The sequence below is a fragment of the Tiliqua scincoides genome, chromosome 1 (assembly GCF_035046505.1).
Source record: "Tiliqua scincoides isolate rTilSci1 chromosome 1, rTilSci1.hap2, whole genome shotgun sequence".
NCBI classification, from domain to species: Eukaryota; Metazoa; Chordata; class Lepidosauria; order Squamata; family Scincidae; genus Tiliqua; species Tiliqua scincoides.
Genome location: NC_089821.1, coordinates 37752319 through 37824407, shown reverse-complemented (window position 1 = coordinate 37824407; position 72089 = coordinate 37752319). Strand labels below are relative to the sequence as shown.

At 43.4% G+C, this 72089-nt stretch overlaps 1 protein-coding gene across 1 annotated transcript; it reads right to left on the bottom strand.

Moving 5' to 3' along the window:
* Positions 1-14811: 14811 nt before the first annotated feature.
* Positions 14812-68968, bottom strand: SLC17A6 (solute carrier family 17 member 6). The gene is made up of 12 exons (XM_066632284.1): positions 68883-68968; positions 64961-65213; positions 62328-62446; positions 32379-32493; positions 29217-29304; positions 27925-28011; positions 23400-23542; positions 21502-21651; positions 18488-18620; positions 17097-17207; positions 16777-16904; positions 14812-15147 (listed from the first exon to the last, which is right to left on the bottom strand). Exons 1-12 carry the CDS (start codon positions 68966-68968, stop codon positions 14812-14814), a joined length of 1749 nt encoding a protein of 582 aa, XP_066488381.1.
* Positions 68969-72089: the final 3121 nt, after the last annotated feature.

Genomic DNA, 72089 nt, shown 5'->3' with positions numbered 1-72089 from the left:
GGACGCTAAGCAGATTTTTTTTTATGTGCCCAATGAATCACAAAAAATGAAGACTATGTAAACAATAAATTAAAATTTCTTCTCTGTTTTATTGCCTGTGAGATTTTTTCTAAGGGGGAGGGTTGGGTTCCCCCCCCCCCGTAAAGATGAGCTGCAAATGTATTCCAATCACTGTCCCAAGAGCAAATCAATAATTCATTTATCTGCAGCTTCTTGCACTTTGCTGGCAATTCCTGGCTAAATTAATGGCCGCACATAACAGAATGACTTCACCACTGTCCCCTAGGAGAGTGGCTGCAATGCTCTACATATGGCAGAAGGTCCCAGTGGTTCATATGCTGCAGGTTGACAGAACAGAAGTAAATTCATGCTTAACAATGGAAAGAGAATCAAAGATGCTCTTAGATTCCCCCCCCCAAATATCCCTTGCCCTTAAGATTTTATTTGAATGAAGACGCCTCCTGAAAGCTGACCTTAGTGCTTACATCTTGAGCAATAATCATATTTGAACCAATTGATGAATCTCACCCACTGGTAATCTCATACTGATCTTTAGCACACTGGACCTTGACAATTGTAGACCAGACTTCTGTATAATTGGGTTGTAACCTAAATTACTGTGGAATGCAAATTCACAGAGGGCATTTCTTTTGCTCATGAGAAATTTGGGTTTGTCTTCCACATATAAAAGGACCCCTTGCATAAAATTCTGTGGAAGGAGCTTTTAATGACAAAACTGCCCCTCTCAGTAAATTAGTATACAACTCAATTTGTGCAAATGTACATGTTTTGTTTTATGCCTATCCTGCATCTCCACTACTCACTGAGTCATATTCTTACACTTAAAAAAGACACAAATCTGCACTTCAACAGCATTTTTTCATTGCTTCAAATATTCTTTGAAGAATAAATGAATCATACATGGCCCAAAGGATTTTGTTCTAAATAAAGAAGAGCATAATTAAATTAGGTGGTATATACAAGATCTGACTGGCACAAGAAAGCTATATCTAGGATCATTTGTATGAGTCAACTCATTGTACAAATTGTACAAATCTATGGTAAGGCCACACCTGGAGTATTGTGTCCAGTTCTGGTCGCCGCATCTCAAAAAAGACATAGTGGAAATGGAAAAGATGCAAAAGAGAGTGACTAAGATGATTATGGGGCTGGGGCACCTTCCTTATGAGGAAAGGCTACGGCGTTTGGGCCTCTTCAGCCTAGAAAAGAGATGCCTGAGGGGGGACATGATTGAGACATACAAAATTATGCAGGGGATGAACAGAGTGGATAGAGAGATACTCTTTACACTCTCACATAACACCAGAACCAGGGGACATCCACTCAGATTGAGTGTTGAGAGAGTTAGAACAGACAAAAGAAAATATTTCTTTACTCAGCGTGTGGTTGGTCTGTGGAACTCCTTGCCACAGGATGTGGTGATGGCGTCTAGCCTGGACGCCTTTAAAAGGGGACTGGACAAGTTTCTGGAGGAAAAATCCATTATGGGGTACAAGCCATGATGTGTATGCGCAACCTCCTGATTTTAGAAATGGGTTATGTCAGAATGCCAGATGCAAGGGAGGGCACCAGGATGAGGTCTCTTGTTATCTGGTGTGCTCCCTGGGGCATTTGGTGGGCCGCTGTGAGATACAGGAAGCTGGACTAGATGGGCCTATGGCCTGATCCAGTGGGGCTGTTCTTATGTTCTTATGTTCTTATGTTCTTATTGCCTGGACAATTGTTGACAAACAAACAGAATCTGCAGTTTTATTTTTGGCTTCCAACTTTTTTTCCATTTCTATAAAGGACAGAACGCTGAAAATGTGTAAAACCTTGCCTTGTTACATTTATTGATTGAAAAGAGGTAACTCTTCCTAAATTTTCATTTCCACTTCTGTAGGATAAGATCAGTCTCTGAAAATGATTACTTGGTTGAAAATGATTACTCAGTGTATGGTTATTGATTCATTACAAGTCAGATTTGAAGCTTACCAGTGAGCTCACAGTTGTAAACAAGACAGGATTCAGTAGCACCATGCAAGCATCCCTTCTCCGCCCCGCCCCCCGAGCTAATCCGGGCAGCTAGAGCAGCTAGAGGCATCTCCATTTTGCTCTAGTCGCCCACAATGGCTCCAAGGGGGAAGGGGTTGCTTGCATGGCATGTTCAGGTGCCTGCAAAACTTCACACTGTGACTCCCCCTCTAACTAAGCTACTGACATTAGTAACGTTAAGTAATGTTAAGTACTCAGATCCTTTCTCAGGGTTTGCCTGAAAAAATAGGCATGTTTTTTGCATCATAGTTTGCCAGAGTAGAGATGCATAGGACTGGGCTCCAAGTGTTAAGGCCAAACTATATTGCAACAGTAAATCAATCATTAGCGGCCCAATCCTATCCCATGCTGGCATGCAGGACCTAGGGCTGCCAATGCAGCATCTGTTGCATCTTACACACCAACAAGGGACCAAGCAGACCAGGAGATATAAAGACAGTGTACTTACCATGCCAACTGCTCCATGGTCCCCTATGGGCCTACTTATATCTATGCCAGCTCTTTATGGAAGGGAGCATGTCAGGCCTGGTACAAGGATATAGGATTTGGTGCATACTGCTGCTGCTGCCATCTACTCTGTCCTGCCCCGATTTGCCCCATCTCAGCCCAATCCCCACCCTGATCTTCTCCTACTGCTAGCAGAAACCTGCCAGTGGCTAGTCTGCTTGACACTGGTCGTGGTCTGCAGCCTTCCAGGCCTTGCACTGACAACAGCACTCCACAGAACTGCTGAAAGGCTACCACAATAGTGTATTGTGAAGTATGCCAGTGGACCATAAAGTCCACTGGTGTACTGCATGGATATGAATGGGCTGTAAGGGACAGACTTGAAGATGGAAATGAAATACAGAATGAAGTGCCTGAATGATTGTTCAATATGGATTTCATTCTGTTATGCAATGGTACAACAACCGAACTATGACTGAAGTCTTACGAGCCAGTTCTGAATAGCACAAGCACTTGAACACCTGTCTTGTATCGGGAGCAAGTGTCGATCCTTCTGAGGCAAGGTGACCTTTGACCCTAGACTGTAAAGCTACTGGATAGCCCAGTAATGCTATAGCATACACTAGCATACACACAATGGTAAAGAGCTGCTTGATTTTATTAAAAGCAGTAAGATTAGTCTGACTGATTTTGGGGCCTCAAAGGCTGTGTTATACTCTTTGGAATTTAGCTTAGATAAGAGTGTCATCAGGCTGGAGATGTACGCACACCTGTGTTCACCAGGAAAGCTCTGTAACTTTTATATTTCATACTTTCATGCTGTAAGAGCAAAAGCATACATATGGAAACCAAGTGACACTCAGCTCTATCATTCCTTTCCACCCGACTCCAGGGTGGCTGTCTCTGTCCTGGAGCGTTGCCTGGAGGCAGTTGGGATCTGGATGAGGGCGAACAAGCTGAGATTAAATCTGGACAAGACAGAGGTCCCCCTGGTGCAGAAATCCACGATGCAGGTGCTGGACTATCACCCTGCTCTGAATGGGGTTGCACTCCCCCTGAAAGAGCAGGTTCACAGCTTGGGGGTTCTCCTGGACTCACAGCTCCTCCTGGATGTCCAGGTGTCAGCTGTGGCCAGGGGTGTCTTTGCCCAGCTTCGGCTGGTGCGCCAGCTGCGGCCGTACCTGTCTCAGGCGGATCTGGCCACGGTGGTCCATGCCATAGTGACATCAAGATTAGATTATTGTAACATGCTCTACGTGGGACTGCCCCTGAAGATGGTCCGGAAGCTACAACTAGTGCAGAATGCGGCGGCTCAGGTAGTTGGCGGGGGTCAGTGGTTTGACTCCGTCACGCCACCACTCTGGCGGCTGCACTGGCTGCCCATTCGTTTCCGGGCCGAATTCAAGATGCTGGTTATGACCTTTAAAGCCCTAAATGGCTTGGGACCAGCATATTTGAGAGACCGCCTTCTTCCGTATAATCCGGTCTGTTCTCTAAGGTCATCAGAAGGGGCCCTGTTGGTTGTGCCGTCATTGAGAGTGGTGAAGGGAATGGTGGCCAGAAACAGGGCCTTTTCGGTGGTGGTACCTGCACTATGGAATTCCCTCTCCTTTGAATTGAGAGCAGCTATCTCATTATTAACATTCCGGCAGGGCCTGAAGACTTTTTTATTCAGGAAAGCCTTCGAGGCACTATAAGGGCTGTTTTTATAAATTTATAACTTATGTTTTTTACTGCGTGCTTTCAGTCTGCTGCTATGTATTTTATCTTGTTTTAATTGTTTTTAAGTGTTTTGTATTTTTAGTGTTTATCTGCCTTGTATTTTTTAACTTGATGGTTAGCTGCCTTGGGTGCCCTTCGGGGAGAAAGGCGGAATACAAATCCGATAAATAAATAAATAAATAAATAAATAAATAAATAAATAAGTGATCCCTTGATGCCAAACTGTACCCAAGGTAAAAGGGTCACAATAGTTATATAGAATTAAGCCATAGAAACCAAAATACTTGATTTTAGAAAAGTCTTAAGAGACACTTAATAAAGAAGTTTAGAAGTATAAAAACCTTTGCTTTGCAGGAGTTGGTAGAGGGCCACACAGTGCTTTACTAACACACAGAAAAGGAAAAGATAGGACGGGTCTGAAGTTCTGCCAAGATGAAGTTTTCACACCTGTTCTTTTAATGATGTTAGCAAGAAGACCTGTCAATTAATTTTAATTGGGTTGATGGATGTGAATAAGACCCAACACTGGATAAATGGTACTATAGCAAACCCTATTGGTCTTTGAAAACTTTTGGGAATTGTGTAATTTTGGCTAAGTCTTAAGGTGAAACCCCACCTGTATGTAAATCAGAGCCAATCAATGGTTTTACCCAGTTATTGCCCACCTATTTTCTATCTTTTATGTAAATGGTATCTTATCTGTATCCTATTAGAAGTTAGCCCCATTTCTGATGTTAAATATCAGCCAATGGGAAGTCTAGATTTTCAAACAAAGAGCTGAGAATTGTATAAGAGTTCTGGACACCATCAAACCGGGTCCATGCTTTGTGACATGAGTCCCGTGGACCAATTGTACGCAATTCAAATAAAAGCTTGTGAACCTTCACTCCTGAGTACCGAGTAATTCTTGAGTTGCCTTTCAACCTTGCAACATTTCTAGCTCAGTGCTGTTGATCTGTCTAGTTCAGTGTTGTCTGCAGAGACCTGAAGAGTGAATAGCCTTTTGTTTTCAGGCTGGGATTCTTTCTCAGTCTACCTTGAAATACTAGGGATTGAACCTGCAGGTGCTCTACCACTGAGCTATGGACCTATCTCCTTCTGAGGTTATTATTTAAAATGGAAAGTGTTGTTTCTTGTCCTGGTTTTATATTAGGAAAGACCATCATGCCAAATTTATGTAGCTTATGTCCTGACTGTGGCAATTTACAGAATTGATTAAGTGTCAGGTCAGGTCACAGTTTATCCACAGTCCAAAAACTCATCAACATGACAGCTGCTAATTAAATCGCACCCAAGGAGCCTTGACTTCAGTGTCCTTTATTTTTGAAATATTGCTCATTGGCTCATTGGACCTTGGCACTTCCAGATGGCATAACAGTTCAGAGGTTTTCTGTTGCTTACCTAGTACATAAAGTTGGTGGCCGACCATGACCTGCAAAGGTCTGTTGCTTGGCTCTTGGCTGTGTAGACCAGGGTATTTAGAGCCCAATCCTTTCCAACTTTCCAGCACTGAAGCAACCTCAAAGCAGCCCCAAGGTAAGGGAACAAGCCTTTCCTTACCTTGAGTAGGCCCCTGTGACTGCTCCCCTAATACAAGATGCAGCACTGCCCCATTGGCATGGCCGCATTGATGCTGGAAAGTTGAATGGGACCCTTAGATTTCAGGATTGTAGGCTCTACTTTAGTTTGTAATCTAATCCTGAGGTCCGCCAACTAGAGCTAGGTGCAAAACAGATGCTGAAGGAGGGCTGGAGCCACATGCAAAATGATGGCAGTGGAGCCTGTGACAAACTGTACCAATAGCTAATTTTTTTTTGTTATTTTCACAGTGTATGCATTGTTTATGAGTAACATATAATCACTATCAGAGATGAGAAAACACAGCTTTGAGCAGTAGCAGAGCTAGAGGAGCGTCACTGCATTAGGTTTTGCAGGCACCTGAACACTACATGTTAGCAGCTTCTCCCCCTACCTTTCGGAACCATTTTGGGCAGCTAGAACAGCTCAAGCTGCCCAGAATGCTCATAGGAATTGTGGCATTTAGTGTTTGGTGAGGACTGTGATTGGTTTATATAGATACAGTATGTACACTTTGAATAGGTCAAAATGCTTCTTGATAGCACTTTTTTTTTCTTATCCCAGGATAAAACTTCCTCACCATTTTCACAGTTGTGTTTTAAAATGGGTGAAATGAGCTCTGAAAATAAATTGCATATCGCTGCCAATAAGCAGCATCTCAGCATAACGAGATGACTTTCTAGTGTGTCGTTCAGTTTGAGATGAACAATGGCTTTTTCAAAGGTGAGCTGCTGCTGATTAGCTGCCTGGAGCTCTTTCCTTGCTCTGGGTGGCATCCGTCCAGTGCTGGGTTCAGCACCGACTGGTGCTGGGCCTGTGCTCCTTACACTACAGGTGCCGTAAATGTGCTTTATAGTACATTTAGAACATCTGGCACTGGAACTCAGTGCCAATGCTCAGAGCCCACAGGATTGGGCTCTCTATCTCTCTCACTTCTCTATGAACCACTGTAGTTCCTGGTCACACTATAGCTGTAGTCTAAAAATTGTGAAATGCTCCTTCAAGGACCACTCCTTAACTGACATGCTCAAACTGCAGTGCAGGGTATACTGGTGGACTGTGAATATGTCATTATAATTTCTTTCCCTGATGTGAAGTAAACAATACTAAGCCGCAACACTCCTGCTATTAAATATTTTGAGAAAATATATATGTGTGTGTTTCACAGATTGCTCCAGAATGGAGCAGCGATAACCCAGAACAAAACCTTTTATCTCTTTCCTTCTTTATCTCTGTGGAGATGGTGATGTGGTCTTTCAAAGACTGCAGCTCTCAACAGTGACATTTCTTCCACAACTAGCATTTGCTCCCATTTTTTATTTTCCACTGAAGGTGAATATCATTCTGATGCACAGATATTCTTTTGTGACTGTTTTTCAAGTGTTACCTGGGAGCGGATTTCTTTCCCCACATGAGAACAATTTTCCCCTTGGAATTGACTGTATTGTGCTTCATGGCCACATAAACCTTGCAGATAATTTCTGTTCTGTGAAAACAGCAGCAGAAATCCATAGAAGGGTATTTAGACTCCTGGGTTCATTAGCAAGAAGTGCGCTTGACACTAATGACAGTTCTAGTGACAAATCTCCACAGAGCCAAACCGAAAGCTCTTTTTCTCTAATACTCTAATTGCAAAGGTAAGTGAACCTCTCTCTCTCTCTCTCTCTCTCTCTCTCTGACTTTCCTCTCTTCACCTCAGCTCTCATTTTTGCAGCTTGATCACCACACTATTGTAGCTTTGAGCTTTGGCCTGGTTTACACATGGATGCTCATTACTGGATAATTACAATATCCAGTGATAACTTCAGAGTGGGAATGAGCGAATCTTTTTCATCTAAGGGTTCAATTAAATCTCTGTTCCATGCTCAAGTATATCTTCTCTGCCAAGATAAAAGACAGGAGAAGCTGGTAAGTGGTTGATATATGGAGTGGCTGATTCATTAGATTAACCATTTTCAACCAGTGTGCTAGAGCACATTGGTGTGTCACAAATAGTCCACAGGTGTGGTCTGTGGGAGTTTGTGGAAGAGTCATCTACTAGTAGGGCTATTGGAGAATGTGAACCTCCCACCAGCAGTGTGGTGTGCCTTGTCAAATAACTGATGCTGTGCCTTGACAATTTTACAGTTCAATTCTGAGCTTCCCAGAGCCCGCTGGAGCAGTGGCGCCAAAGTGACTACCGCTGTATCCAATAGGCACTGGAAGAAGCCAGAAGGGGACTTTTGTCCCCTTCCCCCATGGAAAGCCCTAAGCTCCCCAGTGAGGCTTTTCATGTCTGCACTGGCTATTTTGCCAGCACAGATTTGTGAGACTCAATTTCGAGCCTTCTGGCCTGACACAGAATTCAGGATATGGCGGAACAGAACTCTGCCAATTCTATCCCCTGGTTCTTCCCCCCACCCTGCCCTCCCTCTGCCCTTGTTCCAACCTCCTCCCCACCTCCCAGAGACTGCCACCCAGTGGTCACACTTAACCCCAATGGCAGCACGTCTTCCTTCTGCTGGTGCTGGCCCTGGCACCTGACTGACATGAGCCCTGCACCAGTGCTCCCTACTCTGAGGGTGCCTTAAACATGCTTTACGGCACATTTACAGCATCTAGTGCCGGCACTAGGGCTCAGCGCCAGTACTGGACCGCTTTAGGATTGGGCCCTTAGCACCTTGTCAATGTGCCATGAGAAGAAAAACATTGAAAATCATTGCATTAAACACATCGTTCATATAAAAGAGTGGCTCACCTACTGCTTGATATTTTACTGAGAGATAAACTATCCGAGTTGCAGGTACTGGAACAAGTGGAGAACCACTGGTTTAATCTTTTTAATAATATCTCTGAGATAAAATGTATCCTGACAGTCAAAGAATCTGTACAATTCTGTGACTGCACAATTATGGAACGCTGCTGGATTATTGTGGCCACAGCTCTGGGAGAGGTGGGAGAAAATGGTAATACCGAAATAAAAACACAACTTTCTTCACTTCTCATTTTTATTAGAAAAAAAAAAATCTGCAAATAAAACAAACCATTTTATTTGGTTTTTGTCTATTATTTAAAGAGGGGAGGTGCATGGGCAATGACTGGGGCTGCATTTGCTGACACTGTACCAGCTATTTCACTTACCTAGTAACTTTTAAAGTGATTATAATTTATAATTATAATGTACATTTTGATTAAAAACACATAACACTGCTTTCTGCACTTCTAATTCAGGAAAACACTGAAATCCGTGTCAAAATAAAGTCGTTTTCTCCTAGTTCTAATAATGAGCAATGGACCCAAGTGGAGAACAAACTACAGATTGCTTCTAATGCCTTCAGTCCCAGGTGTGCCAAGTCTCTAATGAATGGATTTCCCAGCATAGAACTCAGCCTGTCTCTTGTCTGATGCCAAATCAAAGTTTCAAGTGGGCAGCTCCTCACATATAAATACAAACTGAAGCCTCCCAAAGACCTACTTCTGTGTGATTACCATTGCAAAGTGACAAGGAAAGATGTCACTTTGTCGAAATGGGCTATCCTTTCTTCTTGCTAGTTTGAAATGCTAGATGGAGGGGGAAAAAAATGAGAGGAAGCTGTAGACAAAGCAACAGCAGAGGAAAAGGAAAATGCCTTTAAGACCGAAGTAAATATTTAAAAGAAGACAAAAGAGTGGGAAAAAACATTAGCATTTCTCAGATCTGCTCCGGAGGAGCAATAACATGTGAAAAAACGTGGCTTGTTAATTCATAGTGTGTAAAATCGTGTCTAGACAGTACAAAGATATTCCAAAGGCAGTCAAGCGCATGCAGCTTTTGAAACTATGAAGTTATTCCAGTTCTATAGTAGAAAATAACTGCCTGTTCCCTTAACACCCTGACAGATGAGTGTCAAGAACTCTTCTTTGGACAAAAAAGTGAAACATTTCACAGAAACTAATATAAATAGTGTAATCATGTACTGTAACCAAATCAACTATCCTACAAGAGTGATTTATCACAACCTGGTCCTAATTAATTGCTGCCTGCAGGGCACAGTGGTCCCAGCACAGGTGTTCTGCATCCTGCAGGCAGGCAGAGACAATGTGGGGATGGAGAGGCAAGTACAACAATGTTCTACATACCTTCTTCTGCTCCTGCAGGATTCCCAATGGCTCTACTTGAACCTGCTCCACCTGTTTATCTGGTGCAAGTTTGAGTAAGGTGAAGGGACAAAAAGGGTTTAATATATCACAGAGCTCTCCCCGCTGAGACTCAGCACAATCTGCCTCAACCTGCCCCCCACACCCTGCCCTATTCCACCCCCTCCCTACCCTGTTCCTCCCACTCTCTGCCCTCCAGCGGTGGCTTCCATGTGTCCATGGGGGCACTGGTATCCAACAATTTTCTTCTGGTGCTACTGCCTCTTGCAGCAGTGCTCAGAAAATGGTTGCAAGCGGCGGGCGATGCTCACTGCTCTCAGCCATTTAACAGCAGCAGAAAGCCTGTAAATAGCTCCACATGCGGACCTGCTCCTAATTAGGATTGGGCCATAAACTATGTAAAAAATGTAAATTGAAATAATTTTGTGAAGGCAGCTGACAGACAGTGGGGAAACACTGGAGGCTGTCAGAGTCTGGAACAAATGTGTGCAATTTCTAAGCTAAAATTGAAATGCCCTCTTCAAGTGTTTTTCAAATGTATTATTGTATGCGGGATTACTGATTCCCTGGCCAGCTACAACAGTGATCAAAACGCACACTTTGACTGACAGGCTGGGGAGGTGGTAGCAAATTCAGAGGGCGCCTTGCACCCCATGGTTGCCTGTCATTTGCCCAGTGGCTGCTGCTTCATCTTCTTTTTACTCAGGTCTCCATCCAAAGCAAGTGAGAAGATACAGCAGAAAGGATGGCTTACATTTTCATTCAGCGCACCTATGAAGAATTGTGGCTGTGGAGCTTGAGAAAATGGTAGGAGCCACTAGAATTCTATCCTGGAAGAAGCATGATTGCAAAGGTCACCCCATCTTTACCGGCTCTCCTGCCAATTCAAGACATGGCAGTTGGAGGAGGAGGATTATTCCCATGGTGACCAGTTCTGAAGATGCACCAGCAGGAGAAAAGTTGAGTTGGCCACAGCAATGAAAGGTACATGCATGTGCACATGTTATTGCACATGGAAAAAAACATTGAAGGGAGGAAGAATTGGGCACCTCGAGCAGCGCTCAAGCTTCAGCCTGCCTATAACATCTTCAACAAGGCAGATTACTAACTAAAATATCTTAATTTCTTTTTCTTCCTGTTAGGGATTATAAAAACATAAGAACCTAAGAGAAGTCCTACTGGATCAAGCCAAAGGCTCACCTGGTCCAGCATTCTGTTTCCTACAGTGGCCAGCCAGTTACCTCTGGGAAGCCCACAAGTGGGATAGAAAGATGTTCTTCTCTCCTGGTATCACTCTGTTAATTCAGAGGCATACTGGAAACTGGAGGTAGCACATAGCCATCACGACTAGTCACCTTTAATAGGCCTGCCCTTCACAGATTTGTTTGACAGCCTTTTTAAGCCTTCTAAACATAATCCATCACCACAGCAAATTCTGCAAACTAATAATGTGCTGTAAGAAATACCTCCTTTTGTCTGTCCAAAATCTCCCACCGATCAGTTTCAATGAATGAACCAGAACTGTGAGAGGGGGAGAAATGCTTCTGTCTATCCACTCTCTTTACTCCATTCACAATGTTATAATTCTCAACATGTTCCCCCTAAGCATCTTTTTTTCCAGGCTAAAAAGCTCCAAATGTAGCTTACCTCTTAAGGAAAGTACCTGTACCTGTAAGCTGTAGTTTACCTCATAAGGAAAATAGTCCAACCCTCTAATCATTTTGATTGCCCTCTTTGGAACCATTTCCAGTTCTACAATATCCATCTTGAGATGTGGCGACCACAAGAGTATTCCACAAGATGACACTACAGATTTATATAGGGGATATCTTATCCCTTTCCTAATGACTCCTAGGATGGCATATCCTATATCCATCATAATCCTGTTATAGCATCATAGCTGCACTGTGGTTGGTTGTCTGTATGTAGGACTTCCCTGAGAGAGAAAAATACTTCCCCATGTTACAACCCTTAGGGCCCAATTCTGTCCCCTGCTAGTCTCTAGCATGCAGCTCTACCAACTAAGTGCTTGCTTCATGCTGTGGGGCGAGTGGGAAGAGGAGACCAGATAGCCTGGGAGAGATAAGTGAAAATCATTTTTACTTACCTCTTTGAAGACAGCATGGCCATCAATGGGTCTCCTTGGACCTACACCAGTTTTTTAGCTGGTGTAGGTTCAAGGAGACTCCTGGAAGTGGGTATGAGCCAGGAAAGGGGATATGATCTAGCATGTACTACCACCGCTGAGATCCATCCTCTCCCCCTGTACCCTGCTCCCCACCCTGAACCTTTCCCAAAACTTCCCATCAACTACCCCCTCTACCACCTTGCCTGCTCTCGCACAGCATCCAGGAGCTGCTGCTGTGAACATGGGGCTTCTGGTGGTTTGTGCACAGCAATAGTGCACCTTTTAGGATACTGCAACAGCAATTACAGCAGTGGACTGGGAGTTCTGCCACCATATGGGCCTTATAAGAATTGGACCATTAATGTATTATAGCTCTGGGTCAAGGAGAGAGAGGAATGCCAGATGCAAGGGAGGGCACCAGGATGGAGGCCATGTCTTGTGTGCTCCCTGAGGCATTTGGTGGGCCACTGTGAGATACAGGAAGTTGGACTAGATGGGCCTGGGGCCTGATCCAGTAGGGCTATTCTCATGTTCTTATGTAGAGCACCAATATCATGGCTATCATGTAAAACTGCAATAGTGCAAGATGATTAAAAATTTGGTCCATGCAAACAATGCCAAAAATAACTCACAATGATACTTTCTTTATATATAAAAGGATAAATAGAGCATTTATTAACACTTTTTTTTTGCAGCAACAAAAGTGACACAGTCCACATCTTTTCACAGCAAAAGCTATGGTCACATTTTACATCACTTTGAGGCACAAAGCAAAATATATAATTATTTTTTTTCTCCTTCAGATCAAAGTATGGTTCACTTTATTTTGTCATTATTTAATTCTTGTTTAAGAAATTAAAAAAGAAGAAAGGAAAAGGAAAAAAAAAAACAATCCTCGAGTTGTATATTGCAGTAGCAGGGCCTTAAAATACTAGCACAATACAAGGAGCAGACCAAAAACCCCAGAAGGGCTTCTTAACATACAATGAGAGTTGTTTCATTGGAGTTGGGAAATGGATACTTGTTAGAGCATTAAGTGGTCTGGTATTATGATGAAATTCATTGTTGATTGATCTGGTCAGTTTTTTTTTTAAATTATTATCCCAACAGTCTCAAGGATCTACAACAAGCTCAGTAGTGACAGTAACAAAGAGATTAAAAGAGCATGCACTGATTAGCGCATTGCACTTATTGCTTGGTACACTAACATCACAATTCTCATTGAACAATGCCTAAAAAACACACTCCCTTGATCCAGAGCTCCATTTTATGGGAGCACATACAGCACTCTTGGATACATACAGTATCAGGCTTCCCTACTCACTTCAGTAGAGAAGGCAGGTCTGAATGTGCAAAGGGAGGCACATTCGGAGTGTCCTCCTTCCACTATAGTGAATGGGAATCTGCACATGCAGGAGCTCAGTGTGAATACCTTCTACATCAAAAGCAAAGAGCTGCTGTCCACAGCCTGCTGAAACCAATGGCCAACCTTCCATTGATCTAGATGGATCTGAATTGCACTTGAGCATTGTAAAAGTAGAAGTTACACTCTTCCTAACCCAACCCAAATTACCTGCCATGTTTGGCTCTCCATGAGGATTTTAGCTCATATTCTGTGTCCATTATAATTCTATTTATTTGAAAGACAAATACATTTTTTTTAAATTCAGAAATCTTTAAAATAGTACTATGTTCTATAATTATACAGCATCTTCAATAAACTATGACTTTATTTATATAATTGTGGCACGGCATCTGTAAATATGAAAAACTATCCAGGATTAAACAAATAGCTAATTTCTTCTTTTCTTGCATTGACTTCAAAACAGGCTTCAAAAGAAATACATCCAGTTTGTTCTCGGGCTACTTGTCTGTAGTACATTTTTCTTTGGGTTTGTTTGGGTGACCCTCTCTTAGGTGATTGATGGCCAGTTATTTGCTACAAACAACGAATATACCAAATATACCTCAGCCTGCATACCTTATGAAACATTCGGCATGGAAGGTCAGACTACATGTGACTTCATACTGGTTGGTACATGTAAGGAAGAACATGACACATACAATAACTGTATGAGTCTGTAAATAAAATAGTTGTGCCTAAACATTTAGTAGAAAAGAACAGACTAATTCCTTTATCACAGAGTAGCATATAATCACAACAATGGATTGTTCAGTAAAGTCCCAATTCAGCTGTCTTGGAAGGGAACTGGATTGGGACTTTATAATAATTAGAAACCGAAGCTTTATTCTATAAGAAACCCTTCTTAGGCCAACTGTGCACTTCTGACATTGTACCAAGTAAACACGTGGATTAGCTTCACACACTCAATTTTATGACCTCTTTTAAATAGTGTAACAAATATATAAGTGCATTTTTTAAAACAATCAAGTTATTTTGGCTTTCTAAACAGAATAGTTGATGTCTCAACCTGGTTGGTAGTTGTGCTTTAATCCTTAGCAATGAGCCTGCAGCTCATTTATACTGCAAGTTCCTAGTTTCCGTTGTAGTTTTTGACCAGTAAACCCTTAAAACTCTATAGAATGAGAACACCCAAATGGAGGCGATAAGATGTCACAAACTCACACAGATTGCACTTGAATGGTATTTTTTTTGTTCATTTTTACAGTAAGACCTTCTTGTCTGATATGTGTTTACAAGTTTATACCACATTGTGTGTGTGTGTCTGTGTCTGTCTGTGTGTGTGCAAACAATCACAATGAATAAATCACAAACACTACAAAATATATCCAATATAGGTCTGTTATGAATAATCCTCTCCTTCCTTATAGCTATATGAGTCTTGTACTTCTTCTTGTACAAATTCTTCTTTCTTCTCCCATCCATTTGGCCAGCCACCGTTGACCTGGGTCACAGCACCATAAGATTTAGTGGTACCATAATTTACATAATTTTGAGTAATGTCCCCTGTTTCTTCATCAAGTTCATCTTCATGAATGAAGCCACATTTCTCTTCGCTTGTCTGCTCTGGGTCTGCCCACGGTTGTTTCTCTCCTGAAGCAAATATGCCATAGAATATGACTCCCCCATAGTGTACTAAAGCAGCAATGAGGAAGACATACTGCCACTCTTCGCGTGTCTGTGATGAAGAAGATGGTATCAGAACAGCAGCACAGAATGGGAGGCTCTCTTAAACTGCAAAGATCTTTATAGGAATTATGACTGATTAACTCAGATCCTAGGGATTGGATTAAGTCGCTGCAGCACTCAAAGCAATTTTCAGTACATGACATTTGAAACTGACATATTGTCTCCTGCTATGCCTGAAACTCATGAACCTGCCTTATCGTGACCACTGGTCCAACTAGAATAATAGAATCACAGATTCATGGAGTTGGAAGGGACCTGCAAGATCATTCAGTCCAACCTCCTGCCAATTCAGGCTTTACCACTTATTCTGAACTTTCCAGAATCTTAGGCAGAGACCTTTTCCACGCCTAACTGCCTGAGATAATTTTAACAAGAAGTCAAATCTGAAATTGTCTGTATATCAACCATTTGGCCTACCACAGGGTTAAAGCTGTCTTTAACCCTGATAACTTGTGGTTTAACAGCATGAAGGTCCCTCACTTAGCTTCTCTTACAGCTGTCAAACGGAAGTCTAGGTGAAACGTTCTTGGGCTCCATAATATTCTGCATAACCGGGCTAGAGGGGATATCAGTGCCACCACGCCCTTCCTGCAACAGAAGCACCAGAGTGCTTGAGTGAAAATCAGTAGAAGGTGCTCAGTGCACTAGGAGAATGTTTGCCTTACATGGGCAAGACAGCTTTGTTCCTGTATCAGCGCTGGGACTCTATGAATTCACCCTACAAGCTACAGTCTCATGTGGTTAGGGCAGTAAATCTCTAGACTTTTTCTTTTGCCACAATATTGTTCCTGTAAAGATGTTTAAGAAAATAGTATTTAACCCATTTTTGCCCTGCCCACAGATGTGCACATTTGGTTCCTGTTACATATATGCAACACAACAGGGACTAAATGGCTTAAATTTTGGGGCAGAAATGGCTTAAATTACTATGAACACTGACATTGTTTAGTTAACAAAAATGTGTGCACAATTGTCCTCCTTCAGCACAGATAAGGTCTTAAGTGGCAGTCCTATGCACACTTCCCTGGGAGTAGGTGTCACTGAAATCAGTGGGACTTACTTCCAAGTAGACATGCATAGAATTGCACTTTTAGAGTACCTGTCAATTGTATTTCTATTACTTGAACTTTCTGAAGAAAGTATTCATAATCCAGAAAAGACCACATGAAAAAGAGATAACATGGAGTTAGGAAATAAAGCCTATAGAGTGAGTAACACTAGACTCACTCTGTTTTATAACATACATTTCTAGATAGTTCAAACTTTGGATGACCTTTTGCATTCAGCTATCTTTTGGCAAGCAATAGTTCATCATACACTTATCTCCCATCACTTTTCCCATGATAGAGTCACATTACCATTTTGAGATAGTGAAGTCACTTTGAATTGACTTTTGGCCTGATGACAATATAACATGTGAGTTTACTGGTGAAACGCAATGACAATGTAGTTTGGACAGGTGGTTGTTCATTCAGTTCTAAGTCAATGGCTGCAGTGCTATGCAGATATACATGAGAGTAAACCCCATTTAGCTCAGTGGGGCTTACTTTTAAGTAGACATGGCCAGGGTTGCACTGAATAAGAACTATTTTAGAAATAATATTGCACTGAAATGTACCTTGTTCTTTGTCATCGCTCCAACAATTATAGGACACACCATCCCAGACAATGTCCCAACTCCATTTGAAATTCCCATTAAGATACTGGCGTATCTTGGAGCAATATCTAAATGATTAACATTGAATCCTGTAACACAAAAGACATGCTTGTAAACAGATCAGAAGGCACAACACTGATGATATTTCAGCTGCTTTTACTGATTATTTACATTCTTGCAAGAAATTCATCAGGGAATTCACAGGAAACTCTGCAGTGGTATGGTTACTCCAAAGCTTATTTTTTTTGTTATGTGATGGAAAAGACTGTGTTGGTACTTACCAGATATAGCAAATCCACTGAAACCCACAGCAAGCACTAAGAAGGAAATGGCCACACCTCTACTATGAGAATATCCAACCACCAAAAGAAGAGTTGCTTCCATTCCAAAGCCTTGGGAAATTAAAACAGTACTGAGTCTACTCATTCATCTATTAACATTACAAGACTGACAGCTTTTGAACCACATTGTCTGCCTCATAAACAAAGGCAATGGTGCAATGTAAAACTTTCAGAGGGTACATTTTAAGATTCTGTGTAGAACATTTGGCAAAGATCTAAATGCCACCAGCATATGCCTCTGCTGTTACCTTAGTAGCATCTAGTGGACAACTGGGGTGGGCCATTCCAGGTATGGCGCTTGGGGGGGTAACAGGTGTGCGCCCAAGTCTCCCATCCTTACTTCGGTGCCAGTGAGCAGAGCTCCATTATGTGTTTGGTGGTGGAAAGGCCCTCCCACCTGCCCTTGCCTCCGACTGGCTGCAAATTGTAGCACTCTGGAAGCAACTGGCATTGACCCGATGATGCGACAATGTCATCATGTCACCCCCAACCTGCTCCTGGGTGCCGTGCTTCGAGCCTGTGCACCAGGCGTCATTGATTTTGGGTCCATCACTGCCAGCAGCACCCACTGCTCATCATCATGAGTGTGTGTGGGGGGGGCCGGGGGGGCCCCAGGTGTAAAATGCACCAGCAATGCCACTGGTAGCATCAGATACACCAGTGCCTCTGTGTTATGCACCACTTCAATATTGTAAAAAGCATAAGGTCACATACAATGAGCCAGTAGTGGAGTTCCTTCCTCTACCAATGCTATCTCTAAGAGACAGAGTGGTGACAGAACAGACAGAAAATTCATCATGGACTCCTCCCACATGATCTCCTATATTTGGAGAGATTGGAACTATAGATTTGTTTGTCTGCTTGTTTGGTCAAATATTTATATACCACCACATATAGCAGTGTTTTTGGCTATATCACTACTCCATAACCAGGAAACAAGCTGGAAGGGTCTCCAAGAAGACAATGAGCAGTGATGGCATTGGGCATGCTATTTCTAAATTTCAATCAAGGACACATGACGCCATGGAGGCAGATCTTAACATCTCATCATGGACAACCTAGGTGCCAAGCTCGTTCAGTTGTCACTCCTCTTTGGCTGGTGTAAGGCTCCAAACAGGATCCGTGTCGATCCAGACAGGGTCTATGGCTTGATCAATCTGTAAACCAGCCCAAACATATCTAGGTAGCAACATCCTTATCAGAGTCTCAGCAGAAGTGATTACCTTTTATATGGCCACAGTACTCTGTGACTGTGTTGCAGGTCTCTGTGTTTTACATTCTTTGGTGCCCAAAGCATGCTCAAAGCCTTTTAATAAAACATAATGGCTTACCTCCACAGTTCATTATCTTCCTGACAGTAGTTGTTGAAAGAATTTGCTTGCTTCTCAGAAAGTCTGCAATTTGACCCCCAATAGGCACAATTATAGTCATCACTAAATGTGGCACAGCAGATAAAATGCCCACCTAAGTTTAGAACAAGAAACAGAGTTCTAATCAAATATATTGACTCAACGCTTGTTAGAAACATCAGCAGAAAAACAACTTATTGGTTCTCTGCAGGTTTATGGTAACTTCTAAAAGGGCCCCATTATATCTAACTAGGAAAATTTGGAGAGCTGGAAAAGCACTGTGCCCAAAAGACTGAGCTGTGAATCAGCACATTCCCATGTCACATCTTGATTTTGTCCTGGGCTGCAATCCTGTACACACTAACCTGTGAGTAAGTCCCATTGAACACTGTTGGACTTATTTCTGAGTAAACATGCATAGGACTGCACTGTTTGTCAGACCTTCATTAAGTCCTAAAGCCAAAGATGCCTGGGAAATGTAGTTTGCCAGGGCTATAGGAGCCTGTGTTAGAACCTGGAAAAATACAATTCCTAGGAATTTTTGCAATGGTGACTTCTTTGGGTAAAAGTAGGCCCCAATAAAGTCCCAAACAACAACCTTCCCCTTTTCCTTCTATTGCAAGTAAGTTTGGAAGAAAGGGATAGAGTAGAAAGAGCTTGCAAGCAGGCTAAGAGACTTCTGGTCTTAGCAAAGAATATAGATGGGGACTTCCATGCAGCTTCTACCCTCTTTTGCATGATGCATTTTGGTGGAACAAAACCAGAAAAGTTGGGAATAGTGGAAAGCTGGTGGGGAAGCACTAATGTGGGTCTTTTGGAACTTCTAGGAAACTCTTGAGAAAAGTCCCAAGTTTTTCCAAGAATTCTCTGAAAATGCTGGAAAAGAATACACCCGTTTCAAGTCTAGATAGGGTGCGTGTGTGTTGAACTCATCTGTCCTCCAGATGTTAGATTGCAAAGCAACTGTTGCTGAGTGCTGAAACAATGTGTCTAATTTTGGAGGAATGTGGTTCTGTTCTTTGTAAATAAAATGTGTCTGCATTTACAGACATTTGCCTCGAGAAAGATTATACATCAACAATACAAATTTGTTGACTTGAAGGGAATGCAGGGCGTTCTGATGATAGAATTGTTGGAATGCTGGACCTTTCTTGGAAAGCAGATTTGATGCTTCGCAATGGTATCCCTGTCTTCCATGCAATTGTTCTTCCTGTGCTTGGAAATGTGGCATAGAAGAAGAGGAGCATTCCAGCCATACCAGGAGGAAGGTGTGAATGGAAAGTCACTCCCAGTTCAAAATTCTTCTAGATTGAAATGTATGAAAACTAGGGTTGCTAACTCTGATTGAAGTGATTTTTTGAGTCATCGTCCCCCGTCCCCCCACATGACAGAAGGCAGCCATACTAAAATCTCCAGAAGTGCTCTCAGTAGTTTCCTGGAGGCTGATAGAAATTCCTGGAGATTCCAAATCAATACAACAACATTAGAATCCACTGTATTTTAGACCAGGGCCTTCCAAATCCCAGACCGGGGACCAGATCCAGAGTTTGTACTAAACCATCACCTGGTGAGTGGAACTTACCGTTCCATCAGAGCACCACATGTCTGTCTCCTTGTTTGGGGCAGGGACAGTCTAAGCTGTCATGTCTGCCCAGATGTCCTGTCACGCAACCTCCTGGATGCTGGGCAACAGATGAAACTGCCCAGAGCATCCCTGTCCCCTGAATGAGAAGACAGACATGCGGCAATGCGACAGAACAGTAAACTGCAGTCTGAACGGGGACCACATTTTAGTTACGAAGCACTTGCGAATTTGGTGATCTCTGTTTTTTGTGTGTGAACATTCTTCAGAATGTGTAACAGAAACTGCACACCCAGCTCCTCAAGAAGCAAGAGTAATGTTGAAGTAGTATGTTATCTTCACTTGGAATTATAAGGCTGCAATCCTATCCACACCTTCCTGAGACTAAGCCCCATTCAACACAATTGGACTTACTTCTGAGTAGACATGCATAGAACTGTGCCCTCAGTGTATCTTTCTCATGCAGAACACGTGGGTCCCTGTTGTTGGCTGCATAATTAGATGCTTCAAAAGAAGCCCGAAAAATTCTTAATTTTTATTTCTTTTGAGAGAAATGTAACCACCATGTTATGCCAAACTATGTCAAATCATGTGAAATAATTATGTCTGAGAATGTTACATGATGAGGAGCATATCAAATGAACTTCTATACATATGAAAGCAATATTGAGTTATTTGTTGGTTATCTTGCAGGATTAAAGGTAGGGACATTTTGCTCTGTCAGGCTGAGGTGGTATAATATTTCAGAGCATTTTGGTATTTAGGGCACAAAATAGCATTGAGAATCCTGTGCTGTATTTGAAAATCTACATTGGGGTTATTGCAGAGCCACTGGGGGACATTTTTTCCACAGACCACACTTTACAGCCTCCTGGTGGATTTCTCCTTTCACTTTCTGAGGCCATTTTGGAACACATACTACAAGTTTCATCTGGTTTGTGTGTGAGTGTGTTCCCTAGAGAGTTCCATACACTCCCACCTTCAATATATGGGTGGCACACTGGCACCTGAAAGTGATATATTTTTGCACTAAGTTCCTATACGAGCTGCCTCTTTGGGAACAACAGCAGTGCTGGTGAATGGATTTTTCCAAGCAAAGCATGGAATAGCAATACATAAAGGTTAGGGCTAAGGGGTATTTTTAGCCACTAGTCCTACTATTGATTCTCACCCAATCCATTACTTTTTGATGATGCAGCCCCTGGAAATCTGGTGGGAAGGGACTGTGGCCCTTCAACCTACTGCATTTGACACCTCTCCAATAACCAGAAGCATAAAGAAACTCTGTTCCTTTGTTATGTACAGCAGAGGAATTAATATGGGAAGAATGTGTGTATTTGTTTTCCACCATCACTACCACAGAATAAAACTATAAAGCCAGGCAAGAGTCATTGCTTTAAATAATGTTAAATACCTTGCTTATTTCAAATCCAAACACCTCTTCAAAATATGCAGGCTGACTAATAAGCAGCAGGTAAAAAGTCCAACTTCGACAGAAGTTTGCAACAATTATTGCATAGACGGGCATAGAGGTAAAAAATTTTCTCCATGGAGTCTTGAATTTCTGAAATGAAGAAAACAGTTTTTAATTGGTATGCATGCACTTTAGATTATGTCCATCTTTGTAGTCTACAAACAGTTCTAACCTGTTCTAATCATGACTAATCTTGCATACTTGGGATATTCTGCTTGCACACATTAAAACAAGCAGAAAATGCATACATATTTGGAAGACCAGATAATTTTTTTTTATCCTGTTCATCTTTAAAAGTGGTACAGCCAGCCCCCTGTATCTCTGGATGCGAGACTCGCATAATTCACTGCCTGTGGGTCCCAAACTCACCGGGTCAAGCCAAAATGGACCCTCCAGAGGCAACTGGAGCTGCACTCCAGTTACCTCAGGAGGGTGTTCTGAGGAGTTTGAGAAGCCTGAAAAGTTTACTTCTGGGTTGTTGTTTTTTTTTTGGGGGGGGGGATCAGAAGTGATGTTCTAGGCCTTAATGTGGCCTTCTGAGGCCTGGGGAACCCTCTCTGGGCCTTAGAAGACCTTATAAAGCACAGCCTTATTGGCTCCGGGGGGGTTGAACATGCTGAGACCCATGGATTTGATTATGCATGGGTTTTGGCATCCGCGGGAACCCCCTGCAGATGCTGAGGCACCACTATACTCATAAAATTATGTTCAACTGCTTTTATAGGACTTCATGTTTTTATCCTTTGTCCTTATGACATTGAGCTTTCTTTTGGCATCCTAACCTGCACTGGTTTCTTTTGGCATCCTAACCTGCACTGGCACAGCCAAGTTGCATGGCCTGTGCTTTATCCAGCATACGTTAGAGGCAGCTGGAGGTCCCTTCAGGGTAAGGGGATATATTTCCCCTTACCCCAAGTAATGCCCCAGCCTGCCCTTTGGGACTTTTTGGATCCATGCCAGCTATATAGCTGGTGCAAATGTGGGAAGTCCTGTGTAACACCAAGGGAGCCAGGAACAGGGTTAGGATATGGTGGAGGAGGCCTCCACCATTCCTGCCCCCTCCCAGGCCTGATCCACCACTTTTTCACCCTCCTTCCACCCTGAAATGTCCCCCTTGCCACCCTCCTCACCCCCCTATTCCGGTTATCACAACCCTACCAGCTCCGGCCAGCAGAGTGCTGGATGCAGTGCTGGCAGACTAACACAGACCTTTGAGCCAGCACTGCCAGTAGACATGCTTTATGGCCAGGGTGACCAGACATCCTGTTTTTTAGCCTTGTGTCCTAGAAAAGAACTTACTATCCTCCTTTTCTCTGTGAGCAAGCACCTGCAGGCAGCACATTGCCTTCTTGTAATTAATAAATTATATGTAATAAATTATATGTAATATAGTTTTAAATTTAATAATAAGTAAAATAGTGTTTAAATTAGCCACATGAAATCAGTATACAAGTGTTTTTAGCTTTTATTTTAAAATGCCCTACATTTTTCTTGGATGTCCTACATTTTGGGGTGTCTTGTCTTCTTTTACGGTTATGACATCTGGTCACCCTGTTAATGGCACATTTGCCATAAATGTTCTCACACTCTGAGCTGGCAAAGGGACCCTTTGGTTCAAGATTGTCAGTGGCTAGAGGGATTGCATTCTGAGATTTATAAACACCTGGTTGTTTAAATATCTTCACCAAAGGGAAAGATAGACAAGGAGATTGCAAAGCCCTATGCCTGTATCTGTGTATGGTGTATCAGTGTTCATTTTTAATACAGCCATTGCCATCTTATATTAAGATTGTCTTTAGATATCAGAAGAGAGAAGTACATGGCAGCAGAGTCCTTACTTCCATTGCTCCTAAAAGATTGGCACTCTCTCCAATACTCTCTTCTATGTATCTGCGTTCTTCATCTGTAATTGTAGGGTGCTTTGCAGGGCTCTCATATGACACCAAAAGCCAAAACATGTACCAGACAATGCCAAAACTTCCTGTTGAACACATAAAGGAAAGATTTATACACAAACTATAACATACAAAGCAAAAATACAGTTGTATTTCATTTGATATTTTAAGTTTCTTTCTGTATGCACTATATCTAAAGGATCAGCTTCTAACAAGCTTCTAACAAGGATCAGCTTCTAACAAGTTTGAAGATCGGAGCATCCAATGGAGCGGTGGGCTGAATAGGGCACCACACAGACAGTCTGGGTCTAGCTCAGGGGTGTCCAAAGTTTTTGGCAGGAGGGCCACATCGTCTCTCTGACACTGGGTCGGGGGCTGGGGGGGGGAAGAATTAATTTACATTTAAAATTTGATTAAATTTGCATAAGTTTACATAAATGAATATATTAAAGATGAACTTATATGAATGAATGAAGGTCTTGCAATAGTTCAAGGTCTATAAAAGGCCTTGCACAAAGCAAGGTTGGTCTTTCCTTTGCTGCCGCTACTGCATCACAGACATGAAACAGTAAGCAGTGGAGGGAGCCCTCATCCCACAGCTCACACAAGAGGTCAAACAGTTGCCCTCATGCTGAGAACAGTTGCGTCAGGCCAGTGTGGGCTCCAACAAATCTCTGGAGGGCCAGAGGCTCATTGGAGACTAGGGGCTCCCTGAGGGCAGCACTGAGAGGCCTTGAGGGCTGCAAGTGGCCCCAGGGCCGGGGTTCGGGCACCCCTGGTCTAGCTCATCCATTCGCCTCCCCCTTAGGGTGCTACTCCATTTCAACAGTTGGCCTCATGGTTGGGCTGCCCCTGCCATCAGCTGATACTTTTAAAAACAAGTTTCCATTGGGAAGCATGTTGAATTTGCATGCATTCAGGTGCACGTCTAACTTTGCCCTAAATGAAGTTTCCTCTTGTTGTAACCTTTGAAAGCTTCACTGTACTAAGAATATTCTCTTCATTATACCAGAGCAGTGGCACTCTGTCTGACAATGTCACACCTTTTCGTGCTAATTTAAAGGTTCCACATCTCTCTTCATGGCAAGGTAAAAAAAACAGGTGCACTAAACATAATTTCTCAGTGACAACTCCCAGGCAGCATGTTGGAGAGTACAATGTCTATGTTATCCGCAGGTGGCATACAAAATGAATAGTGTTAATTAGTGCAGAGTGATTGTCTTAGTTTTTTTCTATTATTATAAAGAAAATGCTCATAATGTACATAAAGAAAAGAAAACCTGTGCAAACTATTTAGCAAGTGTAAGTTGGCCAAGTGGACCCAGGAAGGCAGATTGATGCCAGGAAAGGGGATAGGATATCCAATACCACCCCTTCCCAGTCTCAACACACACCCTCCCCTCACTGTCCCTGTCTCTGCCCTGTACCTCCACCTCCCACCCTGTTCTGCCCATGCCCACCTGCCCCTGTGCTGACCTACTGACACGGCGGCCCAAATACTAACCAAGTTTCCTGCACTGACATAGCTGTGCCAATGGGGCATGTGCTGCATCCTGCAATTGGGTGGCAGTCACGGAGGCCTCCTCAAGCTAAGGGAATGTTTGTTGCCTTACCTTGGAGCTGCATTGCCCTTACTTCAGTGCTGGAAAGTGGGTTAGGACTGCACCCCGAGGCTCCTTTGCAGGCCACTGGTGCATGAAGACCTGGCTACACTGAGTGATTCATTTCCTTTTGCAACCACAAGAAAGTGCACTGCATCTCCAGAAATTGAGTTCTGGGGGCACAGCATGCTCCTAGGATTAGGTCATTCTTTTTCCAAACCAGTAAAAGTATTTCAATGTATCAAAATGAAAGTATCAAAATGAAATACTTGAATTTTTGAAATAATTTCCATTCAAGGTACTTTATTGACAGGCCACCAAAATTCAGGAACAAAAGACCTTCAGTTCCCTAAGCAAACATTTTAAACTGCTGAGAATCAGCCACTTTTCATTGACTGTATCTGAAATCTAGTCATCTTGAACACATCACCAAGGACATCATCCATACCAGAGTTCATAACAACAAGGCAAATCTTATCAATTTGTCAATGCCACTGCTCCTTTGCTATTTTAGAGGACTCCAGGGTACACTTGCTGACTTTATGTAAAGAAGCAGCTCCAACCACGGCTGAAAGCAAAACACAGGACTGTTCCAACCCAAACCCAGGGCAGGTCTCTGTGTTGGCACAAAGGACTCTGGGTGCACTCCCACTTCATATTCCTCCTTCCCACCTATGTCTTCACACTGCCTTTTCGTTGCGGTGGAAGGTTGTGTATGTATAGCCAGGCGGTGGAGGGAAGCAGAAAGGAAGGAATAGATGTGGCCCTCCATCTCCTATCTCCACTGTGATACAGTGCCCTGCATCTAGGATTAGTTTTCCACTGAGGACTTTTTCCTTTATAGATGTCCTAGAATAGGCCTCATTGCTTCAGATTCATCCAATGCCCTTTCAGTGTGCATTTCTCATGCTTCATTCTTTGTGGTTGGCACCAATTATACATTCCTAAGGAGCAATTTCATGCCCCCAGCCAAATCTCGCCAAGACCTTTCTGTGCTTCCCAGTCTAATTAAATTCATTTTAATAAAGCTTTGCGCATTTATTCTAGCTAAGGATCTAGTTCGCTGACTTCAGTTCAGTGCTTTACACTGAGGTAAGCGCTATGCGACTGAGTCACAGTCCTCATTTAGGCCTAATTTGGCAGCCTGTACAATTCTGCTGTTCTGGAAATTAGAATACTGTACCTCTTCATTTGACCTACTTTTCTTTGGCTTAAAACCCATTTCTATGCTATTCTGCCTCCAAATCTCCTCCAAACGTTCTCCCTCCTACTTGCAATATGTCTGCATGCAGTACAAGACTAAAGGATATGACAGTCTTGTCATAGTCTGTGCCATGTTCTGGGACCCTCAAAGTCTTCTGTTCCCTGTCTCTTTATTCAGAGTAAGCAGCCCAGAATCCTTCAGGAGTCAGGATTATTATCTAGTCATCATATTTAAATACTGAGACTTCTCAGTATGCTCAAGATAAAGATCACATTGCCATAGAAATAAATGTGCAGGTGTGTAGTAGCAGTGGGCAAGATGTTTGTTTTTTTTTTTTTTAGTTATTTCATCCATTCTAGGTATTCATTTGCTTAGATAGTTATGTGTTAAAATCATATTCAGCTTGGCTGTTATATCATTCACTTTCATCATTCTCATCAGTTTTAGTTCCCCATGGATTTCAGTGGGAGAACTGGCTTATTTTCTACTGTTTGCAATTTTTCTACAAAATTTTTCAGATCGGTCTAGCCCAGTGGTTCCAAAGTGTTTTCAACTGGTGGCACCCTTGATCTAATGGGCCATTGGCCGCTGCTCCCCATTAGGGCTACAAACCTGTACATTGTATAGGGCAGCGAGATTTTGCAAGGATTCTGCAGCTCCCCTGACTGGTCTCCACAGCTGCCCAGGGAGCCATGGCTCACAGTTTGGGAACCCCTGGTCTAGCCTATGGTAGACACTCTCTAGCCTACCTGACACCTTCCTCCAGGTGATCCCAGCTTTGTCATGAGAATTTATTTTGGTTTCATTGTGAGGAGCAAGATTTCCTGTTTTTGCCCCTCACTGGGGCAACTAGAAAACAGGAAGGGCAGGAAGGGCAGTCTAATAGAGAATTCCTGGGGGTGCCTAAGACGTAGAAGCTCTGTGAAGCTGCCTTATGGATAGAAGGAGGGTGATTCAAACCCCTCTCCTCTAAGGGACCTAGAGGAGACTGAGGTATGCAAGTTGGGCCTCTCCCACACAACAGTACTTTGTGGTTGACTTGAATTCAGGTTTCCCCATCTGAGACCTCAATTCACACTGCAAAAACACACTGGCTGTTTGGCTGCATTTTTAATTTTTCATCTTAATGTCGTTAGTTTGATTATAAATACCAATATAGATAGACATAATAGCAATGTTATTTACTAACACAGTGGCTCCCCAACTGTGGGTCTGGACCCGCCAGTGGGTCGCGACCCAATTTTTGGTTGGTTGTGAAACTGTCAAGGAAAATGCACTGAGTCCTATGGAAAGTAAAACTGAAGCACACATGAGTGTTTACTCATGAGTAGGTGACTGTGCCTCAGCTCATATCAAAGGCCAGGCAAAGGGGAACATTAGGCCACCATGCATGTCCTGATCTGATGAATGTGGAGCTCAGCAAATCCTCCAGAAGGCAGTCCCCCACACCCTAGTTATAAAGGATAAAATGGAAGCTTGAGCAGCTGATAAAATGAAACATTTTTGATTCATGAAGCTAGGTGAGTCCTGCTAAGAGTGCTATTTTAAAGAGTGGGTCCCAGTGCTAAAAAGTTTGGGAACCACTGCACAAACACCTCTCTTAATCATTGGTTCAGGTAATAACTACCAAACCATGATGCAAGGTGAATAGAGAATGTCATACCATACACATAGAACACAGAAGACCATCCAGTGTATTGCACTAAAATCCCAGCCAATGGCATTGCGATAACTGCTCCTGCATAAGAACCTGGAAAAGGAGAGAGGGGTTAATAAAAGGGAAATATTTACTTGGGTAGGAACAGAGCCAAACAGAATATTGACAAGAAGTCAATGTGCAGTGTTTATCAGTTCAAAGTACAGAAATGCTATTGGTTTTTCAGTCTTTGGAAGAAATGTTTTCCTTGATGTTTTCTGAACCAAATGACAACATGAAATAGAATATTTGGATGCCTTTAACTGATTGATTTTACCATATTTTTGAGTCACATGTCTTAATCGTTCAGTTCAAGAAGAAACTCAAAGAAACTAATGAATATACACAAATATTTAGAGGTCCATTTGAATTTGTTTGACTTTCTAGCCTGGATGGCATGTGGTGAAATGGCCAGATCCTAAATTTGAAAATACCATGTGCCCAGTTGTAAACTGGGGGCAGGGGGGAATGCTTACTTTTTTTGTTACACCAGCTCACAGACCAATCCTATCCAGGGGCACACTGCAACAGCGGAAGGCACTGCTGTTATTACAAAATGGCCACCAACAGCCTGCAGAGTGCTCATGTGGCAACCATTTTGTGCACATTGCTGCATCAGGAAGCAGTGCTACAGGGCCACCACTGGTTCCTGCTGCACCTCCCAGAGTAGGTAAGGCAATGGTGGGGGCAGGGAGGTAGCGAAACTGGGTAGGGAGGGGGTGTGTCTGGTGGCAATGGCACATGTCAAATCGCATTCCCTCTTTTCCAAGCCTCCCCACCCCTTAGGCTTGCATCAGCCCAGAACTGGCGGAGGTCCAAGGAGATGCATTGCAGAGGGAAGCTTATGGAGGGATAAGGGGAAATAATTTTCTTTTCCTCTCTGAAGCCTCCCAGGTCCTCCCCACCCCATCCTCCCACCAGCTGAATACAACATGTGGCTTTCTGGCACGGCTGCATTGGTGTAGAAGATGTAGGTTTGGGCTCTCAGTGTTTAATTGAGACTGACAATTCCAAATGTGCTTGTGTGGTTCAGGTCTCCAATAATCAAGGATAAGTTCTCAAGTTCACAACTTTAATTCACAGATTCAGAAGTGCGAGATTGCTATTCTAAACTCTTCCGCAGAAGCAAAGTGCGCCGCAGTCAGTGGGTGTGAATGTGGTTGATGAAATGAGAGGCGAAAAAAGACCAGCTTACTTTAGAGTGAATTCAGTCCAATCAAAAGGAAGGAGGAAAAGTGGGAGATTGAGATGTTACTTACCACAGAAAGAAGTAGTTGCTAGTCTACTTCTCTCTAAAGGAGGTGCCCATTTGCTCCATATTCCATGGCAGGCTGGGTAAGTCACACCCTGTGGAGTAGATTACTTGGTTTACACTTGTTTACAACTAATATAAAATGATACCAGGAATAACCAATTTTGTGACACGAAGCTGATGCATAGAATTTGGGTCATTACCGGGAATAAAATATGTCACCCATTATCCTGGGGGAGAGAAGAGTTGGCAAATTTGTGACAAAAGGAATGGGTTGAAATGCATTACTCATTTTTCAGCGAACATTCTACATTTATTAGGGCTGAGCTGAACATTGCTTAGTATCAATATCTGGGTCACAAACAGCAATACTGGTGGGGTGGAAACTTTTTCCTAAACAATTTCTAGAGATTGTAATGGAAATGCACAGGATCCCTCAAGGAGATAGGACGTTATGTGGTGTCAACAGTGGCCCCTTGCTCTGAGAGGTCTGGAAAGCATGGGAGTAAAAACTTGGCTTTTAGCAGTGGGTGTTCTGCACAGCCGCTCTCACTAGAGGCAACAAGGTCTTCAAGGATAAAAGCAGCACCAGGAGCAGTGAGAGTTGGTGCATGTAGAAGGAAGGAGCTTGGAGAGAATGGAAGGAAGTTGGAGAGACAGAGAGAGTGGAAGGATGGAGCTTGGAGGAAAGAGGATAGACTGGCTAGGGGCCCAATCCTATCCAAATTTCCAGCACTGGTGCAGCTACGATGCAGCTTCGAGGGAACAAACATTTCCTTACCTTGAGGAGGCCTCTGTGACTGCCTCCCCACCACAGAATACAGCCCACGTTCCATTGCCACAGCTGCACCGGCACTGGAAAATTGGATAGGACTGGGCCCTAAATGGACTGACTGATGGACTGAATGAACGGAGACTAAGGGAACATAAGAACAGCCCTATTGGATCATGCCATAGGCCCATCTAATCCAGCTTTCTGTATCTCACAGTGGCCCACCAAATGCCTGCAGAGACAGACTGCTGGAGACTGGTGTGTGGCTGGCATGCCCAGGAGCTGCTGGGAACCAAGGAGTTCCTGCAGTGGCTGGAGAAGCTGCTGTTGGAAGAGTGGTCCAATCCTATGCTCCGATTACAAAAGTGGAAGTTACCTTCTGCGGCTGAAAAAATGCAGTAGCTCTGCTTGCAATTGGTGTTTCACTGCCTGGCAACATATCTGTTCTGCTGACGGACCTGGTTCTGCACACCTGCCACCATGGATCCTGGTCCATGCCGACCCAGGTGACGCAGCAGATGAGATGTGTTGTGAGTGAGGGGAGGTTCGGGGAGATTCGGGGCAGGGAGGCAGTGGACAGGGGGTGGATTAGGGGAGGGGTGGATCCTGGCAGCAACAACCTGCACAAGGAGCCTATCTCCAATTTCCCAGCCCACTCTGCCCCTCTTTTCTCCTTGGACTTACACCAGCTACGTAGCTGAAGACCCATAGACCACCAGAAAGGCTATCGAGGGGTAAGTAAAAAAATGCATTTTTACTTACCCCTTGTTGGCCTTCTGGTCTCATAGCATGCAGCACATCCTCCATTGGCTCATGCTATAGCATGGTGGGAGAGGGGATTGGGTTCTAAATGATGTCATTCCAACATGACTGCTCTCAGTAAACCAGTACAGGTGGGATCTCAGTATCCTGATTTGGGATCCACTGATTTGACTCACCACTGATACCGAGGTCCATCTTAAATGTAACAAGGAAAAAATTCAATTTCCTACCTTTGCACTGTTAAATAACATAATTTCATTCCACTATAGATTCCATTATTCACCCCATCTAGTAGCTGAACATGGTATAGTGGTTCTACCTATGCATTCTGGGGCAACGATGGAGGAGCAAGAAACCTGGAAGAGGGTCTTTAAAGATATTTTTCCAGTTTTGGTATCCACTGATTTTTTTTTTTTAATCCACCAGGGTTCTGGAACAGAACCCCAATGGATAACAAGGCACAACCTGTATAAAAGTAGTTTCAACTCAGCCCTCATGTTTGTCAACAAGAAAAATCATTACTTACATATAGTAAGCAGAGTTATGCATTTCAGCAATTTCAAATCCAGAGAAGGAATCTTTTGTGTGACATACTTTGTGGATGTTATACTAAAGTGACAAATTATTATGAGATGTGCCTAGTGGGATTTAATGAGTGCTTTACAGACAGTGCCATCAGGCATGATCTATTGATATATGCATGTTACATTACCTGTGTATAATTTGGTAACATTCATTCATTAATACTGTGACAATTCCAGATGACTTATGAATACTTCAAACTAATTTCTCTTGTGCTTGGGCAGCGCAAGGCCTCAGTTGGCGGCCTTAGATTATTTTTCCACTTTTCAGGTTGCATTGCAATGCCTGTCAACATTCACCAGTGCACCTGAATCCAATGGCACATGCACTCCTCCATCACTAAGAAATATTCCCAGTAGCACAGCGTAGCGCACAGGTGGGAGCCCTGCCTGGGAATAGGTTTTTCAAATGATGTTGGCTAAAGTGTTCCTCTGCCAATACGAGGAGAGGCAGATACCTTCTTCCAGTGATTGTCCATCCAATGGTGTGAATGGAGGCTGAGTGACCATGGGGGAGAGGAGCAATTTTATCCCTAACCCAAAATCCCCAATGGTCACCTTAGGGGGTCATGGTCTTTTCCTTTCTCAAACAGTTATGTACAGGTGGGAGAATACAAATTATTATTATTTTTTATTGCGGTGCAAACATGGTCTGTTAGCCTCCGAACTGTATGGTTTGCCCTGGGAAGGTACTTCAGAAGCTGCTTATTATTTTGTGAAAGATGTTTCTCCATAAAAAGAAGCTACTACACTAATCCTGTACTTTTCTAGGAAAGAGAAGCCAACATTCCTGTCTCGCTCCCTCTTGCATTATGCCATCTCCTGACCAACACTTCCATGCTTCAGAAAGCATTCCCACCAAAACATTTTTCCCCCCAATTTGCCACTCCTCTAGGATGCCATTACAGGTCAGCACCAAAATGAATGGTAGAACAGAGAAACTAGTAATGTCAAAAGGATACAAAAGATACATACAGGAACAAGCCTCCACCTTATTCAACCTGATGATGGAGAGGCATGCATTCTGAAAACCTTGCATTTCTTTTCTCCATACCTCAACAAGACCTTGTAAGATCCTAACAAAGATAACGCATCCATAATGCACTCGAGCAGCTGATGGTATTAGCATATTGAGAGTGGAGGTCAGGAGTATGGCTGCACCAAACACCCTGAAAGAGAAGAGAAAGGTATGGCTATGGTATCATTTAAGAACCCACAGTGTTCTTCAACCTCTGGGTCGGGACCCCAACAGGGTCGCAAAGCCTCATTTTGGAGGGTCTCAGCAAACTTTCAAAGCCTGTGCAAGGGAGGGCTTGAATTCAATCCAATAATAGCACTAACGTATCAAAACTGAGTTCTTGATATAATCCTGCACAGCCTCTTCTTGCTGCCTTGCCCTGCAGCTCCTAAGACCAGCCCTGCTTAGGCTGCTACCTCACAGGGTTGTTGTGAATATGCAAGAGGTAGGGGAAATGAGTCAAGTGGGGCAGGGGGTGGGTGGCTATGGGGCAGATCAAGTCTTAGGAGGGGGGCAAGATTGGCATGGGTTCCCGGTCTCATACCTTTGTTTGTTTGTTTGAGTCACATCACTAAAAAGGTTGAAGGCCACTAATTTAAAACTGTGCTTATATTCAAGTGTGCTGATGTGCTTACTGATCAGTCCTTTCGATTGCTAGACTCTTTATCAAAGACACCTGTGTGTGTATGTGCCATGCATGCAAATGTCTTTAAGAAAAGATTGTGATTTCATGAAGGGTTGCATAATGTTGTTTTCAATACCCTTGACACACAAAGCCCATCTCTAGGTGGAAACGAATATCTTAACTATAAATATTATTTTGTATTTGCCACTGAGAATTTTCAGGGACAGCACTATAGAGCTTAATTTCCTTTGACGATGAGAGACTTTAAGTGCCTTTGAGGTATTTACTTTATTGATAGTGACACAAGTAGAAGCTATTGAACAGAAGCAGCAGATTTTCAGAGAGCCTACATTCCAGGGCACTTCAGCCAACTCAAATCACTCAAAATTCAAACTGCAAAACTTCCTTCTTTTCTTGTACGCACACAGTGCAAAATACTTATTTCTGATCACACCCTGTGCTGACGGTTTTACCCTTTGATAACATATCATTCTAGACCAGAAGTTTCCAAGATGGGCATCATCATGCCCTGGAGCATCACAGACCATGCGTGAGCCAAGCTGCTTGGCAGCATGGTCATGACAAATTCCAGAGCAGAGGCTCTGCTCCATTAGCTAAAGGCCATGTGCTGGTTTGTGTTGTGTTTTTTTTTTTTCGCTCAGCAGCCCTAATAGTAATGGGCATTGAGAACAGGTTTGAACCCATAAGGTCTCTATTCAGAATCCAGCTCAACCAAGAAGTCCGCCCGTAATCTTGACCAGGTCATCTACATCACCCAACTACTGTGAAGAATAAATGAAATAAGGAAACTGTGTCACCTGAAACAGGAAACAGTAGCTGGAGGGCAGTTTTCAACAAAACAGTCACCATTACCTTGAAGACTAAATCTGGTTTGTTGCCAGTTCGTTGAGAACAAGACCACAAAGAGCAGGAAGTAGGGACGCATTACGAAGTATGGAGTGCACTTCCACTACATGCTTTCCATGCATCTGTTTATTCACAAAAGGAGAGAGGAATACTTGAACTGGATGTAGGATGGATTTTGTTTGAAAAGACAGACAAATGACTCAAGGCAGCTGCACAGGAAAAGGTCACTGGGTCCATGGAGGATGATTCCGCTGAGATGGGGCTGCTCCTCAATCCCTTATTATTAATACATCCTATTGAGCCTCTTTCTGTATAAACAAGACCTCACTCTCTTGAGAGATAAGGTCTATGTGTATGACGGAGTGTGTATACCTATATTTGACAGTTTTTCCTCCCAAGTTTCCTGTAATTTTTTTTTCTCCCTAGTTAAACTGTTCTGACCTGAATTCAGTGTTTACTCTTAATATACAGTGCAGGCTCTATTTCCTGGAAGATGAACTATATCAAAACTATGAGTGGTTCATTTCCTAGTGATTTATTTTTAATTCATTCACTCTGATACATTTAACCTCATATGAAAATCTGTCCTTGCATATGAAAGTATCCAGATCACCGTATAATAGACATCTATATTAGTGGATAATCACATCTCGATAAAGGTAGGTCAAAAATGATGGTAATGATTAATCAGATTTGTACACCAGCCTTCCTCAACAGCACCCAAGCTTGCATTCACTGATATGGGTTACCTACTTATTTACCCCACTGTGAGAGCAGGATGAGCTGAGAGAATGGGATTGGTCCAGGGTCCCCCAGTGAGCTTCAAGATCACTTGGGCCAAAGCCCAACATCCTAGCTACTACATCACATTGGATTCTCATGGACAATTCTTTATCAGATATTAGTAATAGAATATATTTTGAAAAACTGCCATTTTATTAATAAACTACATACATTGCTTTTCAGTCAAAGCCTCTAAGACCACATACAATTTTAAGCAACACAATTAAAGCACTTGCATATTAACTTTATTTTTTTAGATGAACTTTCCTCAGTCCTGGAGCTTCCTGATGTCCATAATGGTAAATTTTAAAGCATAAAAGCTTGCTATAATTGCCCTCCATCACCACACCCCACTAAATGACACACACAAAAATCAATTCTACATGTCTTTGCCAGAGTGCTTTCTTCTCCTGACACTTATTTTTACTCTGACCCTTTCCAGGCTCCATCGGGTTGTCCTGACTAAATGTGTATCTGTGCAGGAGTCTGCTCTGATGTTTCAAGACCCTCTGGCCACTGCTGCATTTCCTATTGGTAAGGACGTCAGCAGCAGTTTTTGGGTCAGCTGGACCTCCAACACGGGCCTCACACTCAGGCATCCTTTGAGAAAGATAATGGCCTTAACATTAACATACTGATGACTTCACTCCTCCTCCTGTAAGAGAAGTTCTGGAGATCTGGTTCCCCACATTTCCCCTTGACTACACCCCTAAGATCCTAAGATATCTACACCAGCATTTCTCAACCAGTACCAGTGGTACTTAAGGTGGTGTCTGGTGGTAGTTGCAGGACCCCCAGGGCCTTGCCACCTGGCAGTGAGACTAGCAATGCAAGGCAACAAACAGTGGTATGAGGCTTGGCTCAGTGGGCAGAGCTCCAACGTGTGCTTTTTGTGGGCTTGGAAAAGGCCTTTCATGCACCCTAATCCTCTTACTGATGTTTGATGTGTTGCATCAGGCCTCCCAATCTGGAAGTAACTGGTAATGACATAATTGCCAGTTACTTCTGGTGGTACTTCCAATAGATGGACTGTTCTAAGTGGCATGGTGGGGGGCAAACTTTGAGAAGCACTGCCCTAGACTACATCTCTGATCCTAAGGGTAAATTAAGTGTATCATTCATTATTCCTGTGATTTCATTTGCAAATTTGTTTTTGCTCATGTTGAGTCTTTTGGTCTCCCTTCTGTTTGTTTCTTGGTTTTTTTTACCAAAGACTTCACATTTTCTTTCATTGTCTGAGCACTTTTGTATTCATGTGCCTTTCTATATGTGTGGCTAACAGGAAAAAAAACAAAACTATAATCACCATGGTTCTGACATGCTCCCTGCTCTAGCAACTATACTGCAGAATCATAGCAACTCCTAAGACTGAGTTTAAGGGTCCTACTGTAGACCAAGAATGCCACAGATGATGTTATCCAAGTTTCTAATTAACGACTCAGATAATGTACTTGCCTCCAGACGTCTTTCTAGACTTCTTAGGCTAGCAGTTCTAGGCTGATATACATTGCCAACCCTGATCTGTAAAATCAATTTTTACTTTGGTTTTGGCCTGGGCAAATGTGCATGTCAACAAATATTATCTATACACAAGTCTGCAAAAAAAAAATTTTTGGACAGCTGTTTTGGTTTTGTTGACTGATTCTTAAGTTTTTTGGTGCACTGAATCCAAAAACGATAGCAGCTTTGTCCTGGGACGTCAGGTTTTCGAACAAACGGGTGGTCATCGTTTTAAAAAATCTCTAAACGCAAATATTTTATTTACATGAAAATATTAACTCATTTGCACAGGTGACAACAAAATTAACACCACACTCAAGTAGATTGCTTGTGAAATCGTCTTTTTTTAAACTCTAAACTTCTTTTTGAGCTTTTCCTCTTGTAGGTGGCTTCCGGAAGATCCCTATACAACATCCAGCAGTAGTCAGCCATCATCGTTACACTCCATTTCCCTTGATACCTTCTTTCCATTTCTTTTATATCTTGATGGAAACGTTCTCCCTGCTCTTCACTCACTGCTCCCAAATTTTCAGGAAAATAGTCAAGGTGTGAGTTGAGAAAATGGACTTTTAAGCTCATGGAGCAACCAAGCTTGTGGAACGCTTTCAACATTGTTTCCACCATTTCCTTGTAATTTGGGTCCTTTTGGTTTCCCAAAAAGTTATTTATGACCACAGTAAAGGCAACCCACGCTTCTTTTTGAGTTGGAGTCATTGAACTGATTAAGTCTTTGTCGGATATGAGTTTTCTAATATCCGGGCCAACAAAAAACCCCTCTTTCAGTTTTGCCTCCGTTAAACCTGGAAACTTGGATCCCAAGTACTTGAAGCATTTGCTATCTTTGGGAAGTGCCTTAACAAATTGCTTCATTAATCCTAATTTTATATGGAGTGGTGGTAATAAAACCTTCTCAGGGGGTACCAATGTATCTCTGAGAACATTCTTTTCACCAACAACTAGACTTCTTGGTGGCCAATTTTTTTGCTTCCAGTGATTTTTTCGGTCTCTACTGTCCCATAAACATAAACATAGAAAACAAGGGTATTTGGTGTACCCAGCCTGTTGTCCCAGCAGCATACACAATACTTTTAAATCCCCACATACCAACCAGTTTTGGTTTTAATAACCCACTTTCTTGAGTACCAACTCCAAGTTCTCATAAGTCTCCTTCAAGTACACCGAATGAGCAACAGGAATGGATGTATAACGGCCACCATTGTGAAGTAAAACTGCTTTTAAGCTTCTTTTGGAAGAGTCAATGAAAAGCCTCCATTCAGAAGAATCATACTGAATGTGGAACTGAACCATCAACCCCTCTAAATCAGAGCAAAACGCCAAATTGCCCTCATGAAAAAAGTAAGACAGAAAGTGCCCTAGCAAGCCCACTCAACAATGCAGTGATCATCATCAGGACCAATAAACATGTATTTTCATGTTTTTGGGAGCACTGGCAGTGAAAATAAATTTGTTTTTCCATGTTCAGTTTTTCCCCCCAAGTATGATGAATTTGAAATTTAGCGATTTCCAGCTACCTGTTTGACCAAGGCACATTTCGATTGTGAAAAAACCTGACGTCCCAGGAAAAAATGGTGGTCATTTTCGAATTCAGCGCACCAAAAAACATAAGAATCAGATAAAATTATGAAAACAGCTTTTTGGTTGCAGACCTATAATCAAAGCATGTTAAGCCTGTGGATTTCAAACTTTCTGCCCTTCAGGAACTCTTTCCACAGGAATATTCAAGTAGACCAGGAGTGTCCAAAGTTTTTGGCAGGAGGGCCATATTGTCTCTCTGACATTGTGTCGGGGGGGGGGGAGAATTAATTTACATTTAAAATTTGAATAAATTTACATAAGTTTACATAAATGTTTACATATTTTACATAGTTTACATATTAAAGATGTACTTATATGAATGAATGAAGGTCTTGCAATAGCTCAAGGCCTATAAAAGGCCTTGCACAAAGCAAGGCCAGCCTTTCCTTTGCTGCTGCATCACAGACGTGAAACAACAAGCAGTGGAGGGAACCCTCATCCCACAGCTCATGCTAGAGGTCTAACAGTCGCCCTCACGCTGAGAGCAGTTGGATCTGGCCAGTGTGTGCTCCAACAAATCACCGGAGGGCCAGAGGCTCATTGGAGATTGGGGGTTCACTGAGGGCCACAATGAGAGGCCTCGAGTGCCGCAAGTGGCCCCAGGGCCGGGGTTTGGGTACCCCTGAAGTAGAGCATTGTGTGTCTTTCGAAGCAAAGTTCTTAGTAGCCTCCCCTTGAAAGATGTACAGTGTCATTTCTCCACTGGGGCTGTTGGGGTTTATAGTTTCAGCCTCATCAGAAAAAGCACATTCTATCAGGCTCCTGTAAACCCACTGTTGCCTTTGCCTCCACCATCTGCCTCCACCTTCTTCTCTTCTTGCAAGTTGTATAGTCCTTGGGAGAGAGAGAAGGAGATCATGGGAAGCACCTAGGGGCAGGCCAGTGGTTACTCCTTCACGTTACCTTCTCTTCAATTCTCTTCATTTAAGAGAAGGAGATGTGAAGGAGTAGCCACTGGCCTGCCCCAGGTGATTCCCATGATCTGCCTGCCCCAAGAAGTCAAAATGAAGGGGAATGGCAGTGGAGACAGCAAGGATTGTAACACTTGGGGAACTTTGTGAACAATGAATTGGTTGCAGGTCCTTGCTGGTATGGTGTGCACGCATCATCAAACCTATTTGGGCCAAGCTGAAGGAAGCTCATGCATCCCTATGAGCAAGTAGTCTTTTAGGGAAATTTTTCCACCATAACTGATTTTCTCATTGAGAAACCCCTGTTTAAGGTATAAGGAACACCAGGTTCTCTTGGAATACAGTTTGAAAACCATTGTATAAATCGTAGTAAGGTATCATTGCACCTGCTCTCTGTTTCTCAGTCTGTGTAGTCAGTGAATATAGACACCTATGTTCAAAAGCACAAAGATAAAAGTTGTCCTCCTGTATCTGATAATGTGCTACTCTTTTTGATCACTCCTTGTGTGGATTTTCTTCCTAGATTCTCACAGAGTCCGCTGCCATTCTCTGGACCTTCCTATTTCTGGTGTCTTTCTGTCTTTGAATTAAGGTGAGCAGAAATGGAAGTGCTCAACTGAAGAAATGTTTGATGATTTTCTATTGTGCCGTGTGTGACCCCCTTAGCGCAGCCTAACACTTTGTTCTTTTTGCCCATTGTTCTGCAATGGATCAGGGTTCTCATCCAGGTTCACACCATGATATCCACACAAGGAACATCAAAACAAGGACAATTACAATGTCCACAGTGACAAAAGAGAACTAAACGGCAAATGCTTGGCCTTGAACCTCTGTAACATGAAGGGTCATTTTTCAAGAAAATGTCCTCAGATACACTGGCACCAGTTCTTATATATTAGTCCTGGCATATTTGTCTGCATTGCAGCACACATACTTGGCCAGCGTTTGTTTTTTTTTTACATTTCTCACATTCTGTGAACACAGTGCGTGGATTCTAATTAATAAATGCCTAAAATGCAACATTCCTCTTAAAGGTATGCCTGGAGTTATGCTGATCAAAATAGAGTTGCATTGTGTAACCCATTTGGGCTAAAAGACTTCCATTCTACATGATAACCTTTGTGCTGCAGCCATTTAAAGTCCTGTTTGGAGCCATTTTTACATCTCCAGAATTATTTTAATGACATAAATACCCAATCAAGTGACCTGCTTTTGTCTGGGACCTTAAATGGAGGAACTCAAGGGAAAGCAAAGCTGAGAGGCAGCTCTGCAGCATTCAAAATACATCAGAGTTAAGCCAATATCATTAAGGACATTAAAAGAACATTGTGTGATTAACTGTCAGCAGATGGAGCAATTGCTTCACTAAATTTTACTTTAATATTTATACAGGTATTTATATACCACCTTTCATTGGTCGTGAGATTTCTCCTCAGACTTTAATCCAAGTCCGTTTACATAGGCAGGCTGTTCTAAACCCCCGTAGGGATTTTGACAATTGAATAGTTCTAGTCTTTCATAGAACTCCTCATTCCAGCTGGATTCCTTCCTGGTCTGGCTTCTCTCTGGCCCTTCGCCTCCCATGCTCCACTTGACGGCAACTCTTCTCTGCCACCGAGGGTCAGCTCATCAGTATATCAGCGTGTCAGTCAGTTCTCGGGTACTTCCGGTTGTTTCGAACTGGCAGCCTCAGATCTTCAGGCATACAAGGCGGCAGCTCTACCAACTGAGCCAGACCTCCTGCCCTTTAAGAAGGGCAGTTTCTTGTCCTAAGTACATCACATCCTAGATTGAGCTATTAGTTAAATGGAAGTGAAATTTCTGGCTCCCTACAACAAGTATGTCCATGCCTCTATACATTATATAGATACATGGTATTGGCACTGGATCAACATATGCAGTAATAAATTATTGAGAGGACAATGTTGCTTTTATCATCTGGGAAGCCCTTAATCTATACCAAGGCTAACCATACTTTGACCCTGATTCCTTTCTAGAGATGCGAGGGGTTGAGTTGATTTTGGACTATTCAACCCTAAGGATTATGCCTTTTGGACACTATTTTAAACTGGAAAAAGCTTCAGTTGAACCCCTCTATGGGATTAGGACCAACTAAACTCAGTTTCAAGCTACTTCTCAGCTAGTATGTTTTGGCCAAGCTCCTCTGTGTGAGTTGCACATAGTTAAGAAAAACTAGGGTTATTGCAGGATTCTAGAGTAAAAAAAATTAAAGAAGAGGCAGCAGAGGAACCTTAAATTAGTGTTTGGAATTGACCCAGATGCCAGAGTGATCTGTGTCTGATACTAAATTAGTCTAGGAGGCACACCCATTAAATCCACTGAACACCCCCTCCCAGTTCTAATCCTATCCATTACTGCAGTTTTCTGCATTCCACAATGGAAGCTTTTATTTTCTGTTGAGACTCTGTATATTGGTAGCTCTAAGGCTGAGCCCATTAACAATGCAGTATATTTCACTGAATACTGACAGATGCATGGGATTAGCAGTTTTCTTTGTCATGCTACACTTGTGATGAAACAGGCTATTTCCGTTCATTTTTTAATATCAGTCCGCAACTACATGACATGGGGGTGGGAGCATCTGCATGTCTCTCTCTGACTAAATCCCAATTTAAATCTTTCATGAAGGATTAATATGAGTAAGCCGATTCTCTGCCACCACCTCTAATCTAATAAAGGCCTGAATACATTATTAATTTTTGCCACACATCTGAGGCCCACTTTTGTCAAACAAATCCCCCCGGCCCCCTCCCCAGTCCCAAGGTGCATCGTTAAGTTGTGAAAACAGCTTCATCACCTATGACAGAAAAATGGAAGGCCCTCCAGCCATATGGCTGTGGAAACTCACTTGGCGATTCATTAGCCCCCTCTGTGGGGAGACTGGTGCAAAAAAGGCATTATAGGATGATGGCAGAAGCTTTCAGTGCCATTTCTACAGTATTGGCTGATCTGCCTGAAAAACAAAGATGCGCACATTGCTGTCTGAAATTTTATTCCAAGGCAAATCATTGCCATATTGAGCTTCAAACCAGAGGTCAAAATGGCAGGCTTCATCTCCTGGCTATCTTTCAATATGCAAGAACTTGCTTGGAAGTTTCCAGGACAGGTGCTATATTCCCATTTTTACGTATTCATTACCTTTATATGCCACCTTTCCGCTCAAGCTTCCAAGTTTCCTGGGTCTCTCTCAAATAAAATCTGTGCTTTTTTTCTTTTTCCTTAATACACTTTGGGCACAAACCTATCCCCCCCCTCTGCTGCCAGAATTAGCATTCCGGGGGCAGGGTTTGCTTTGTGGCTACAACAAACCGCCTTACAGAAGCATGCAGAGCCATGAGCTTCTGTCCCATCACCAGAGAGGCCACAGAGGCATTGCATACAGCAGCAGAGTCTGGAGCAGCTGTCACTGGGAAGTTAGTGGTGGGGGCAGGGGGTGGGCAGGGAGGGGGCAAAATGGTGGGATAGGGAGATGAATGGAGAGAGAAGGTGGCAGGAGGGTGTGGATTCAGTGGCAATGGTGTGCACCAGATCCTATCCCCTCTTATTGGAAGCTCCCTGCACCTTTCTTCTCCCCAGACTTGTACCAGCTAAAGATCTAGCGCAGGTCCAAGGAGATCTATTTGTGAGTGGAAGGCTTATGAAGGGGTAAGGGGAAATATTTCCCCTTAAAATAATGCCCCCTGTTGGATACAGTGCAAGCCTTTCTGGTGCTCCTGCTTCAGTGGAAGGGGGAAGGATGGGATTGGTATGTTAGGATCTGCTGTTTTCCGCTGGGTAGTTTGATGGTGATGTGGTTGTGGAGGAGATTGACGTGACACCTTGGTGAGGGCCCAAACCTGAACTCTCAGCACCAGCCTTCCGCTGGCATGTGCAGTGCAATCCTGAGCTGCACTTGGGCCAGCGAAAGTCCCTTGCACCTCCTTGGGAGTTGTCTAGGCAGCATGCAGAGGCTTACCAGCCTGCAGAGGCTGGGTTAAGCCTCTGAGCAAAGGAGGCTCTGAGTCTTACATCAGCCGAGCTCGGCCAATGCAAGACTCTGGGGTGGGCGGGGAGAAGGTGGGAGGGAGGCATTCTGGGGCGGGTGGAGGGTGGGTGGTGGGCAACCCCGGGGGCAGGCGGGCGGGGAGCAGTAGGGGGGTTGCCATATTGCTCCTTTGTTCTCTATGGAACTGCTAGCATTGAAATAACCTGGCAGACATCTGGAGCAAACGCAAATAAAAGCTCATGATGAGTCCATCTGAGCATGATCTAGAACCCATTTTAGGACCTCTGCGATAGTGATTGGGGTAGCAAAGAAAGTGTACTGCCCAGCCACACTTTTGACCTCAGGGAATCCAGTGAAGCTTTTCCAAGTGGTGGGGGGTTTACAAAACAGGGCCATTGATCACCGAAGGAGACAGTTGTCATTATTATATCTATCCTGCCTTTCCCTTTCCCCACAGAGAGCACTCAAGATCCTTAACTATACATGAAAAACAATAGAAATAAACTCAAATAACAGAACTAAATCAATGAGAAACAGAACCAACCAAACACCGCTTGGGGGAAGGGTAAGCCCAATGGCAGTTGCTCTCAAGCGAGTAGATGGAGCTGGCCTTTCCACCCTACCTCTTCCTCAGATGCCTCCAAAACAGAGCTGATCACAAACCCTTACAAACCTTTACATCACAAATGTTAGTTAACTGACAAATAAAACTTCAGATGCCTCCTAAAATCATGACATCCTAAGAGGACCCACCAGTGGACTGCAAAACTGACAAGCTAATAGCAGACAAGGAAAATTAATTGAGCCAGATGGAAAGCAAAACTGAGCCACACTCACACATTTACTTGTGAGTAATGGGCCTCAGCTCTTATTGTAGGCCAGGTGCTAAAAACTTTTGGAATCACTGCCCTAAGACCTTTCTAAACAATTGTTCAAAAATGTCAGATTATATGTTTAGCACTACGATCACTAATAGCTTGCTATTTCAGCCCCATATAAAGAATGGGACAGGCTAGGGCAGCAATTTTCAACCTTTTTCATCTCATGGCACACTGACAGGGTGCTAAAATTATCAAGGTCAATTGTTGCAAAGGGGTTGCTAGAGGGGTTGCAAAGCACTAGGTTTTGCAGGGATCTTCAATGCAGTGTGCAAATGGCCCCTCCCCTTACAGGGGGAGCAAAGCAGAAGTGTACAGAGCTTCTATGGCTAGCCTGATGTCAACAACAGAGCCCTGGTTTATGGGAACATTCCTCTTTGTGCTCTAGGGGTAGTCTTGCTGAAAAAGAATAGCGATATTTCTATTCACTTTGCAGTTTGTAAACTGAGTTAGAATGAACACTCAAGTGCTTAGTGCAAGAAGATCACACAACCTGCAAAGAATTAATAAACATTCCAAGGAACATTTTTGAAAATGTCCGGGCAATTCCTTTCCCGCCCCCCGCCCCCTTGAGCTATCTCTGTATGAAGGTTCTGGTGTGTTACAACATGCCAAGAGACTGTGTGGTCATTCAACACATTAAAGATATAAAAAATATACATCACAAAATAATGTGGTCTTGATGGCGGTCATGGCCAATTGTGTCACTAACCACCAGGGATGTCTCAGTACATAACTGCAGACAATCTCTCATCCACATTCAGGCACCCAACTCAATAGAGCAATTGACACACTCACTGGGGAAAGAATTGCATTCGAGCAGTGATAAATGTTGGGTTTGACAAAATTCAGTGCTGCCGCAAACTATATTAAAGAAAGATAACTGATGGAATTGAGCAATAGCTTCACGTTTCTATCTTTTTTCACTCTAGCAAGGCTTTGAGTCAGGGCTGTGTACCTAATAAAATTCTGCAACCAGACAATCTAAATATGGTGCCAGACATGGCCAGCCCGGTCATGAAACTACCTGATGTGACTTGTATCATGGGGTAAGTAAGGGAATGGTGGATTCAGGCTATACCTCACAACAAGATGGCTGCCGGATCCTTGGAGCCTGCCGTGGATGTGAGACACATTTATCTACTTTCCACTCATTCAAACGAGAAACAGATCACCTGCCTCCTCACTGTGTTCCTCGTGTGGTTCTCTCCAACTCAGAAGTGTGGGACTTCCTGTTTTAGTAACAGGAGTGCCTTCATTCATGCAGTCCTTTTAAATAAAACTGGAAGTCCTGTACTGGTGGGTTTGCAAAAACCATGCAAGGAACTAAGTAAGGGGACTCTTCCTTCTCCAGAACACCACAGCAGCAGAGGTGGCAGCAGTGGTGGGCAAAGCTTCAGGTTGTACCACCCTTGATGCCTGAATCAAAACAATCAGAATCCAGCCAAGAAAGGCTGTAGTTTGCTAATGGTATTAATTACGTAGATCTGCAGACTGAGTATTTGCATAATATTTTTTTGTTTTGACGTTTTTACTGTTTTGCAAAATGTATTATAATTGTCAGTGAGCTAAGGCCACCTTTCCTCTTCCCATAAAGACTAATATAAAATTCCTACTAAATGAACTTTAAAAAAATGTTAATAGGTTTTTTAAATTATATGTGCAGAAAGTTAAGGAACTTACAACCCAATCATATTCTTCCCCCTTCCCTGTTGGTACAGCCATGTCAAAGAGGTGCATGCTGTATCCAGCAGAGAGTGGTGGTGGGTGGGATTAGGGATATCCGGAAGGGGAAAAGGATTTAAATCTCCTTACCTGTCCATAAGCTTCCTGATTCACCAACTTAGATCATATGGGACATAAATTAGCATACTGTGTTGTGTATATCTACAACAAGGTAAAACAATCTTTTGAAGATTCATGGGGCCTTTTTTTAAAAGAATACTAAACATCGACATTGTAAGTATAAAAATAATGTATATAAGGCAGCAATAGCAGTGGTAGTACTCATAGCAATCCATATAATTAATTGTTCTATGGTGATGAAGCATTGTTTACTTCCAGTTAGTAGGCTATAAACAGACAATGACTCTATTGTAAAAGGTTTTAACAGGGCTCATTATCACCCACTAGACTGGAAAAATAAATTAAGTTCCCTTTAATTCTACTGACACAAATCTAGACCCAAGGGGAGATAGTTCAAGGACACTTGTTTACTGTGTGACCACGATCACTCAGTGAATCAGAGCATCTTGCTTCCCATAGAGAATTTGGTGGCTCAGTCTTTTGTCCGACAACCACTTTTTTTCATGTAGGTACTGTTGCAATCACCTTACAGTCAAGAATTCAACAGAACTAGATGGTCTGAAGAATCTCTGAGGATCTTTGCAATCAAGCAGGAATGCCCTATGAACAATGCCATTTTTGCACCAGCTTTGAACATCAAGGTGTACGTCACATTTGTAAAATGCTCTTCATCTGGAAATGAACTAGAGTACTGTCCTGAACTCCTTTCAAAAATAGTGTGGTCCTTCCTGTTTGGGATTGAATGCATATTATTGTACTTTTTGCTGTTTTAATTTGCTCCTGACCATTGCTCCTTGAAAACAATGCAGAAATATAGGCTACAAGCAGCCTACACTAGCCTTCTAAGGCTAGAAGCAGTCCACACTGTCATGAGCTGGTCCTGTTCAGTCAACCCATTCTAAATTCAAATTCCACAAAGGCAAGAGCACATATTGTTTGCCTTGAAGGTGCTACCAACAATGACCTTGTCATGGTTCTGTGGTATCACTATATGCCACATGAATTGGTGCCAACACTTTATGAGTCTCTACACCCTCCCCAGTGGTCCTTGGGAAGACAGCATAAATTTGGAGAGTCAACAGTTGTGATGGGCCCAGTCAATAAGAACATCCAAAAACTGCACTGGGGAAAGAGGTCAGTCAGCATGGGCAACTGATGTCCACGGCATCCCCTTAGCAAATGTAAGATTTCTGGCCTGAAGTCTTTATTTGCACATAAGTCTATTGAAATTATAACTTAAACCATAATGTAGGCCTGTGAAGTTAAGAGAGAACAACAGGTATTGAATAAAGCAAACTTCACCTTACAACTGCTGGGGTTTATTCTTGTGTCCATAGGCTAAATTGCATAAGGAACAGTTTTCACTTCCTTAAGAGCTCCTGCTACATTGTATTCAATACAACTGTGCCATAGTCATCTAACTCTTCACTCCATGGTAAGAACTGGTAACGTTTGGTGTAACTCCAGACTCGATGGAGCTAAACATCAGCTAAGAATATGTCTATGACTTCAATAAGACTAACAGCCCAGTCTTATCCCCCACCACTCCATATCATGCCCACCCCCTGCCATTGTCCCACTCCATAGCAAAAATGGAGCTGCATACTATGCAGAGGGTGGGGGGTAGGAAATCAGACAGCAGAGAAAGGTATAAAAAATTTTTTACTTGCCTCCTTGTAGGTTACCTGATGCCTGTAGATCTCCTTGGACCCACATAAGCTATTTTGCTGATATAAGGGGAGGAATGGGTTGCAAATTCAAGGACATGATCCAGCATGTGCTTTTGCTGCTGATATCCAGCCTGGTCCACACCCCCTGCCCTTTCTTCTCCCCAGCCAAAACCTCCCCTACAATCAGCCCCCTCCACCACCATGCCTAGTCTAGTGCAGTCTGGGTAGGCCATTGGCATGCAAGGGGAGCCACAGGTCTTTTCCACTGGTTGACTCCTTCTTGCTTGGCAGTGGTACACCATTTACAGTTGTGTCATGCTGCTTAAAATTGTTTATGCTGTTGTAAATCCATGATAGGCTTGGGCCATAAGAAAGGACAATGGATAAGGATATGAACCTACACAAATTCTCTATTTCTGACTGCTAGGATAACAATGTAGGAACACCTTCTTAAGCCTTCACCTTCTCCATTATGTAATTGGAAAAGTGGGGTGTAAACTTGCTAAGTAATAAATGATTTAAAACTCATCTACAGCAAAATTAGCAATTCTGCTAGCTAGTTCTGTTATTTTTTTTTTAAACCAATCTCATCTGATGCTATTGTCTGCATGATTAATTCATTTTAGGCACCTTTTTTTTTTTTTTTAACAAAATAGTCTTTTGATTTGAAACATCATTTTTGTCAACCATGTTTATAACAAAAAACATTTCTCATGTATAACTTGGACTATTTTTGTTTCAGCACAAGGCAGGCGCGTAACATTTGCCAAGTTGATTGCAACTCCAGAAGCAAAGCTTAGAAGGGTGTTGGAATTATGCACAGGGCACTAAATTGCACAAAAGACTGGAAAGCTATATTAAACACCAGCTCATCTGACAGGAGCAATAGTAACATTCAAGCGTGTGCATTAAAAGCTGTCGAATGAGATTCATGATGCTTTAAATTGCCATCAGTTTCCCATCTTTTGAATTATGGCTAATTTGGTTAAGTAATGCAGAAATGTGATACTAATGGCTTACATGTGAATTTCCTTACAGCAGTGGTAGCACCACAAAAATATATTGGAAAGCACAGAAGCAGCAAAGTGCATGAGGGGAGATTTGCTCTACATGTTTGATTTCTGAAAGAGAAATGATGGTTTATTTCATGATAATGTTCCCATCCAAACTGTATTTTTTACTTATGCTACTGATTTTGATTGAATTAAAAATTAGCCTGTGACCCAGTTTGGTCCTTGGCAAATGGAAGTGAGCCCATGGGAAACTCTGATTAGATAGATAGATAGATAGATAGATAGATAGATAGATAGATAGATAGATAGATAGATAGATAGATAGATAGATAGATAGATAGGCAGGCAGGCAGGCAGGCAGGCAGGCAGGCAGGCACTCCTGAGTATGTAAAAGATGTCTTCTGTTCAAGGAACCATAGGACTTAGGTAGTGCAAATCACCTCTCTACCTGGGCACTCCCCCCCCAATTCTTCTTGCTGTGCCCTACAGTTACTTGCAGTAGTCAGGTAGCCCAATCCTAATGCTGGTCTGAGCTGTTGGCCATGGGGAGGGAGGATAGGATATGGCAGAGGAGGCCTCTGTCATTCCCAACCCCCTCCTGGGCCTATCCCACCTTCCATTCCATCCTCCCCCATCCCAAAACACCCCTTCCCAGCCATTGAAACACACTTTTACAATGGTTTGTGCCAGTGTAGTGGCCACTGCACCAACACTTCTGCCAAATAGGATTGTGCTCTCAGTGATATCAATAAAAGTGATTTTATTTAAGGCTGTCACATGATTATAGTTTATTAATTCTAATGGAAGATAAAACACTTTAAAAAATGGCAAATAAAACAATTATTCTGAAGGAAAGGCATACTTCCTTTTGTAAGTGATGCATGCACATGGTGCAGCTGGTGGCATTTTAGAAAAAGCATTTTTCCCCCTCCTTTGGAGTAAAGAAGGGGGAAATGCTTATTCCATATAAGAACACAAGAAGAGCCCTGTTGGATCAGGTCAAAGGCCCATCTAGTTCAGCTTTCTGTATTTCACAGTAGCCCACCAGATGTCTCAGGGAGCACACAAGACAACAAGAGGGCTGCATCCTGGTGCCCTCCCTTGTACCTGGCATTCTGAGGCAGGCTACTTCTAAAACCTGTAGGAGGTTGCGCATACCCATCATGCCTTGTAACCTGTGATGGACGTTTCCTCCAGAAATTTGTCCAATCCTCTTTTAAAGGCATCCGGGCCATATCCTGTGGCAAGACGTTCCACAGACTAATTACACAGGGTAAAGAAATATTTTCTTTCATCTTTTCTAACTCTCCCAACACTCAATTTTAGTGGATGACCCCCTGCATCTGGTGTTCTCTTCTAAGATGGCACAAGCTGTGATTTTAATAAAAATAGTAACTGCATTAAAAATAAAAATAAAAAAAATGAACAAACTGATTAATTAGAAGCACCTTTTGACCTCAGTAACGTATCTTGGATTGGTTAATCTGACTAGCCAACCAACTATTGCAGCCTTTATAATTTTTTATATGATTTTGAACACACTGGCCCTAAGGACACCGACTCCCTACTTAGAGATATTAAAGGACATCTCTCCAAAGCTCTCTGGAGAAGGACAGCAAGGCTACTGCTGTGCTCTAGCTTGCCCTCTGCTGGACAGGCAGCAGGCCTCAGTTGGTTTGCATGCCTCATGGTCTGCAGAACCCAAAGGGTGCAAATGAGAGCTAATTTAGTGCATGGGTAGAGTGTCATGTAAGCCACTTTCTCAAAAGTCTCAAAACAAGTCTTTTTTGTTCTTTAAAGTATCCTTTACAAAGTACTAGATGATGATGATGATGATGATGATGATGATGATGATGATGATGATGAACTCTTAAACTTGAATATCATTGAGTAAGCCCTTAGGCAAGTCTATCAATTTAGTTTATTGTGACAGTAATCCCATGTATGCTGCCCTCAGGAACCTTGTAAAGCAGGGCCAGAGAGATACAAGTGTAATGACTAAAGAAAAGAGGATACCATTCATTCACCTTTAGTATGTTACCCTGGGCTACATTAGTCTTTTGTCAATATGCTGCTGAATCTGTTTTTATGCTATCAGGCTGATCAGCATAGCTGAGATTGTAAGACAACACTGTGGACTGCTTGGGATGATACTTACCCTCACTGACCAGCCCCACATGGTAAGGAGTATGCATTCATGAAGTACATATGCCCTAGCCCCTCCTCTCCTGTCTGAGGATATTGGGGGTGTTTTCTTTTATCATATGGGAGCAGCTCATCTGAATCAACACTTTATGCACACTGATAAACCTACCCCTTGTGTAGGGCTGGTTGGACAGAGTATTTTCCTAACTGATGTTGTGTGCACATTGTGAAACAATGTTAAATAACTGGGATCCACAGAGGCCTTTGCTGCTGAATTTTACTGAAAACTAGGGTATCATGTTTTTGTTTTTATTCCTTTGTTTTGGAGGGTTATTTTGTTTTTGTAGACATACATTCCTAGCCACTAGAACATCATCCAGATATCATCAGCTTCCGTATTCTGCAAGATGTCAGGCTTCCTGCTTATATGAGGGTTAGCATGAAAATAATGCCCCCTATTTTTTTTATTTCAAATCTGGCGCTGCATAATGTTGTGAGTCTGGGTGAGTACAGATCACAATTTGTCTGATTTCTTGCATGCTGAGAAATTCAATCACAGTCCTTTGTTTTAAATGAGTACCTGAAACATCCACCAATCTGAACTGCTCGAGCACCACACTCACATGTTGTATCACATTGCCGCTCCATTTGGTGAAACTGAATACATCTAGTGACTAGCCGTTAAACTCACATTATATGGTGCTAGATTTGAAATTTTTAAAAAAATAGGAGGCATTTCATACCAACCCTTATATTTTAACTGCATTAAGACTGTTGGTGAAGTCTAGGTCATAGATAGCAAGCAAAGGGGTGCAAGTGAGGTGAACAGAAACACCTTGCTCTAATTGGAAGTCCCTATGTGTATGTAGTATGGTGCTGGCTTGGATAAGTCAGTTGTTATAGCTTCTCCATCCTAACCTCTGTAATATACACATCCACTGAAAAGGATTAACCTAGATATATGTTGGAAGTACCAGTGTAACTGACACCTGGCCCTAAAAACAAAGGACCAGGACACCCCACTGAGTTTTGCTCAGGCCAGCACATCACTACATAGTTGGCCACAGCAACTGAATCATCCTACAAGTATTGTGCTGTTAGGTGCAGGTAGCCAGAGAATAAAACCAGAAGTCAATGCTAAGGAAGAAACCCAAAGCCAGAAGTCAATGTTCAGGAACAAAACTGAGGAAGAAGCCAAGAGTCAGTGCCAAGAGAGACACTAAAAGGAAGCACACCAGATCTAGGAGACCACTGTTGTCTAGTGAAAGTCCTGCCAAAACAGATATCCTTTTAAAGCTTTTCCTGCATGGGTGGAACCAATGGTCAGCCTGATTGGGATAGGCCTAAACCTGTGAACACTTTACACTCCAGGAAGATGTCTCAAGTTACATGGTGGCCCTGTATGAGGCAGCTACATGCAAACCTGAAGGTTCCCAGTTCTTATCCCAGGTGGCACCTGACATTGTTGTAGAGAGGCTAAGCGGTGCATTCACTTTAAGTGTAATTTATCCAGAGAGATGATGATTAAACTTCTTAACCGTGATTAACCTGCTGGGGTGCCACAATATTTTCTGAATTTATATACAGCACTTGGAGAAAATCATGTTCATGTAAGACAGAGAATTGCCCATAAAAGCTGTAGAAAATGCTATAAAGCGCAATGCGGTGGATTTGTTGAGGTTTAATCAATGGAAAGTTAATCCCATGCTTCTAATTTCTCATTGAGAATATCTCTGAAAGGGAAAGAATGACTACTAAATTGCACCCTTGTGACTACACAGGGAAAACCTTTTGTTCTTCTTTTCTGCCCTCAGTGAATTCCTGCTTATGTCACAATTCTCCACCTCCAATGGCAGATCACTTTGTACCCTGGGGGAGAAGAGAGAATGCCAGAATTCACAGGCTAAGGAAACCCTGTTCCATGTTTAGATGCTGCACAAAGAGATACTGTTTTGCTATTTTCTCTTTTGCTTTAGCAAAGTCCTGAGCTTCTATATAGTGCCCTGGCCGTCTAATTTCCTTTAATAGCTGCAGGAACTGACATACCTTATATATATTGATAGAAAGACAGTGCTGTTTAAAAATGGATATTGAAATAAATAAATGCAGTTTTATGTACCAGGTAAGCCTGTAAGCACAGGCTCTAACATCTTTCATGGAAACCTTATGAAAATCAATGAACCCATTTTCCAAGCAAGATATCTGAGATGCCAATGGGTATAAGACAATAGATCCACTGTCTGAATTCAAATGGTATTGGACGTATTTCGAACATTCACAGACTTTAATATTCAGCTATCACACAAGTTGGTAACCCAATCTTGGGAATATAAACTAGCTCCATTGATTCGGTGTCATGTCTGGAAAATGATGGAGCCTACTTCCAGGAAAATATGTTTCATTTATTATAGAGCCAACTGGTGAATTCCACTCAGGGAATGCTTCTAACCAGTGGCGTCACTAGGGTTTGTGTCACCTGGTGCAGGAGGCCAACACGTCACCCCCCTGCAGTGGGCGGGGCAACACTCTAGGTGGTGGGCATGATGATCTACCATCGCCCAGCCCCCACTGGTTTTTTGGCTGTACCTTTTGATAGAATAAAGATATTTCAACGTAGTTTGTTTCATCGCATTCTGCATGAAATTACACATTGATTGATATATAACATGATGGTATTATTCCTCCAAATTCTGATTTTAGTGATTTTGGTCACTAGTGGTGTCACCTCCCCCTAGGGTGTCAACTTACTAACACCTTATTGGAGCAGTTCTCAAACTTTTAGCACTGGGACCCACAATCTGTCCAGGACCCATCATAAAGCAAATTAAAATAAATAATTATAAATAAATTAAAGTATAATCAATAAATAAGGGAAAGCCAGCCCTGTTCCACCAAGTGAATTTTCTCTGTAGCCTGCCTACAATAACTCCCCCCCCCCCAAAAAAAAAGAATCAGTAAGATTTTCACCCCTACCCAGTACCCAGTTCAATTTAAGTTCTTATATTTCAAGCATATCACTATCAGGACTCACCTGGCTTTGCAAGTCTGAGAGCCCAATCCTATGCCAGTATACTCAAAAGTAAATCCTATTATAGTCAGTGGGGCTTACTCCCAGGAAAGTGTGGATAGGACTGCAGCCTAAAACAGGAAAAAATTTCACCTTACCCTGTCAAGCCTGTTTCATTCTTTTTATAGGGGGGCTGCCTTCTGGAGCATTTGTTGAGCTCCAGTTGCATCAAATGAGGACCATTCTGGTGGCCTCACATTTCCCTTTGCCTGACCTGCCCAGGAGCCAAGGCATGTTTGCTTACTCACGAGTAAACATGACCATGTGGCTTAGTTTTGCCTTCCTTAGGGCTCAATACATTCACCAGCTTGGAGGGAGGGACCTCCTTCTCGGGTGTTTTTTGGGTGGCTACATTCATTGGATCAGGACCTTTCTGGTGTTGTTGGAGTCCTCTCAGCCTTTCCTTTCAGATGGACTAAGGCATGTTCACCTACTTGTGAGTAAATGCGCAATACCCCTTGGTTTCTCTTTCCATTGGGCTCCATGCATTTTTTGTTTTCCGGTTTTTTGCCAATAACTTTTGATAGAAAGGAGATATTTCATTTCTGTTTCTTGCATTGCATTCTGCTCGAAATTCTGAATCCAATGGTATATAACATGATGGTATTACTCCTAACCACCACGATTTTAGCATGTCACCCTCCCAGCACATCACCCGGTGTGTGGACCACACCCCCTGCACCCTCCTTGCGACGCCACTGCTTCTAACCAGATTTTAGGGCACTTCTAGGACAGAATCTACTTTGGACTTTGTAGAGGAACTAATTGGATTTTGTCGCGCATTCTGTCTGGTTTCAGAAGACTCTCTAGTTCCAAGGTTTCAAAAGGCACATAGCAATCGAGCTGCGGTTCAGCAGAAGATCACACACTTTGTATGCTGAACATCCCAGGTTCAACCCCTGGGATCTTCAGATATGCCTCCTCTCTAAAACCCGGGAAGGATGCTGAGAGTGACAATAATTCTGAGCTGGATGGACCATTGACTTGATTCTGTATAAGTCAGCTTTCTATGAATTATTAAAAATATTTATATACTTTTCAATGAAAAGTTCATAAGGCAGTTTACAGAGAGATGTCAGGCCTGAAAAGAGATGTGTAATCAAATCAACCTATGTGCATAGGTAGAGTCACCATAAGTCAGATAAGCCATAAGTCGTAAGTCAGTCACCATAAGCCATGGTGGTCCATGCCATGGTCAGAAGGGAAACTATTATTTTATTTTTTATAGTTTTATCTGTATTTTAGCACTTTGTTGTACTTTTTATCTATTGCTTGTTAGCTGCCTTGGGTGCCATTTGGGGAGAAAGGTAGAGTATAAATCTAATAAATAAATAAATAAATAAATAAATAAATAAATAAATAAATAAATAATAATAATAATAATAATAATAATAATAATAATAATAATAATAATAATAATAATAATAATAATAATAAAATAAGGCTTGCTGGGGGGGTGAATCACAGAGAAAGCCCATTCTTGTGTCTGGGTCAAATGCCTCTGAATGTGCATGTGTTGTAAAACCAAGAGCGTACAGTGCCTGAGAACTACAGCTATGAGTACAGTTGAAGTACATGGTAGCTGCAATGCTAAGTCGGGGAATTAGGTTAGCAAAGCCCAGCAGATAGCTGGGACTTCTGAAAACCAAGGAAAATCTTTCGCAATCCTTCAGCATAGAACTGGAGAAACGTGCTCTAGAATTGGGGACAAGATATTTTTGCAACATTTCTTATTATTATTTAAATTATGCAGGGGATGGACAGAGTGGATAGAGAGATGCTCTTTACACTCTCACATAACACCAGAACCAGGGGACATCCACTAAAATTGAGTGTTGGGAGAGTTAGAACCGACAAAAGAAAAGATTTCTTTACTCAGCTTGTGGTTGGTCTGTGGAACTCCTTGCCACAGGATGTGGTGATGGCGTCTGGCCTGGATGCCTTTAAAAGGAACCATAGTGGGGATTGGGCAAGTTTCTGGAGGAAAAATCCATTACGGGGTACAAGCCATGATGTGTATGCACAACCTCCTGATTTTAGAAATGGGCTATGTCAGAATGCCAGATGCAAGGGAGTAGCAACAGGATGAGGTCTCTTGTTATCTGGTGTGCTCCCTGGGGCATTTGGTGGGCCGCTGTGAGATACAGGAACATAACATAAGAACATAAGAACAGCCCCACTGGATCAGGCCATAGGCCCATCTAGTCCAGCTTCCTGTATCTCACAGCGGCCCACCAAATGCCCCAGGGATGCCCCATACTTTCCCCACCAACTAGAGTGAAAACTTACACATACTTAGAACTTTGGTTGTGCACAGTCTTGCTGGCATCAGTGAGAGAGCAAACTAGTAGAAATCCAAGTGTGTAATTGTGAATGATGACCTTAGGTTATCTTCACAAGTAATTGAGGGCCCAATCCTATCAAACTTTCCAACTGTGGTGTAGCTGTGCTAATGGGGTTTGCACTGCATCCTGTGGTGGGAGGGTAATTATGGAGACCTCCACAAGGTAAGGGAACATGTGCTCCCTCACCTAGGGGCTGCATCACAGCTGCACCAGGACTGGAAAGTTGGATAGGATTGGGCCCTCAGGTGGGTTTTACATTTTCCGTGTCTGCAATCTGAACTGACTACACCGACAAGAGTAGGCATTTGGTTTGAAAATGGTTCTTTCAGTGTTCTGCCCAACATTCACAATTGACACATCCTAAAAAGCATTCTTCAACTCATGTTGCAATCCAATGATTTCCTGCAGTGATCCCACCCTTTCTCAACCCCAACAATAATTGTCCCACATACATGAGTTCAGTGGAAAGAGCAGGTCTCCACACACATTTTTTGTCCTGGTTAGATGCCAATCTTCTCTGAAATAAATGCAACCACCGTCTGTGAGCAGGGGTGGGTGGGCTGGTGTTTGCATGGCAGTCTGGAGTCTATAAAGCACTGGGAAATTTATGTTAAGGTAAGGAGCATTGAAATCAGTACGACTTGTTTTTAATAATGTGTTTAGGATGGGGGTGAATATATGTGCAGTACATTATATACACACAGGTGTAATGTTCTGAATTCAAACATCACTGTTGTCAATACTTAAAATACGAATCTGCATTTACTATATAATGCATTACTGCTAAGCCTAGTCTTTCCGGTTTCGGCACCATGAAAATACAATAGCCACACATATCGGTAAAATCAACTATACAGTACATGATACACCCACATATGTTGGTATCACATATCTCTGATTGTCACTGCTAATGTGCTTCTTTATTGCTAGATATGATTCATGAGAGTACTTTGGGTATCGTGTGCATAACATTTCATTAGAGTCTGGATTGGTATAATTGATTTTTAGTAATATCACAGATTATTATTTGGATTTTTAATCAGGTTTTAATTGGACCTGCCCTCTGCATTAAAGTGTTCAGTGTTGCCAGTGTGGTACAAACCATATATGTACATCTCTTGCTTTATTTTTTTATGTAGACAAGTTCTAGACGTCACTGTTTTTCAAGTGTTTGCATTCAAGTTCTCTCTTCAGATACTAAGGATATCTCCTGTATTCTGATATAATCCACTTTAATCAGTTTGTATATTGATTAAATTGTTAAAAATTAAGACAGTTAATCGCTTCTTCCGAACGCTGGCCATGTCCTATCATTTGCAAAGTGATCCCTCCTGGCCTGCTCATAGTATAAAAATAACTTGCGCACTGATTGCAAAACTGAAAACACATCAGAGGAAATCCAGGCACAACTTGAGTGATTCTCACTTAGAAAATTCAAAACCAGTGGGGGGTGGGGAACAGCACCAGGGAAGGATGATAAGTGACAGATGATGTGGTAGGCGTCTTTAAAAGATCATTAATAAGGTTTTGGTTCTGTGAAAAGATAATCATTGTTTTCTATGTAACACCAGCCTGAATGGGCTTGTAAGAGGGGTTCACTGATGGGAGCCTGAATGTGTGTTAACTTGAGCTTTCTTTCCCTCTTTGTATTGGCGTAAAACATTGAATTATCCAGAAATGGCTGCAATTAGAGTTTAAGGCCCGATTGTTGAGTGTTGCTATCAAGAGAGCCAGCTCTTACAGGACTAGCAATTTCTTGCCAGTCATAATAACCACATAGAACCATAACACCCGCCAGAGTCTGCAATCAGGCTGCCCTCTCCCTTGCTTCCCCTGTGGCTGGTCTCCCTTCTTTTATCCAATCTGCTTTGCACCTCCCTGCCCAGTTTATCCTGTCCCCCCACCCAACCATGCAACAATCGTGCAGTACAAGAGGAATGATGGATTATGATGATCTCACTATGCAAAACCTGTTTCCGATTTGCCCATAAGACGCACCTTGCATTGAGCTTTTAGCCTAATGTGACTCTGCTGCTTGACTAGTGCACTAGTCACCATCTCGCTTATTATTCCAGTCCTTGACCCAGACTGGAACACCATCTCTCCCAGCCAGTGCCATTCTCCCAACTGCAGACTATTTTCTCTTGGCTCCATTCAAAAATGGAGCAAAAATGTTCATTCACTTTCATGGAGCAGGAAACCCACTGCAAAAAAGCATCAGAATTCCCATCTCGTATCCCAAATCATGGGGTTTCAGGATGTGTGGTGGCAATTGTTTTGTGTGACCCACCGACCCCTCCATCCTCTATTTAGTACCCCTGCATTCACTCCTGTCATTTGTATGGGACCAGGGTGACCAGATGTCATAACTGCAAAAGAGGACAGAGAAGGCACCCCAAAATGTAGGACATCCAAGAAAAATGTAGGGCATGACAAAATAAAAACTAAAAACACTCATATATTGATTACATGTGGTTAATTTAACCACTATATTACTTATTATTAAATTTAAAACTATATTACTTATAATTTATTACATACAATTCATTAATTCCAAGAAGGCTCGGTGCTGCCTGCTCCCAGGGAAAAAGAGGACATTTAAGTCCTTTTCCAGGACATGGGGCTAAAAAAGAGGACATGTTCTGGAAAAAGAGGACATTTTGTCACCCTGTATGGGACTGTAAATTAACTGGAGATCTTTCAGGAAAGACACTCGATCCACAGCTCCAGGAGTGATATTTCCCTAGGGTAGTGCCCCAGAAATTCAGAGCTGGCCTTTCGAGTCTGTCTGAGACAATTCCGTGCTATACTCTGTCCTCTGGAAGATGGTGGACTGGTCTGAAAATGGAGCCTGCCTGGTGCAACTGTTCAGAATTCGGAGGTGGACATCCCTTAGCAGCTCTTAAGTGCCCTGTTGAGCCAGACCTATGAGATGTACTTAACAGGAGCTCAGAGAGCCAGCAGGGAGCAAATTAAACTTTGTAGGCTCCCCATTGATTTGTCCAGGCGCCAAACCATCCTATATATACAACTGCCAATGTATTTCCTACTGGTAACAGGAGATTGATTGTAATATAGATTGCAACCTGTTTTACTCCTTGCCAGTGGCGTAGCTAGAGGGGGTGCAAAGCACTAAGTATTGTGGGGAGCAGCTCTGTGGTGTGCAAGGGGCCCCTCCCCTTTAGAACCATTGCAGCAAAATGTGGGGGCCCTTCCATGCTGCAGGAGGCTCCCTGCAACGCTTAGTGCTTTGCACCCCCTCCAGCTACGCCACTGCACCTTGCATTGTTTTGGATTAGAATTTAACAGGTGAGTTACTATATGTTGATGCTCTGTGAGGAGGATACATGTTTGCTTCCTATTGATACATGCCCTATGAGGAGAATACATGTTTGCTTACTATGGGCTACAGCTGGAGCTGCAATCCTATGCACACTTACCTTGCACTAAGATCCACTCAACTCAGAGGGGCTTGCTTCTGAGTCGACATGCATAGGATTGCGCTCTTGAGCACAGGTTTGTGGGGACCAAAGGAGCAGTACAGTATCAGCTTTATCCCTGCTTAGGAAATGACACTGTCTGACCTGCCAGGTCTCCATTTCCAGTTTGCTGCTGGTTCTCCTTTTCCATTCCAAATTCATTATCCTGTAAACCCCCCCCCCCCCCGCGCAAATTACCAGTTTTCACCACTCGTAGTGAGAGCCTCACCCCAGTTAATCAGGAGGTTATGCGCCTGAACTGAATTAGAGCCCAATCCTAGGCAGTCTACTCAGAAGTAAGTCCCATTGGAGTCAATGGGGTTTAGTCCTAGGACAGTGTGGATAGGATGGGGCTGTTAGTTCCATTGAACTCAATGAGACTGAAGCTGCAAATCCTATCATGTGGGATTTGGCTCACTTCCCGAGTGACCTTGCCAGAGATGGTCCTGCAAGAGCGCTTTGCAAAATCGTGCCTTCCAGTTTGATCTGAATGGGTTAAAGTTGCAATATTTAGCCCCAGGTGCGTGATGTAAGCGCTGTCAGGAGGATACCCCAATTTCACTGTGGATGCCCTGCAGATTTCGTTCAGGAGCCAAATTACGCTCTGTAGTAGTGTGGAACTCAGATGGAGCTGCCACTGAAGACATCCGCATTGATGACGATCATTGAAGGCAAGGCGCCCCCCCCCCCCCACACACACACTTTCTTTCCTACTGCACTGTTCTCATCGCAGCGGAGCTCTCCCCCATCGCTTGCAAAGGGGACCTGAGAGGGGCTTCCCATTTATCACGATAAACACCCAGAGTATCTGGAAGGAGTCTGACAGGGTTTACCCCGGGGTAAAAGAAGACAGAAGTCCACCGACGAAGCCATCTTTTCATACATTCAGGCTCACTGACATCTATTGAGCTGCCTAGGACAAGACACTCTCTCTCTTCCTCCATTAAGGACTGGTGGGAAAGCGGCTGCTGCTCAGTGGCGTAGCTAGAAGAGGTGCAAAGCACTAAGTTTTGCAGGGAGCCTCATCGCAGTGTGCAAGCTACCCCTTCCCCCCTCTTCGGAGCCATCCTGGGAGGGGGGAGCAAAACGGAGGCAAGGGGCCGAAGGGGAAGGGCCGCTTGCACGCTGCGGTGAGGCTCCCCGCAAAACTTAGTGCTTTGCACCCCCTCTAGCTACGCCACTGCGTGCTGTTTCTATCAGCGAAAACTCTAGTGATCCAGGACTCGCGAGGCAGTTGACCCGTCAGTCTCTGCGTCTGGGTGGAAAGGAGTGCGAACCGCGGTAGAAGCAAATAGTAACCGGCGGGTCTACATTTGCAGCTTGGTCTGGGCAGGAGCTTCTCCAGAGGTCTGCAGCAGGCCTGCGGGGGGATGGGTGAGTGACCCTTGACCCTTAGAACATCCAGCCCTCCACCCACCTAGGTAGAGCCTTTCCCAGCCCCGCAGCACAAGCTATGCATGTCTACTCAGAAGTAAGTTCCTCTGTGTTCAATGGGATTACTCCCAGGAAAGTGTGTACAGGGTTGCAGCCTCCCTCTAGTGCCACAAGCTTCTCATTGCGCTTGCCAGCGGCGCTAGGACCTTCTTCCCACCCCTTCCTACCGCTGAGGCCGTCGCCTTGATGCCTCCTGCGCCCGGAATACTCCCAGGATCCAATTAACAGGTAGGCTCACCCCCTGGGTGCCTGCAACCTCCTTGCCAGGCACCATAGAAACGAAGCCTTAAGACCCTGCGCCATCTGCACTTTCCTTTCATTGTTCAGGCCTCTAGGAAACCACTTTCCCTTCCTCCTCTTTCACACAGACGGCTCGCCATTCAACTCATGCAGGTCTATTAATAACAAGAGCTTTGAATCCGAGCCAGAGAGGGGGAGAGAGTAGGATAGTCTCTTTGTCAAGAAGGGGGGGGGGGTAATTAAAAATAACATGCTCATCTCCGAATCCATGAATTTTCAGAAATCCCTGCTAGGATAACCTGGGCCAGAGCAGTGGCGTAGCTAGAGGGGGGTGCAAAGCTCTAAGTTTCGCAAGGAGCCTCACCACAGCGTGCAAGGGAGCCATGGGGGGGGACAAAACGGAGCAGAATGCTCCATGGCTCCGAAGGGGAGGGGGCCCCTTGCCCGCTGCGGTGAGGCCCCCTGCAAAACTTAGTGCTTTGCGCCCCCACTAGCTACGCCACTGGGCCAGAGAGTGGACCTGCCCTCACCATAGACAGCCACGAAGAACAGACAACCTACCAAACCACACAAAATGTTGTTGAACGGTCAAGTAAGCACACGCACACAATATTCGTGGTGACACATATCGGTACAAGTCTTTTGCCAAAGCTAGAGAGCCTTCACCCAAGAACTCCCTGCCCTCGTCAGTCTGCTTAGTGATCCTGTCAAAACCACCAATAACTGATGGATCGTCACCGTGAATGAGCAATAGTTGTGGCATCAGAACGAACTCAACTCAACTCAGCGAAGTGTTGGACTCAAAACCAAGTGGATCTGAACAGGACTGTGTGGAGGAGGGCGGGCGGTGTTCACGGGGACATTTGAGGATAGAAACGATGATTCGGGAGAAAATCTAGTGGTTACCAGTGGAACTCCCGTCCACAAGGAAACGTTTAGGTTTGTGGATAATCATCGCCATGACTTCGGGGCAAGTTCCATTGAAATACACGGGTCTGATGATGCCTCAGGGTTGGGGTGTTTGGCTCGGGGTGTCGGGAGGCACTTGAAAAGGGGCGGGGGGTTGCATGGAGGTGAAAAGCATTCGCTTGGGAGCGTGGAGGAGAAAGGCGGTGGGGGACGGGGGAGAGAGCCCAAAGCGCAGGGCATGCGGAGTGATCCCTGAGGCTGTGCTAGGTGCCTGGCAGGGCTTCGCTTCGGCGTCCACGGCAGCAAGACGGCCTGCCCCGGCGCCACCTGCAGAGCCTGCCTGGCACATCCCGAGTATTATTCGGAGCCGGGGAGAAGGCTTGCGCAGCCTGGTGGGCGGGTGGAGCTGTGGACGGATCTCAGGCAGCCCTTGCCTGCGGGGCCCTCCGCGCTGCTCGTTCACGCTGCAAAGCAACAACCAGCCTGTTCCCTGCCCCTGTTTATACAGACAGCGGCAACCAGCTGCCTGCTAGGAGAGAGAGAAACCCCCCCCCCCCGCGCGCGCGGGTCCTTGGCTGGGCAGCAGCTCTTGTTATGTCTGCTTCCCCCCAGACAAGAGTCAGACCCAAACACTGGAGCGTCGGGAACAGACTCATCTCCTCCAGTTACATGATCCTACTGGTAGGAGAGAGATCAGGTTGCCATCATTACCTGTTCGCTGCCAGCCGGGATGAGATGTATCCCCCAGGAATCTGCGTCACGATATATCCCCAGAAAAAGGACCCATGGATCATGCCCACCGTCTCCGGATCCCAGCTGAACTTCGCTTTCTTCCAAAGCAACGAAAGGAAGAAGAGAGGAAGAGGAGCGACTGTCAACGAACCGGATCAAACCTACTACAGCCCAACCCAAATTCCAGCTTGTTTTTACTTTACCTTTGGCAAACCTAGCAATGATCATATATATACTGAGTATATATATAAAATCAAATTTGATTATCAAATATATCATATATATATATCATAACAAATTGCATATATATATAAAATACAATATATATTGTAATATAAAATACAATATATATTGTATTATATATACAAATTGTATATATATATAAAATCAAATTTGATCATCAAATATATCATATATATATCATAACAAATTGCAGCAGCATTAATAATGGGAATAGCGTGTTAAAAATGTAAGACAAGCCCTGCAGGATCGGGCCCAAGGCAACGCACCTAGCCCAGCATTTTGTTTCCCGCAGCGACTCACCCTCAAGGACTTTGCTCTGTGTGTAACCGAGATGTTCTCACTGTCTTAGAAGCAAATGCATTACCCAGTTCTGCCCAGGCAGCCCACAGGTGTACACAGTTGATCCCTGTTGCGTATATGCAACGTTGGGCAGAAATGGCATAAAGGCTGCAATCCTATCTACCCTGACCTATGTACACTGAGTAAGCCCCATTGATCCCATCCTATCTAATCCTATCTACACTGAGTAAGCCCCATTGACTCTAGCGGGACTGACTTCTGAGACTTGCGAGAATACATAGGATTGGGCTCCAAATAGCGATGATGATGATGACAACTCAGGACTTTGGATGGGGTCCAAACGTGCTCACTGTCGACCAGCTTGGGTGGCGGGGGTGGGCATTTCATTCTGCCACGCCCCATCTTGCTTCGGCTGGCCAGAAAGTCCACCCCTGCCACCCGTAGTCTAGAGAAGAATCTCAAAGGAAGATGAGAAGAGCAGTGGTGTCCTGGCTGGCTCAGGTTGAATGGAGGCTTAATCAACAGCCCTATCCTAGCCACAATTTCTTGGGAGTAAGCCCCATTGACTCTAATGAGATTTACTTCTGAGTAGACATGCATAGGATTGGACTCTAAAAGGGTAGAGCAGGGCTGGGGGCCCTACATTGCAGGAAAAAGATACCTTCAACGGGTTTCCTCCGTTTAACTGAGTCTGAATGTTTCTTGAAATGCATGGACGGGATTTGTGTTTTAAAGCACTGGGGACCATTCGGTGTCCTCCCTTCCTCTAATTCTCTGTATTCAACATCATCTTAACATTTTTCTCGGTAATGAAAGCGAATTAATTTTATTATTTTTTTTCGCCTGAGCCTCCGCCCTTCATCCACGGGCATCTATCTTCCTGTGAGCCCAGCTGCTCCTCTTCTACCCCCCCCCCTCGTTTAGGGACGTGGTATAGATTTTCTTGGTGTAGATTTACCAGACTTGCTTCATAAAGACGCGCATAGGTGCTCTCTCTCTCGCCCCCTTCCTTTCTTAAAAACTGAACTGATTTTAAAACCTCAGTATGAAGGAACACACAGGTTTTTTTAAATGCCAGTGTTTCCAAACTGAACTATCAATGTACTACTAGTAGTAATAAACTATCAATGTAAATGCATGGCATTTTGCAAGCAACTAATGGGATGCACATTGATGAGTAGTACATTGATAAACTATCAATTTAGTTTACTACAAGTAGAACTACTACTACTAGTAGTAGTAGTACTACTACTAGCAGCAAATTAACAATGTAAATGCATGGCATTTTGCAAGCAACTGATGAGAGGACAAGTCTCTGCCCCGCAGACTGCATCAACCTACAAACAGACATAAAGGGGACAAGATCTTTTCAGTCTTTTCCGTGATTTTATCATCATCATCATCATCACTACCACCATCCTCCTCACTGTTTTAAGCGCCTCAGGCAGCTGTTGGCGAGAACTAAAATATACTGTTCCTTGTCGATTTTTGGCAAGGGCTAGGCACAGACAGTGCCCACGTAACAACTGCGCGCGATGCTGTGAATGGACGACCTCTTGGCTAGAACCGCAGAGGCAAGAACGGAGAGCTGAGCCCAGACTCCCCGCCAGGCAGGTCTCCTGAATTGCTGTCAGCCCCATTCACATCTGAATGGACTCAGATTCAAATCGATTGAGGTTCTATTTTAACCACACCTATTCGGAAGCAAGATCCAATCAATGGAATGCACTTCAGAGTAAGTCCTGTTGTTGGAACAGAACTCCACGGATTTGGCTGCAGGAGGGAGAGAGTAGGGGCCATTGGCACCTTTCGTTTGTCTGGTTTTTCAAGGTCAACACTGTAGGAAAAGAGGCGAAAGTCATTAGCTTTTTGATTCTTTCACTTGGGTTGTGATTAAAGGTTCATATAGACTGGCCTTGCCTCAAACACGTGTATCAGATGATGATGAGTTAAGCACATATCTAGATTGAGTACCAGAATGAGCTTCTGGAGGTATGAATGGGTGAAGGGCGTTTGGAAGTCTTTCTGGTGTGTGATTGTGCACTGAGAGAAGTCTCTCTCTCTCTCACCTCTTTGATGACTTTCCCTCCTCGGTGTATAGTGCTATTATTGACCATGTCCACGATGGCTACTCCCAGGTTACAGCGGATTCCAAAAGAGATGCAGAAGCCCAGTCCACTCATGATGGCAATAATGTATCTCCGTGGAAGCCCGAAGCAGGTGCAGTCGCAAAGGGGCGCCTTCTTCTCGGGCACTTCCAAGGGTTTCCCATCCTCGGTCAACTCGATGTTATCCCCGGTCTTCTGCTTCTTCTCTAGGACTCTGTCCAACCCAAAGGGGACAAGTCAGTCAGCGAACTCCGGAAATAAGGATCATTGTACTTTCCTATCTGTTGGTTTGTTTCAAAACAGTGGCCGCAGGGTTCGAAGCTTGATTCGAATCAGAAGCTACCCCTGAAATCTGTGTTCAATCTGTGCCACGGTTTAGTGAAATGTATGAATCAGCAAGGGACAGGCGGCCTCTGAACATGTACAGAGTGTATTTCCCATAACACCAGCACACTGAGTCGACCCACACACATCTCAGATTATAGGCACGCTGGTCAGTTCATTGGGTAATTTAGGCCACAATCCTATCCACCCTTACCTGGGAGTAAGCCCCATTGACTATAATGGGACTTACTTATGAGTAGACATGCATAGGATTGGGTTCTTCCTCTGCAATCCTATCCGCCCTTACCTGGAAGTAAGCCCCATTGATTATAATGGGACTTACTTCTGAGTAGACATACATAGGATTGGGTTTTTAGACTGCAATCCTATCCACCCTTACCTGACAGTAAGTCCCACTGAATAGAACATTGACTATAATGGGACTTACTTCTGAGAAGACATGCATAGGATTCGGTTCTTAGGCTGCAATCCTATCCACCCTTACCTGGGCGTAACTCCCACTGAATTCAATGGGACTTGCTTCTGAGTAGACATGCATGGGATTGTGCTGTAAGTCACACTCAAGCCCCCCCCCACCCCACACACACCTTTCTTTCAATCCCAAAGTCGAGTTCAAAAGGGAGATGCCACCTAAACGATCCCTCCATTTCCAGTGACTGTTTCAACGAAAGTCCTGCTCAGGTGCATCAACTCTTGCTGCAGAGACGCCATGTTGGCGAGCTCCAAAGAGAACAGATCTTGGGATCTCAACAGCTTGGCTCGAAGGGAAGGGTTGAACGAGTCTTACAGTGGCATGGCAAACGGGTGGAGAAAATGAGCAACCCCGGGCATCTCAGGGCAGCAGGCTGAGAGGGGACAGAGTGTCAAAGATCCTGGGCAGAAGCCTGGTTTGGTGCCAGAACTCAAAATGGCTGTCTCGCACGTCTTCAGCAGCCCACTCTTGCATCTCAGCCACAGCTCAAAGGACTTTGCAAATTAACACCTTCCGTTCCACTTCACTTTGAACGTCGAAAAACTCCCCTCTTCCTTCCCCCCCCCCCATTAAATGGTCTAATGGCACAATCCTAACCAGGTCTACTCAGAAGTAAGTCCTATTTTGTTCAATGGGTCTTACTCTCAGGATAGTGTGGTTAGGATTGCAGCCCTAGTCTTCTTTGGGTGTAACTTAGAGCTCAGTTCATTCTATTTCAGCCTATTAAGGGGGAACTGTACAAATATTTTCACAAACAGATCAACCGCTTTCATGATCAAGGAAAACAGGGATGGGTTTGCACTTAACCCAGTGGTTGCTTTGTAACCTTCCCAGCATGGGTTGAATTTGGATTGATCAAAATCAGTACGCTGGATGCACACAGGTGCCCCTGAATTGTGCTTTAAATTTCGTTGGCCCTCCTACCAGAGAGGTGTAATTTAAAAAAATTAAAAGGTAATATTTTGGGTTTTTTTTACACCTGAGCTTCCCTTGCTGGAAATTTTCTCCCTTTCGCTCAAATAATTTTGTGCAGAAGAGTAGCGCTGACAAATAGAACAGTAAAGGTGAGTTGATTCATCTTCGAGAGCAAGACCAGGTGATTTTGAGGATCAGGATTATCTCTAGACATTTGTACAATTCACAGTATAGTTTTATACCATGCACATTTGGATTAGTTCCTTTGACTATTGGATTTGGTCCTTTGACCTAATTCTCAGATTCCTTTGCTTGCTGATAAGCACCCAAGCAAATTTACTTAGAAGTAAGCCTGACTGATTTCAATGGAACCTACACCCAAGGAAGTAACATCGGACTGCAAGATTAGAAGTGCGTGATGTTTTTTCGTTAAAATCACGAGGGGACCCCAATCTTTTCTGACTGTTGAATTTCCCCCTAATTATGCCTTGATTCTGCATCAGAATTAACCCATTCCATTCTCATCCTGGCCACAGCAGAGACAACCACCAATGTTTGAGATGTACATCATCTCACTGCAATGGTACAGAGCATCATTTTGCTTTCTTTCTTGCCAAGAAAGATATGGAAGATGTTGAAGACGTACGGTTCAGAGAGAAAGAAAATCAAAATACGCTTTTCTGTGGATGCTTTAATGTTTATATCTAATGTGAAATGAAGCATTCTCAGGCCAAATTGGATATAAGAATTCATCCAGTACATGCTTTTATTTTTTGTTTTCAACGCTGACACTAAATCTCCATTTCCCTGCATTCTTAAAGTAAGGTCTGCAAAATTCTTTAGGGGGAGAAATACATTCTACTCGTTCGTAAACCAATTTAGTCTTTTGGTTTGATTATATCCTATTCCGAGTTCCCTAGGGAGTACTTCCTTGAAAGTAACATGTATGTGTGCAGAAATGGCTGGGTTGTATTTTTTGTTTACTTAAAGAGCCCAGCGGTTCAAGCTTCATTCATATAGCGACCACTGCATACCTTTTAGATGGTAAATCCGTACCATCTCCCTTTCCCAAACATTCCCAAAGGTTAGCCTATCCAAAGCCTTAACAAGAATTCCTAAGGACTACCACAATAGTAGCGTTTGCTTTTTGAAAGCCAAAGGTGACCTTCCTGTGCAGGTATTGAGCTTCTTTGAGTAAAGGGGGAAGATGGCAATGATTTTTTTAAAGCATCTTTGAGAATCTTTGTTGAAATTAGGTGGGTTTCATATTCTCTTTCTTCTAAGTCATCATTGTTTCAAAAAAAAGAGATGACTTTCATTTTGAACTGTAGTTTTTTTTTTTTTCCCCTTGGGGGGAGAGACTGCATACACATGGATGGAAGTCACAGACCCCTTTTTCAGAGGTTGTGAGATATTTTTTAGGTACGCCCATGAAGTGAGCATTCAACAGGAGGACACGGGTTTAATTGAAAGGCGTCTTTTCCCCCCCCCCCTCTCTCTCTGTTTTTCTGTCCCAGGAACGCAGAGAAAAGACATGAGATTATCAATTATTTATGCATCTCCATGTTTTTCTTCGTCTGAAGGGGATTCCATGGGGGAATTGTGAATCCAGAGCTTTATTCGACCTTCAGAAAAAGAAGCAAATAAACGTCTCTACAAATACATTTGAAGTGACTGAAAAAAACACTTCAAATACATGAAATACTGTGGTTTTATTTTAATTTTTTCCTCCCAAATACAGAGGAATCTTGTCTATATTGTTTCGATAGTGACATTCCAGGTACACAGCTCTGATTTCTTTTTTGTTGTTGTTAAAGGAATCACCATACACAGTGTGATTTTTAAGGTTAAAAATATTACTTGAAAGCAAGTTCAATTGAAATATGTGGCTCCTATTTCCAAAGAAAAATGTTCAGGCAAAGTGTGATTAATATTTAAATCAAACAGTCAAGCTCTTCGGGACCATCTTGTCACATCCTCTGCAGGATCAAAATTCAGATATACATGTGTCATGATATACCTGTATATATAGATATTGGTATACAGGTGTGCTGGTTTCAGAAATAAGTTCAGTGGCATTAAGTACAGAAGCTTCTCATTATTCCTAGGGAAAAAAATATTCTTGATAAAAAAACAAAAACCCTTCCTTACCTGTAGAATAGACCAAGTGATTTTCCAGCAAAATTTTTCAGTTTCTCTTTGCCAGGGGTCAAAACCTTCCGTTGTACCGACTCCATTCCTGCAAAGATTTCACAGGCGTCCACTTGGCTGGCTAGGGTCACCCTTACAAACCGTGATGAGAGCTCATATTGGTTCCATCTTTAACTTTCCCCGATAAAATGGCTATTGGTGTGCATCCAAAGTAAGAGATTGAGAGCCTGTGTGTGCGTGAGAGAGAGCAAGAAGGAGCCAGGGAGACACCCGTGTGTGTGCGCGCGCTCGTTTGTGTGTCTCTGTGTGTGTGTGTGACTGTGGGAGAGGGGGAGAGAAAGGAGCGAGAGCCACAACCAGAGAGGAGGGGATTGAACTTCTGCATGCAGCCCACGGATTTCCTAATAGAATCGGAGTTGTGAGATTCAACTAGAACGTCTTCTTGGAAGTGAAGAATCCATTAGCCAAAGGGACAGGAGGGGCCATGGTTAAGTCGAGGAAGGGATGGACCTCGACTGGAAAAGTCCAATGTGTAGAATTAAATCCTGGTGTGCTGAGAAATATTGAGATGGAGAGTCTTCAGAAGCAGTAGATTTGGAAAGAGGACGCATTCCTAGTGGACCCAGTCTGAGTGAATCCCTGCTGATTGTGTTACAAACCTTGGCACAGGGGGGCAACGTTAGCATCTCATGACTCGTGTGCAAGCCACTCGCTCCAGTCCTGCAAAGGATAATCTAAAGTGAACTCGGAGAGGTAGTTACGCCAAGCCGGCTGGAGGCTCACAGTCCGCCTCCTTGATCAGCCCCGCGCCTTCCGGAGAAATTTCAGCACCATGGATAGCGCCCGGCGAAGACGGCGCGCTCCGGAGCGTTTGCAGCACCACGGAGAGCGCAATTGAAAGCTTCCCTCCACCATCAATATTCTAAGGGAATTGGGCGGGCCCAGTACGATGAAGTCAATGAAGAGTGGATGCCATGGAAACCAACAAGGAGCCCTGTCAAGGTCTCTCTCTCTCTCTCTCTCTCTCTCTCTCTCTCTCTCTCTCTCTCTCCAGGTTTTCCAGCAGCAGCACACTTCTCCAAAACAATGGGATTTACTAGATGCAGCCAATTCACTTTTGGATTTCCATGCCTGATTCCTTTTCTCCTGACCTAGTTGCGCAGTGTGCAAGCACTGCAGCACATTTGAGCAGCAGTCACTGCAGCGTAGCACCATTAATTGAACACATCCTGCTCAGAAAAGGTACAATACTTCCCCCTTTTTAAAAGGCACTTAAACTGAGGCAAAACAAACCAGCAGAGCATTTGAACTTACTGCAAGCTGTGAATAAAGACACAGGTAAACCTGTGTTCCAAATTACATAACAAGTATCACTTGCAATCCATCATCCAAAATTTATCACATCTAACTATTAACGCAAATAGTTACATTATGTTAATACCCTCTGTGTTCATGTACAATATGTACAAATTATAATGTTCAGGTTTGGGCATGTGGTGTTCAAAATGTAATCTAAAAATGGATAGCAGACAAATATTAATGCTCTTCCAAGGATTTTTATTTTACTGAAGAGGTGGGTGACAAAAGATCTAAATAGTATTGGGAGGTTGTATACTTCAAAAGTACCTCTCATGTGCTTTACACTTTTCAAAGGCACTGCACATTTCTCATTTATGCAGATGACATGGATTTATTTTTAATAAACAAGGAAGATGATCTCTGCATTCTGAATTTGGGCAGATTTGTATTGGTCACAGAAATATGGGATCTGAGTGCAGACACAATTTCTTCATGAAATTTGTAAACATGTTGATATGTTTTGATACATTGTTTATACTGTGATTAAAACATTTTACTAGGAATGCCCTCTGGTGGAAGGACAATGTTATTTGATAACACTTCAGTTAATTTACTTAGTACTGAATTTTACAGGCCATTGACAACATTTTTTTTCTTGACTTTGTAAAATGTCAGATCACACTGAATAGAACATAAAATATGTATGTAGTATAATGAAAAGACTGCGATAAATATTATGGCTTTATAAAGGATGACGTTTGTGCAGTGCAATCCTATCTTGCACTGGAACAGGCCGGCCAGGAGGCCTGTGCTGTATCTGGCGCAAGATTGGGGCCTGAACTGGCTCAGCTGGAGGCAAGGGAAAACTCTTCTCCTTACCCCCAGATAAGCCACCACAGCCATAATGGGTAACCTTGGATTTGTGCCACCTCCAGAGGTGGCATAAAGTCTGAGGGGATCGGAGCGGCTTGTAGCTGCTTCACGCTACTCAGGGAACAGGGTTGGGATTTGGCATAACAGCTGGATCCCAGCCCACCTCTCACTCTCCAACAGCTCACCCTGGGATCGCTCTCTGCCTGCCCTCCCTCCGCCCCGGAACACCTCCCTCTCCCCTCCATCCCACCTTCTCCCCACCCACTCCCTGCCCACCCCAGACCCCTGCGCTGGCGGAGCTTGGCTGACACAACCTTCTGTTCTCTAGTTGGCATGGAGGCTGGATGCAGGCTCCACAGGCCAGCTCGTGTCCCTGTGCTGGCCCAGCTTACTCCTGAGAAGGTACAAATGTGCTTTATGGCACATAAAGTCAGGATTGTACTCTCAGTCTCATAAATGGAGTCTCCAGTTTTCTCAAACTATATATGCTCTGCATTTAGGGAAACAAATTAACTTTTTATTAGAGAATGTTTCAGTTTCATGAACAGAAAAACAACTGGATAGCAAATATAAGATCCCAGAACATGGCTACATACAGTGAGAGAGTATTGTCAGTCACAAACACAGAGCATTCAAGTCTGGTATGTAGGTCCATTCCAGGGGGTTACATGGGGTGAGTTGGAAGTCCATAAGTCACTATATTCAAGGCTAGAGCAAGATGCGCTCACTCCCACCTTGCACATGGCCAGCAGTGCCAGGCCAGGCTTTTTCCGCCGAGGGCAGCCTCCAGTCACGGTTCCTGGATCCAGGGGGTCCTCCGTGGGTGGCCTCCATGGTTGTCGCCAGCGTGTCTGGCTTCTGGGTAGGTTGTTCACACGTTGTAATAGTGAGGCACAGATCAGCATAAGGTGACATACAAAGCAGTAAGCAATTAGTTAAAGAGAAAAAGAGAGCAATATAGGAAAGGAGTATGTCAGTCCTTCTGACAGCATGTGCAGGTGCAGTTTCTTAGGTGGTATAGAGTCCAACGTTGGA

Excerpts from the sequence above, each read along its gene's own strand:
- SLC17A6 (XM_066632284.1), bottom strand. The coding sequence starts at position 68,968 with ATGGAGTCGGTACAACGGAAGGTTTTGACCCCTGGCAAAGAGAAACTG. Across the intron at positions 21,652-23,399 it reads ATCTTTTAGGAGCAATGGAA|AAATTCAAGACTCCATGGAG; the intron begins GTAAGGACTCTG and ends TCTTCATTTCAG. Across the intron at positions 18,621-21,501 it reads TTGGATTTGAAATAAGCAAG|GTGGGCATTTTATCTGCTGT; the intron begins GTATTTAACATT and ends TTCTAAACTTAG.